The sequence below is a fragment of the Salvelinus sp. IW2-2015 genome, linkage group LG1 (genome assembly GCF_002910315.2).
Source record: "Salvelinus sp. IW2-2015 linkage group LG1, ASM291031v2, whole genome shotgun sequence".
NCBI classification, from domain to species: domain Eukaryota; kingdom Metazoa; phylum Chordata; class Actinopteri; order Salmoniformes; family Salmonidae; genus Salvelinus; species Salvelinus sp. IW2-2015.
The window spans coordinates 8154812-8226900 of record NC_036838.1 but is presented as its reverse complement, the minus strand read 5'-3'; the positions used below and the strand labels follow the sequence as shown (position 1 = coordinate 8226900).

Genomic DNA, 72089 nt, shown 5'->3' with positions numbered 1-72089 from the left:
TGTATCTCTCTCTCTCACACAGTATCCAGATAACTGATTACTGGAATGCGTGATAGAATAATACTACTGCAGCCATGTCTGGTATATATTTGAAACATATTCCCTGAAGAAGACTCTGATGCTATCTATATGGATGGATGTATGATCTATGTGGTAACTTGTCTGAATTTATCAACCGACAGCCTGTAAGGTTGTAAGATTTATCCATATTTTGTTTTGTTATGTTATCTCCTTTTGTCTAGTGTTCAGCACAACTAATAAGCTTTGTTTGATGGAGAACACTGAATCCAGCAAATATCTATTTGAGGATCAACCATCCATCAGTTCTTGAGTAAGAAGTATCTTCACTGTACAATGCTGAATAGTCTTGTTGATACATTTCAATGTTAAACAAATTACTTTAAACACTACAATTAAAATGGCAGAGAGTAGCAGCAGCATAGAGGGGGGAATGCAAATAGTCTGGGTAGCCATTTGATTAGCTGTTCAGGAGTCTTATGGCGTGGGGGTAGAAGCTGTTTAGAAGCCTCTTGGACCTAGACTTGGCGCTCCGGTACCGATGGCCGTGCAGTAGCAAAGAGAACAGTCTATGACAAGGGTGGCTGGAGTCTTTGACAATTTTTAGGGCCTTCCTCTGACACTGCTTGGTATAGAAGTCCTGGATGGCAGGAAGCTTGGCCCCGGTGATGTACTGGGCCATACGCACTACTCTGTATAGTGCCTTGCGGTCGGAGGCTGAGCAGTTGCCATACCAGGCAGTGATGCAACCCGTCAGGATGCTCTCGATGAGGATCTGAGGACCCATGCCAAATCTTTTCAGTCTCCTGAGGGGGAATAGGTTTCGTCGTGCCCTCTTCACAACTGTCTTGGTGTGCTTGGACCATGTTAGTTTGTTGATGATGTGGACGCCAAGGGACTTGAAGCTCTCAACCTGCTCCACCACAGCCCCGTCGATGAGAATGTTGGCGTGCTCTCTGACCTCCTCCCTATAGGCTGTCTCATCGTTGTCAGTGATCAGGCCTACCACTGTTGTGTCATCAGCAAACTTAATGATGGTGTTGGAGTCATGCCTGGCCGTGCAGTCATGAGTGAACAGGGAGTACAGGAAGGGTCTGAGCACGCACCGCTGAGGGGCCTCCGTGTTGAGGATCAGCATGGCGGATGTGTTGTTACCTACCCTTACCACCCGGGGGTGGCCCGTCAGGAAGTCCAGGATCCATTTGAAGAGGGAAGTGTTTAGTCCCAGGTTCCTTAGCTTAGTGATGAGCTTTGAGGGCACTATGGTGTTGAACGCTGAGCTGTAGTCAATGAATAGCATTCTCACATAGGTGTTCCTTTTTTCCAGGTGTGAAAGGGCAGTGTGGAGTGCAATAGAGATTGCATCATCTGTGGATCTGTTGGTGTGGTATGCAAATTGGAGTGGGTCTAGGGTTTCTGGGATAATGGTATTGATGTGAGCCATGACGAGCCTTTCAAAACAGTTCTTGGCTACAGATGTGAGTGCTACGGGTCGGTAGTCATTTAGGCAGGTTACCTTAGTGTTCTTGGCACAGGGACTATGGTGGTCTGCTTGAAACATGTTGGTATTACAGACTCAGACAGGGAGAGGTTGAAAATGTCAGTGAAGACACTTGCCAGTTGGTCAGCGCATGCTCTGAGTACACATCCTGGTAATCCATCTGGCCCTGTGGCCTTGTGAATGTTGACCTGTTTAAAGGTCTTTCTCACATCGGCTGCGGATAGAGTGATCACACAGTTGTCCAGAACAGCTGATGCTCTTATGCATGTTTCAGTGTTACTTGCCTCGAAGCGAGCATAGAAGTTATTTAGCTCGTCTGGTAGGCTCGTATCACTGGGCAGCTCTCGGCTGTGCTTCGCTTTGTAGTCTGTAATAGTTTGCCAGCCCTACCACAACCGACGAGCGTCAGAGCCGGTGTAGTACGATTTGATCTTAGTCCTGTATTGAGGCGTTGCCTGTTTGATGGTTTGTCGGAGCAGGGGCGAAAATCTGATATCAACTTTAGAGGGGACAAGTACATTACATTTTCTCAAGAGCAATTCCTGAGGGGGACACCAAAAGTAGGGCTGTAACACATAGCCTACATTGTAATATGTTAAATGTATATTGAGGAACCATAATTACTACGACTGGATAATTGATAGGTAGTTAACTGAAGGGTTGTCCCAACTTGTTCAAATGTTTAAATCGTTATAATACTACTAATAATAATTTTATAGCAGTGTTCCTTATCAGTCCAGTATGTATTTACAACCAGCAATACCAAGAAAGGCCAGTAGGTGGCAATGGTACTGTACACTGTGTATCGGTGCAGTTTTCGTAAATATTATGAACATGGTGCGATCTCATCTAAAAGAATCTCCATTGAGAACCCTCACAAAGTTGGCCTCAGTATTGAATTGACCTTTTTTTTTCTTTTTCTGATACATTTATATAGTCATTAAATATGTGCCACTGGCCTGGGTCTACTACAATAGATTTACAAGAACAAAAAACTCAAAATAAGTACAGTTCTAAAAGTGAAATAACTACTTCAATGAATAACCCAAATAAATCAACCAAAATATCTTTCTAAAATACTTATTTATTGTTCAGTCAGTGTCTCAACTCTTCAAACAACAGCTATGGACAAGTATGTCACACAAAGTATGCAATTTTAAATAAAATAAAATGAAATAAATAATTAGTAAATGTACTGTCATGTACTAAAAACTGAAAACTACTAAACAAAAGAACAAATATCATACTATACACCAGGGGTTCTCAAACAGGGTTCCATGGACCTGGTGTAATTGCAAAGTGTGAAATAAAAAAGTGTAATGAACGTATTCAGTATCACAAGGATTCCAGTAACTTTACATATAATATAGAGGGGGTGGAGGTCCCTGAGGACCGCACAAAACCTTGCCCGCCTTGCCTCAAAATATGCAGGGGTTCCAGTACCCGAAAAAGGTTGAAAACCACTGCTATACACACTACTGAACAAAAGAACCGAACATGTTTGCGGGTTTCAATGGATCCAACAAATTGCTGGCAGATATTTTCCCTCTTGAGACTGTCCAGCCTGTCTTTATGTACATTACAGACAACTACGCCGTTCAGTCTCTCTTGGCCCATGCTAGCCCGTAGCCAAGTCTCTAACCTGCGGAGTGCACTGAAACTCCTCTCAGCCTCACATGAAGACACTGGCACCACAAACACAATTCTGATCAGCATCTCAACTTGGTCAACCCCCGCACCTCCACTGGAAGCTTCCTGAGGACCTCTGCTGCCTCTCCAATGCCACTACAGGGGTATTTGTTGCGAAAGAGAGGCAACTGCACTGAAAGAGAATCTATGTTCAGCTCAGGGTACTGATTTAGAGACTAATCCAACTTCCCCGTGAGAAGCGCTTTTTCCAACTTTTGCAGGACGTTTAGACTGTCCTGGTCAAAACGGTCGCCAAACTGAACCTCCACACCATCCAACACTTTGCCCTATAGTGATCCACTGCTTTGCCAACAAATTGTCTTGAGTGTGTCTCAATGGAGTCAATCAATGTTGTTGCTTTCTCATACAGTGCAAGGTAGCTTTCGTCATTTCTCTTGCCCCTAAGAGATGATCAAACACACTCGACTGCAGCCTGCATACCAGAGACAGTCTGAGTTGTCTTCTGCAGTGAAATGTTTAGACATTCAAGCTCTCCAAGAACAGCAGAGGCAAGTGTGAGGCCCAACACTATCTTGCCTTTGATGAAGTGCTCAAATAAGCCACTGGCAGTTGAAGCTGTCTTGGATGAGTTTTTTGCCATCTCCTCTAGGCTGCTTAGTACCCGCTCATACTGCCCTAGCACAGCTCTTCCGCACAGTCCACCTTGTTGGACATAGGGGTTTCAGGGTGGTCAGATGTGTATCTTTGGATGTGGCAATTGATTCAAACATGCTCTTAAACTTTCCTGACTGGCCATAGAGGACACCTAACTGATGGACCCAAGAAAGGGAAACCCGGATCAGTGGGGAGGCTGAGCAGCCAGCCTGTGTAATCAGATTTACACAATGCACATAGAAGGCTAATGGCTGCTGCCTCCTCACAATTGCCTGTGCACCTGTGTACTTTCCTGCCATGTTCGAGACACCATCGTAACTCTGCCTACGTAAGCCAGACATGGGCAAATCAACAACACATCAGTTGCCACTTTCGCAATGCCTTTGCCTGTTGTCTCCGACACACTGTATAGCCCAATAAACTCCCCGTGAGGGACGCAGTCATGGTCAACATAACGCAGGCAGACACTCTCCTGTTCAGCACCAGAGACATCTTGAGTACCATCAACAATTACTGAAAATTGTACAATCGGAAGAGACYTAATCTCAGCTGCAATGCCTCGAATGACTGTATTGGCCATGATGTTCAGAATTTCTTTCTKTGCTTTGRGGCCTGTGTACATTGTGGTAYGCTCTGTTAACCACTTCAGTAAAATGGGATCATCCTCTTTTGCCCTAAGTTTCAAAAGCTGGTATAAATTCCCACTGTCATCCATGTGGCCTCTAAAGGCTTGTCCCTGTCTTACTACATGCCTCACTGAACTAACAATTTTAATCAAGAAATGCCTTGCGTCCTCCTGCTGTTGACCTTACGCGCTGGATAACTGGGCACTGATTGGATTTAGTTGGTGTGCTATTACAGTTACAAAGTGGCGGTGGGTTTGGCAGTTTTGATGTGCTGTGAATTTTTCAATGGCTTTTCTCCAGTTCCTWAATCCTGCACTAATGAAGGCAGCATCCGCTCTTTAGCCAAAAGATGGCTGGCTTGAAAACCATTGGCTACAGTGAAAACACAACACTCCTTTTATTGATGGATTATAATGTAGCCAGGGGAAATCGCGAAACCATTTCTCTTGAAATGTCAACACTCTGTTGGCAAGAGTTTGCGGTTCTATAAATTGTGGGTGTGGCTGATATGGTTTTGTGCCATCACTGCGCTAACTGGACAATGCTGTGCCACTGTCCCCTATACTGGTGCTGCTGGCAACAAGGTTGACACCTGGTCCTGCCGTGGCTGTGACACTGTCCTCTGAAGTCTCTCTCCGCGGCTCTTTCCCTTTCACCACCCTCACTGACTCACAGTCTGTCTCCTAGAAAATAAATAAGGTGTTTGCCATACTCCTAACTACCGGTACCAAAAACTACACAATTAATCACAACAGCAATACCATTGCCTTAAAAAATCTTAGTTCAGTCACCAGTTTAAGTTGAGAGTGGGGGTATCCATGGCATTGTCTAATTATGTCCCTATTTTACAAGTCCAAAAAAGAGAGAACCTTTCATAATGTTGCCAAACAAAGACTCAACAAACTTACCTGAGACTCCCTGTCTCTGCCAGTTTGTCCCTGCCTATCTGTCCCCAGCTCTGCTGTCTGTGTGCCATCTGTTGCCTGCTCTGCCTAATGACATCATTATGAAACATTCCCATTAGCATTTCACTTCTTTCTTATGAACATTTTTATCAATTAGTATTTGAGATATTAGGCTACTAGGGTTCTTACTTAGTGTTTTGGTGGGTTGAAAAATGCTCTGATGTCCATCTTTTAATTTTTTTCTGCCATTTTTCTACCTGGCTGGCTACACACACACAGTGAGGCAGGTTATTTACAGTAGGAGATGGGCTTCTATCATCTATTATCATTCTATAATGGGCTTCGATCGACGAGGTAGCTAGCTAGTCAGCTAGCAAATGTGAAACGGATTGCAGTGACAAGGGTTGACAGCTGTATGAGTTCACCATTTACACAACGTATGCTGCAACCTTTTGTAATTTGAATATAGTTTATGTTTTCGTTTTATATTGGCTGGCTTTCCACAATAGCTGAATTTGCTGAGCTAGCAAGCACCAGTTCCGTTTCTGTGGTGTTTGCTATAATCTTTGCTATCGTCAGTTTACTCCAAGATCGGCACACAGGTGCTTCAAAGTCCCGTAGCGACAATTTAGCTTTTGCAACGAGACCATTAAAGATATTTAAGACAATGGTAGAAGAGTGTAGTTCTGTTCAGTTTGGAGTTCAGTTTATCGCTAACCTAATCACAGGGACTTCGAAGCACTACAGCTGCATGCTGATCTTGGAATAAACTGTCGATAGCAAAGGGGGGGGCAGTGGATCAAACCATTGTGAGGAAAAGGGCGGGAGGTCTTATTGGGGGGGACAAATCATATTTTTCCCAGGATGGTGGGGGGGGGCAATGGATCAAACCATTGTGAGGAAAAGGGCGGGAGGTCTTATTGGGGGGGACAAATCATATTTTTCGTGTGTCCCCCCCGTCCCCCCTGGGATTTCCGCCTATGCTCGGAGGACATAGCGGGATTTCTTATAAGCTTCCGGGTTAGAGTCCCGCTCCTTGAAAGCGGCAGCTCTACCCTTTAACTCAGTGCGAATGTTGCCTGTAATCCAAGGCTTCTGGTTGGGGTATGTACATACAGTCACTGTGGGGACGACGTCCTTGATGCACTTATTGATAAAGCCAGTGACTGATGTGGTGTACTCCTCAATGCCATCGGAAGAATCCTGGAACATATTCCAGTCTGTGCTAGCAAAACAGTCCTGTAGTTTAGCATCTGCTTCATCTGACCACTTTTTTATAGGCCGACTCACTGGTGCTTCCTGCTTTAATTTTTACTTGTAAGCAGGAATCAGGAGGATAGAATTATGGTCAGGTTTGCTAAATGGAGGGCGAGGGAGAGTTTTGTACGCATATCTGTGTGTGGAGTAAAGGTGGTCTAGATTTTTTTCCCCTCTGGTTGCACGTTTAACATGCTGATAGAAATTAGGTAAAACTGATGTAAGCTTCCCTGCATTAAAGTCCCCGGCCACTAGGAGCACCGTCTCTGGATGAGCATTTTCCTGTTTGCTTACGGCGGTATACAGCTTATTGAGTGCGGTTTTAGTGCCAGCTTTGGTCTGTGGTAGTATGTAGACAGCTACGAAAAATACAGATGAACACTCTCTTGGCAGATACTGTGGTCTACAGCTTATCATGAGATACTCTACCTCAGGTGAGCAAAGCTTCGAGACTTCCTTAGATATCGTGCACCAGCTGTTGTTTACATATATGCATAGGCCCCTGCCCCGTGTCTTACCAGAGGCTGCTGTTCTATCCTGCTGATAGAGTGTATAACCCGCCAGCTGTATGTTCTTAATGTCGTCATTCAGCCACGACTGTGAAACATAAGATATTACAGTTTTTAATGTCCCGTTGGTAGGATCTGGAATCAACAAGCACCCAAGCGGCCCAGGGTACCAAGCTCCCCATCAGACTGGAGTTAGGACACATGCAGAAAAGAAGGCTGATATGGAGGATGTAATTCTGGGAGAAGTGGAGAAAAGTCCCCCAAATTAGCCATCTAGACCAAAACCATTGCTGAATGGTGAAACATGAATGATCTTCCCTATGTCTGTGCCTCAACACAATCCTGTCTCGGGGCTCTATGGACAATTCCTTCAACCTCATGGATTTTTTCCGGTTTTTCTGGGACATGGCTGAAGAAATCTTCCATTTCTGCCTTTAATGTCCCTGGATATTCTATATTCAGGAAGKACAGGGTAGAGTATAAGTATTCAGACCCTTTGCTATGAGACTCGAAATTGAGCTCAGGTGCATCCTGTTTCCATTGATCATCCTTGAGATGTTTCTACAACTTGGAGTCCACCTGTGGTAAATTCAATTGATTGGATGTGATTTGGAAAGGCACACACCTGTCAATATAAAATCCCACAGTTGACAGTGCATGTCAAAGCAAAAACCAAGCCTTGAGGTTGAAGGAATTGTCTGTAGAGCTTGGAGACAGGATTGTGTCGAGGCAAAGATCTGAATGCAAAGTGCCACGTCTGGAGGAAACCTAGCACCATCCCTACGGTGAAGCATGGTGGTGGCAGCATCATATTGTGGGGGTATTTTTCAGTGGCAGGGACTGGGAGACTAGTCAGGATCGAGGCAAAGATGAACGGAGCAAAGTACAGAGAGATCCTTGAAAACCTGCTCCAGAGCACTGCGGACCTCAGACTGGGGCGAAGGTTCACCTTCCAACAGGACATCAACCCTAAGCACACAGTCAAGACAACGCATGAGTGGCTTCGGGACAAGTCTCTGAATGTCCATTAGTGGCCCGGCCAGAGTCCAGACTTGAACCCGATCGAACATCTGTGGAGAGACCTGAAAATAGCTGTGCAGCAACGCTCCCCATCCTACTTGACAGATCTTGATAGGATCTGCACTGAAGAATGGGAGAAAGTCCCCAAATACAGCTGTGCCAAGCTTGTAGGATCATACACAAGAAGACTCAAGGCTGTAATAGCTGCCAAAGGTGCTTCAATAAAGTACTGAGTAAAGGGTCTGAATATTTATGTAAATATGATAGTTCTTTTTAATATTTTTTTTTATAAATTAGCAAACATTTCTAAGAACCTATTTTCAATCTAATACATTTTAGAATAAGGCTGTAACCTAACAAAATGTGGAAAAAGTCAAGGGGTCTGAATACCTTCCGAAGGCACTATATACTGAACAAAAATATAAATGCAACATGTAAAGTCTTGGTCCCATGTTTCATGAGCTCAAATAAAAAATCCTGTTGTGCACAAATTTGTTTACACCCCTGTTAGTGAGCATTTCTCCTTTGCCAAGATAATCCATCCACCTGACAGGTGTGGCATATCAAGAACCTGATTAAACAGCATAATCATTACACAGGTGCACCTTGTGCAGAGGACAATAAAAGGCCACTTTAAGATGTTCAGTTTTGTCACACAACATGATGCCACAGATGTCTCAAGTTTTGAGGGAGCGTGCAATTGGCATGCTGACTGCAGGCATGTCCACCAGAGCTGTTGCCAGAGAATTGAATGTAAATTTCTCTACCATATGCTGCCTCCAATGTCATTTTAAAGAATTTGGCAGTATGTTCAACCGGCTTCACAACAGCAGACCATGTGTAACCACACCACCCCAGGACCTCCACATCCGGCTTCTTCACTTGCGGGATCGTCCGAAGAGAGGGATGGGGGGATAATTAAGCCCTTTTGTGGGGAAAAACTAATTCTGATTGTCTGGGCCTGGCTCCCCGGTGAGTGGGCCTGGCTGCCAAGTGTGTGGGACTATGCCCACCCCTGACCAGTCATGTGAAAATCCATAGATTAGAGCCTAGTGTGTTTGTTTCAATTGACTGATTACCTTATATGAACTGTTACTGAGTAAAATATTTGAAATTGTTGCATGCTGCGTTTATATTTTTGTTCAGTATAAATAAGGGAAGTTTGTATGGGCAACAATAAACTTGTGTGAGAAACAATACTTGTGCATTTATCTAGCATATAGCCATAATTATTGGACTTTTGGAATGGTTTTAGAGTGATTTACTAAACTGTTCTCTCTTCCTGAATATTTATGATCTTGACGGTTTACACTTCAAATCAGCAAACCTACAGGTGGGTAGATATCCAGAAAGACGGATGGACTACCCTAGTGTAAATACAGTACAAAACAAGTCGGTCCGATTTCACAGATCAGGTTAAATAGCTTTATTATGGAGATAATCAAGAATAATTTAGTCTCTGTAATTGTGACGACCCTCCCACTCTGTCTGCCGAATTCGTTCTCTTTGTTTTTGTTTTCCTTATTAGGATGTCGGTGGGCGGAACCGGGAGGTTCGTCAGAGAAATGGGACACACCTCGGCCCGGGTGTGTCCCGGGATAAATACACCCCTTCCCCGTTCATTGAGGGGACTCTCTCCATGCAGACACTGCTTGATTTTGGTTGTGGCATTTTTTGTGGCCAGTTTGTTTGTTTGCTTGCTTTGGCATCTTTCAACACTCCTCATTATCACATCTATGCACGCAACCGCTCACTTACACTATTGATTACACACACCATTGTTAAGTGTATATAGGTTACCTCAGTTAATAGTTATATTTTTGTTAATCCTTATCTCCACGTTGTCTCCTTTTGTTGTTACGGGCTTTGAGCCGGTTCGTGACAGTAATCTTCCTCAAAATTACCAAAGCACAGTGTAAGGGAAACATTCTGATAAAGTACTGAACTGATATCACCCAGAAAAAGAAAAAAAACGACTTACAAAGATATGACCAAATGGAGTATTTTTCCTAATTGGGGTCCAAATGAAGAATAAAGTACATTGTAGTCATGCAAAGTGTTAACCTGTTATGTAAACATACTTGGTAATAAATAAATGGAATATTACAGTGGTGAAATGGCAGCAGTTGTGTGTTGTAAGGAGCAGGAGTCTCCCTGCAATTCACGCAGCTGCACCCGCGAGTTTGTCCAGTCAATCGGGCAGCCCTTTCAAGGTCTTCCTGTCCCATTCTTTCCGCAGCCCTGCCTGTGCCGCTGGGCGGTTTGCGGCTCTTCAAAACTGGACTCCTACAGAAAAAACATGTACACAACACTGTTATTAGGACTGTATTGTAATGTTCACTACATGGTACTTTGTGTATAATAAATAAGGATTTTCATGCAGAAGTCGGGTATAACACTTCTACAATCCATACACAACATCTTCATAGCCATACCTCACGAGAATCAGGGGGCCATCCCAGTAATGTTATTAGCTTATATAGGAATCTTAGAATGGCAAATGTATTGCCAAAGCCAAGGTTATTTTCCATGAATGCAGAGCTACGTTAGTCAAAATTCAATATTTGACACTGCTTTTTTTTAACGTAAGTGTGATAACTAATGTATGGAAGAGTACCACCAGGTGGTGTACTTGGGTAGTACTTTAAAAAGTGAAAATATGTCGAGAATAAACTCGAAATGTAATTTGGAGAAGAAAGTCGCACTTATATTTCAAGATTAAAGTAGGGGGTGCAACAACAACAACAGCATATCGGTCCGCTAATACAGGACTAGTAAAGGCCTAGTGCACTACTTTTGGGATTTTTTGCGTGCTAACTGTATTTGGATGTTTACCAGCATTTGCAACTTGAGTCTGATAATTCTGGTGGAATATAAAATAAATGCTTGATATTTGTTTTTCAGTTTCTTGAAATACTTTGCAAATGCAACTTATATGTGAAAACTGAAATGGTCTATTAATTCCCTTTCCATTTTAGTAGACGCTAAGCCAGAGCAATTTACAGTAGTGAGTGCATACATGTTCACACTTTTTCCCTGTAGGAATCAAACCCAAGCGCCATGCTCTGCCAACTGAGCCACCATCATCACATCACACCATCACAAACGACTTGATGTCTCAATGTGCACAATTAGGGGAGAGCGAGGTATGTTGTCACACTTTTCACGTTGTCTAACATTTACTGAGCACAATACGTCACAATGGTATAAATGTCATACTTAATGAAAGAAGGAAGTCTTGGGCACATATTTTGTATCATTACATCTTCATATATTATTTCAGTACGGAGTTGCAAATCATGCCTTTCAATCAAAACAATAATGCTGGCAGAGCACACATTAAGTAAGTGGCACGACCACTTTACTTTGAACTTTGAACTCGAACGTTCTCTGGCGTGCACATAGATCCACGGTAATTGTTGGAATCGGAATGGAATGCAATGCTGCAGATAACTTGCTTAAGTGTTTAGTCTTAACAAAACAGACGTGGTGCTTAAACGCACTAATGCACAGTTTTGTAACAGCCTATGCGACGTACATTCGTATCTGACTAATCAGACTCATCTTCAGAGTCACAGTTCTGGCACACATAAATTGTCTGGCCTGAGGTGCAAGCATCATGGGCCCATTTGTTGCATCTCACACACTTCATCCAAGTCTCCTTTGGAAGGCTGTTTGAAAATGGCTCCACACAGACGAGGCAGAAGCACTCCTCTTCATCTGATGATGACTCTTCTACAATTTTTCTTTTTTCAGCTGCCTTCTTGTTCTGTGCAGATCCAGATTTTGCCTCCCCCCTTSCTTCTCTTTCTTCGGAAACAGCTTTTTGCTAGATTGTGCCTTATTCTTTTCCATTTCTAGTGCCTGCTTCACTGGTGTGTGTCCGTTAGTTTTGTGACGTTTTCTTCCTTTGCAAGCTGGTTTTCGGGGTCCAGCTTTTGGATATGGCCGGATGTCCTCTGGAGTTGGTAGTCCGCTGTCAGCAATGGCATTGCTGGGCAAGGGTGAGCTGGTGCTAGCATAAGAACTGGGCAGGTCTGTGTCTGAGCTCGTGCTAGGCAGGGCTGGAATGGTGCTGGGGCCTGGTAGGTTGATGCTGGGTCTGGCAGGGCTGGAAAAGTGCTGGAGCCTGGCAGGTTGGTGCTGGGTCTGGCAGGGCTGGAATAGTGCTGGAGCCTGGCAGGTTGGTGCTGGGTCTGGCAGGGCTGGAATAGTGCTGGAGCCTGGCAGGTTGGTGCTGGGGCCTGGCAGGGCTGGAATAGTGCTGGGGCCTGGCAGGTTGGTGCTGGGGCCTGGCAGGGCTGGAAGGTTGCTGGGGCCTGGCAGGGCAGGGTTGGTCCTGGGGCCTGGTAGTGTTGGGATCTGAATGGGGCGATCTGTAACGTAGGATGGCGCATTCTCGGTTTCCAGAAATACATCCCTGTTGTAAGGTTGTACCCCAGGCACCCTAAAGCCAACCTGAATGTTCAAGGGGGTTGCAGCCAGAGGATAGGCGACTGCCACAATCCCAGGAATGTCATAAATTGACATTGTCTTCCCGGAATTGTTCCTCATCCAGGCATCACACGCGGTGTTGATGTGCCTCTTTAGCGGCCCGTAGAAAGACCTGTCTAAGAGTTGAAGCCGATGAGAGCAATTGGGTGGGAATGACAGCATAATTATGCCATTTTCTTTGGCATAATTGAGTCCATCAATGCACAGATGAGACTCGTGGTTTTGTCCAAAAGGAGTAAACGGGGCTTCTCCTTTGAGCACTTCGTATGCTCAACGAAATGTTTCAGGAAGTCAACAAAGTGCACATCTTTCATCCACCCAGAGGGATTTGCCTCTCCTTTGCTTACGAGGTGGCCCGTTGATCAGGAAATGATCGCGGAAGTTGACACGGGGGAATATAAAATATGGAGGTATACTATTCCCTGTGGCTGAGACAGCACAGGCTAGTGTGACGAGGGTTCCCCTTTCAGCGGAGGGCAGTGACTCTTGACTACATGTGAACAGGAAGTTGACCATAGAACATGTAGTCACACAAAGTAGCTATTTGATTTTTGAGATAGCACCTCTAGTGTTGGAGGTATGAACAGTTCGACAACTTACCCGTGTGACAACTTACCTCGCTCTCCCTTACTGTTTTGTGCATCGTTTTTCTTCATGGGGATGGAAAGTCAACAGGTACAAACCTAGATGGCCARCCTATGTACAATACAGTAATGTACATTTACATTAAGTGGTTTGTAAGGATGGTAAATTAATATTGCACAAAAAGTTGTTGTTTTCCATGTCATGTGATCAAGATTTCCAATGAAGTAGCCAACATAGGCTTATTATCTTGTGAATGTAGGTCACAGATTGCATGGAGGATTGCGCGTTCCTATCCGGCTCAAGGGCTGCCCCCAAACCCCTGTCATGGACCTTGCATAGCCACGGGGCAGGGGTTTGGGTAAAGCCCCATCTAAGACAGTCATTTGACGTTCCATTATTATAACCTAACAGCCAACAGGTCTAGCCACAAGCCTCTATAAAATGAACAGGTGGTAGCCTAAGTTAGTGGTAAAGCTGAAACAAATAGTCTATAATGGAGACGATATCCCTGTTTTAGGATAACCTATATGCATCCTTCATTCCTCCCATCCTTGAAGACCGATAGATGGATAGTGAAAGGAGATATTACACTAGGCCACCAACCAAGTTATGTCATATCAGTGATTACTTATTTATAGCCTATATAGCCAATCATGATTTATCTAATAGTCCTATATTTAGACCAATGAATATTTAAAGAAAGGAGAATCCATCCATCAATATATTCAAACAGCGGCTCAGATTAGCTGGTTTGCGTATGCAGGAGTGGTCCTTGAGTTGCCTCTCCTCCTACAGGCACTTGCATAAAACCCCTGCTTCATTGTTCATTCCTCCCGCAGCCGTTGGATAGGCCTATAATTTCATTTCACTTGCCCATCGTAACGTATGATTAGCCTACATGTTTTAGGTTTCATTTATTCGCACCAAGGAAAAGAAGTGAAAGACAAAACAGTACAGATTTTTTTTAAACTAGTAAAAACTGTGCAGGTGAGGTTGGAAGCCCAAGAGGGCTTATATAAAAACCACAGTGGGGAGGGTGGTTATCGCAGTGTCTTGTGTTATATGGGTGGATTTCAGAATTAACCTGGAAGAATCCATTGAAAGGTTTATGTAAACTGTGTGGGAGGTAGGAGTATTTGTAGATGAAAGTGCATAATTGGTGTACATTAATGTCGTAAATAGACAAGATATTGAGTTTCTTAAACAAAGTTGCAGATGGAGCCAGTTATTTGGAGGAGGTGACTAGTCTTGCAAATGTATTTTGTATGGTGAGCAATTTGTAGGTAGGAGGCATATGTACTGGCCCAGACAATATCACAGTAAATGAGATATGGGTAAATTAAGATATAGTATAAAGTTAGGAAGCAAGCCTGATGAACCAAACCACTAATCTTGTCACACCCTGATCTGTTTCACCTGTCCTTGTGCTTGTGTCCACCCCCCTCCAGGTGTCGCCCATCTGCCCCATTATCCCCTGACCATTTATACCTGTGTTCTCTATTTGTCTGTTGCCAGTTTGTCTTGTAATGGTAGGTCTTACCAGCGCGCTTTCCGGTCTTCCTGTTGCTCAAGTTCTGTTTTCTAGTTTTTCCCGATTCTGACCATTCTGCCTGCCCTGACCCTGAGCCTGCCTGCTGTCCGGTACCTGCCTGACTCTGACCCGATCACGAACCGCTGCCTGTCCTCGGCCTGCCTGGTGTTTATAATAAATGATCTGAGAACTGTACTATCCGCTTCCTGTGTCTGCATCTGGGTTATATCCTGAGTCGTGATAAATCTTTCTGATGATACCAACAGATTTCATCACTTTGCTACAGACAAATTGAATATGATCTTTCCAGGATAACTTTTCATCAATTAGAACTCAGAGGAATCTAGTGGATGTGAATTGTTCCATTTCATTCCCACCAATTGAGATTCTGGCTCTTTCTTTTTAAACAATATTTCTTATTCTTACTAATATTCTTACTAATATTTTGTTTTACATTTAAAGATAATTTGTTTATCTGGAACTATTCAGAAAAGTTGGCCCTACCTGAGTTTGCTTCATTAATTTGTGAATCAAAATGATTGTGTGATAAAAATCAAATTGGTATCATCAGCAAAAAGAAGGGGAAGTACGGTAGAAGAAACAGCAGCAAGGTCATTGATGTAGATTAGGAATAACAAAGGTCCAATCATCGAACCCTGTGGGACGCCACAGGATATCTTGGCCCTGGTAGATGCACAGCCGTATGCATAAACAAATTGTTCTCTATCATAAACAGAACTATATAACCAATTATATGTATAATCATGAAAATCGTAATAATGCAATTTGGAAAGTAATATTTCTTGACCGTATCAAGCGCTTTGGATAACTCTAAAAAGATACCAAGTGTGTATTCATTGTTAAGGCCTGTAAAGATGCAAAAGAGACATATCTGTGGAGTAGTTTCCCGAAAACCATATTGGTGCTCATATAGAATACATTGTCGATTTAAATGTTTCAACATTCTCTGATACACCAATTTTTCTAGGATTTTAGAAAAACATGGTAGTACAGATATTGGGCGATAATTCGTAACTTTGGCAATTTTCTAATCTTTAGGAAGAATAACAGATTGCATAGATTTAGCGAAGATATACAGTACATTAGAGGCTCAGTAATCAAGGAAGACACTGATTTCACCAAAGAGGCATCAGTCTCATCATGACCTTCTGCTGATATATTTAAGTTACCAATTRCCTCCATCACCTCCATAACATCAGGTGAATCAAACTGAAGCAGAGAAGGGAAATGTCCTTTAATGTAATCCAAGGGATTTCCATCAGTTTTCTCAATTTTCATTGACAGAGAGGAACATACATTCACAAAAAAGTTATTCAATTCACATGAAATAACATCAGGATCACTATAGGTCTTATTTCCAACAATACATTGAGATGGAATAGTTGTAAATGCATTTTTCTTATTCAACAATTGATTGATGATTTTCCAAGTTTACTTTATATTATTTAAGGATTCTTGGAATTTGTTAGTAAAATAACTTATTTTGGATATCCGAAGTAGGTGAGTAAATTTGTTCTTATACTTTTTGTAATTTTCAGAATTCAGGGGAACCTTTATGCTGCTCTCTTATGTGGTTTACCTAAGGTAAAGCAGTGGTGGAAATACAGAATTGAAAGATGTGAGAAAAGTATTGTAAGCAGACCACATCGACTATAAAAATGTTCCCATAAAATGTCATCAATCAACCTCTTAAAACACACACACAATTACTTTTGTTAAATATTCCACATTAAATGCTACTAATCATTCCCATCTGTTCATTTCCAGCTGACAAAGAGAAGTGGAGAAATTGGAAAGTGGTCAGACATGTCAGTATAAAGTATACCTGTATTAGCCACATTATTCAAAGAATTTGTAAGAATATTATCTATACGGGTGGCAGATGAAATGGTCTCTCTTGTGCGCTTATAGATGAGTGGATACAGACAGCTGGAGTATAAAGTATTCAAAAAATCTTCCTTATTAATCAAATCCGAGGCTGATGCAAGGATATGAATTAAACTACCAATGTCAGAATCGGGTGGCCGATAGATGCATCCAATTACCACGTTTTACCACCAAAAAAATGAACAGGAGGGTATTTCTATGAAAGGAGATTCAACATCAGTGTTATCAGATGTAAGTGCGAGGTCCTCTCTTACAAATAATTGAAAACGTTTATGAACAAAGATGGACACTCCTCCCACTCTTGATGTTCTACGGTGGTGAACAGTATTATAAGGAGACATGTCATGAAGCACGGTTGTCTCTTCAGTCAACCATGTTTCTGAAAGGGCAACAACGGAAAATTCATGACTGAGAGAAGACAGATAATGAACAAGGTGGTCAAGATTTGTAGGAAGACTGCGAACGTTCAAATGAAAGGTAGAAAATGAACTTGTCTTGGAATTAGATCAACTGCTATACAGGTTGTTAAATTAACATTATATTAATCAGAAGTGATGGACTTATTTCAGGTAAATTTCAGTAAATTTTAATCTGAATCAACACAATTATTATATTTAGCATTCGCTTCATTGATATCTAATGGGTTAAAAAAACATGTTATCAGGATTGATATCTTGCCCAACTAAGAGAGATACACAGTCGGAATCATCCAGTGAGTGGAATGGAAATATAGAAGTGCATGCATCACATGTCCAAAACAACTATATGTGTGTTAGTGTTATCAATAGGGCTGCACTTCCTGCACTTCCATTGACACAGTCCACATAACACCACCGAAGGCTTCCGAGGGTTATGACATTTAGAGCAATGTTTATTTTATTTTATTTATTTCACCTTTATTTAACCAGGTAGGCAAGTTGAGAACAAGTTCTCATTTACAACTGCGACCTGGCCAAGATAAAGCCAAAGCAGTTCGACACATACAACAACACAGAGTTACACATGGAGTAAAACAAACATACAGTCAATAATACAGTAGAAAAATAAGTCTATATACAATGTGAGCAAGTGAGGTGAGATAAGGGAGGTAAAGGCAACAACAACAAAAAAAGGCCATGGTGGCGAAAATAACAACAAGCAAGTAAAACACTGGAATGGTTGATTTGCAGTGGAAGAATGTGCAAATAGAAAATAAAGCAAAATAAATAAATACAGTAGGGGAAGGGGTAGTTGTTTGGGCTAATTATAGATGGGCTATGTACAGGTGCAGTAATCTGTGAGCTGCTCTGACAGCTGGTGCTTAAAGCTAGTGAGGGAGATAAGTGTTTCCAGATTCAGAGATTTTTGTAGTTCGTTCCAGTCATTGGCAGCAGAGAACTGGAAGGAGATGCGGCCAAAGAGGAATTGGCTTTGGGGGTGACCAGAGAGAATACCTGCTGGAGGCGTGCTACAGGTGGTTGCTGCTATGGTGACCAGCGAGCTGAGATAAGGGGGACTTTACCTAGCAGGGTCTTGTAGATGACCTGGAACCAGTGGGTTTGGCGACGAGTATGAAGCGAGGGCCAGCCAACGAGAGCGTACAGTGTCGCAGTGGTGGGTAGTATATGGGGCTTTGGTGACAAAACAGATGGCACTGTGATAGACTGCATCCAATTTATTGAGTAGGGTATTGGAGGCTATTTTGTAAATGACATCGCCGAAGTCGAGGATCGGTAGGATGGTCAGTTTTACGAGGGTATTTTGGGCAGCATGAGTGAAGGATGCTTTGTTTGCGAAATAGGAAGCCAATTCTAGATTTAACTTTGGATTGGAGATGTTTGATGTGAGTCTGGAAGGAGAGTTTACAGTCTAACCAGACACCTAGGTATTGTAGTTTTCACATATTCGAAGTCAGAACCGTCCAGAGTAGTGATGCTGGACGGGCAGGCAGGTGCAGGCAGCGATCGGTTGAAGAGCATGCATTTAGTTTTACTTGTATTTAAGAGCAGTTGGAGGCCACGGAAGGAGAGTTGTATGGCATTGAAGCTCGTCTGGAGGGTTGTTAACACAGTGTCCAAAGAAGGGCCAGAAGTATACAGAATGGTGTCGTCTGCGTAGAGGTGGATCAGAGACTCACCAGCAGCAAGAGCGACATCATTGATGTATACAGAGAAGAGAGTCGGCCCAATAATTGAACCCTGTGGCACCCCAATAGAGACTGCCAGAGGCCCGGACAACAGGCCCTCCAGTTTTGACACACTGAACTCTATCAGAGAAGTAGTTGGTGAACCAGGCGAGGCAATCATTTGAGAAACCAAGGCTATTGAGTCTGCCGATGAGGATGTGGTGATTGACAGAGTTGAAAGCCTTGGCCAGGTCAATGAATATTGCTGCACAGTATTGTTTCTTATTGATGGCGGTTAAGATATCGTTTAGGACCTTGAGTGTGGCTGAGGTGCACCCATGACCAGCTCTGAAACCAGATTGCATAGCAGAGAAGGTGCGGTGGGATTCGAAATGGTCGGTAATCTGTTTGTTGACTTGGCTTTCGAAGACCTTAGAAAGGCAGGGTAGGATAGATATAGGTCTGTAGCAGTTTGGGTCAAGAGTGTCACCCCCTTTGAAGAGGGGGATGACCGCAGCTGCTTTCCAATCTTTGGGAATCTCAGATGACCCGAAAGAGAGGTTGAACAGGCTAGTAATAGGAGTTGCAACAATTTCGGCAGATAATTTTAGAAAGAAAGGGTCCAGATTGTCTAGCCCGGCTGATTTGTAGGGATCCAGATTTTGCAGCTCTTTCAGAACATCAGCTGACTGGATTTGGGAGAAGGAGAAATGGGGAAGGATTGGGCGAGTTGCTGTGGGGGGTGCAGTGCTGTTGACCGGGTTAGGGGTAGCCAGGTGGAAAGCATGGCCAGCCGTAGAAAAATGCTTATTGAAATTCTCAACTATAGTGGTTTATCGGTGGTGACAGAGTTTCCTATCCTCAGTGCAGTGGGCAGCTGGGAGGAGGTGCCCTTATTCTCCATGGACTTTACAGTGTCCCAGAACTTTTTTGAGTTTGTATTGCAGGAAGCAAATTTCTGCTTGAAAAAGATAGCCTTGGCTTTTCTAACTGCCTGTGTATATTGGTTTCTAACTTCCCTGAAAAGTTGCATATCACGGGGGCTGTTCGATGCTAATGCAGAACGCCACATGATGTTTTTGTGTTGGTTAAGGGCAGTCAGGTCTGGAGAGAACCAAGGGCTATATCTGTTCCTGGTTCTAAATTTCTTGAATGGGGCATGCTTATTTTAGATGGTGAGGAAGGCATTTAAAAAAAATAACCAGGCATCCTCTACTGACGGGAGGTCAATATCCTTCCAGGATACCCGGGCCAGGTCGATTAGAAAGGCCTGCTCGCTAAAGTGTTTCCAGGGAGCGTTTGACAGTGATGAGTGGAGGTCGTTTGACCACTGACCCATTACGGATGCAGGCAATGAGGCAGTGTGTTTTTGGTCATGAGTTTAGGTAAAACGTATGAACAAAGTAGCGTAAATATTTGTGTGTATGTCGTAGGGTTGCCAACTGTCACGTATTAGCCCGGATGTCCCTTATATTGGGCTAAATTGGTTTGTCCCATACGGGACCTCCCTTGTCCCGTATATTCATCCAATCACAGTATAGCGTAAACGCGCCAATTCCTGCAAAGTAATTTCTGTTGTTCGGTCGGTTTGGCAGATCAAGGAAATATGGATAAACCTGCCAAAAAAGAAAATACTGTGCAGCTACAACAAACACTTGGAAGCAACAAAGACGTGGGTTAAGCCTGTCAGTGGTGACTCGACGAAAGCGTTCTGTACTTTATGCCGTCGGGAATTCTCATTCACATCACAGCCTATGCAGCAGATAATGCCAATGTCAACTTTGGAAAACACCACTTCGTTTACCAGTTATTGAGCAGTGCCAACAATCGCATTCTGAAAGCTCACGTAGCTCATAATGCTGTCAGTGGATATTGAGACAATTGTTTTAAAGCTCTACAGGCCCTTCTCAGTATCTGCTTCCCGAAGAGAGGAATTGCGTGCATTTTTTGCCTTTGTTGACATTGAGTGGCGTGAAATTCTGCGACATGTTTGCACACGATGGCGCTCTCTTCATCCAGCTGTAGATTGTCTCCTGCAAAGCTGGCCAGCTCTTACTTCATACTTCAGGTCACTTGGGGAGACCTGCCCTGTGGCACTGTGGCACTAAAGAGTATCATTACATACATTGACAAGTGGTTTGATTTGTCACCAGAAAATGTAATGGTGAAACTGAAACCGATCGGCCTCTATGAGCTCTCCTTCACTGACCTGGAGCAGGTGGTGGTTGCCTTCAAAATGACAGAGACAGTCAGTATGGACCAACTCTATGAATAGTTTTGTGCTAGCCGGGAGGAAGTACAGAAAGCCAGACAGGATACCACAAAATCCACCAGTGAAAAGTGGGTGGCAGTTTTCCAAAATCTAGGGAAAGCCAACTTGATCAACATGTTTGGTCTCATGATTGGTCTCATTTGTCCTCAGTGTGCCAAGCTCAAATGCCTTTTGTAGAGAGGATGTTTTCTCTGATGACCATTAAATGGTCAGACTCAAGAAACAGATGCAGCATAGAGCTGATCAAAAATGAACTTCAAATATCTTGTGAACTGTGACTTGTCATGTAAGGACTTCCCTCTGGCTATGCAAAAGGACAAATGACTGCTTGAATCAGTCAAGAGCAGCAAAAAATATCCATGGAAAAAGTAGACTTGGTGAGTGACTCCTGCCCCTCTTTTCCTCTTTTGCATTTGAAGTGTTTTATTTTTTTTTGCTGTGAAGGTCCAAATTGTTATTTATTTTTAGGTTTATTCACATAAGTTTACATAACAATACAGTTTTAGTAAAGTTATAGACAAAATGGAATATAAAAATGTTTGCCTTTCCAATTGAATATGAATATACATTGTATATTCATTCACACAACACCATACCCAYACCGCCGTGGCACCGTGCACTCGCCATGCACACGCCACCTTTTGTCCCTTATTTGGTAGTGAGAAAGTTGAGAAACTCTAAGCGTTCTTAAATTAGTCGTGGCAGCAGTTCGGAGAAGTCTTCATTGTTTAAGATTTTGGTTCCCTTCAGGCACTTGGCTCTTCTGAGAATCTCCTTGTCTTTGAACCTGAGCAGTTTCACCACTATACTGTAGATCTGGGCTGTCCAACTGGGAAGGAATTGCCATTCATATGTGCGCTCTCGATGAGTTTAAAGTACAGTTTGAGTTCATCTGCCAGGTGTTTCTTGGCCTTGACTTCTGTTTCATGTCAAGTTTCAGTCTTTACGTCCTCAATTCCATCGATTTAAGGTGTTATTGTACTCGATTTGTTTTCCAGGTAGTCTTCTTTGGAAGAGTGCTTGTCAAGTGTTGTTTGACAAGTTAATTAAGATTAAGCAAATTAAGCAGCAGCAGCTGAAAAGATGAGCTCCTACAAATATTGAAATTTAAATGTTTTTTTAGAGTAAAGTACATCGAAAAAAAATCAAAAGAAAACTGCAAACTGAATAGGAGACCAAACAAGCAGCAAACAAAGAAGAAAGGCTTTTGAAAAAGTAACAATTTTTCATAAAATTATACCGTTTTCTTAGCTAGCTAAGTTGTTTACCTGTTGCTAGGCAGTTGCTAGGGACATTCCTGAAAGAAGCTAGCTAGCTAACAAGGAGTGTCTAGTGTCAGAAGAGAAGAAGGGACAAAGAAGGGACAAAGTGGGACAAAAATAAGGACAGAAGAAAAGGGAAAGGGGACATTAAGGTGAAGCAGTCCTCTAAAGACACAAAAAGACAATAATACAAGAAACAACACTTCTATTGCCTCTCCCTCTACGATACGCACTCCCGGTTTGGTTTGGAGCGAGTAGTTGCATTCCGCTTTGCTCCACAGGTAGTATTACAGGTAGTATTACATTTCATTTCATTACAGTACAACAGTTTGATTTGTTTGATCTTAGCTGGCTACATAGCCGTCTTTGTACCAAGATAATTGTGTAGTCTAGAGTAATTGTCGAGGTTACCTAGCCAGTTAGAGGTTACCTAGCAGCTACACTTTCAAACAAAGTCAACAACGCAGCCACTGCTAGCTAGCCTATTTCACCCAGCCAGCAGTACTATATCATTTTAGTCAATAAGATTTTTTGCAACGTAAGCTTAACTTTCTGAACATTCGAACGTGTAGTCCACTTGTCATTCCAATCTCCTTTGCATTAGCGTAGCCTCTTCTGTAGCCTGTCAACTATGTGTCTGTCTATCCCTGTTCTCTCCTCTCTGCACAGACCATACAAACGCTTCACACCGCGTGGCCGCTGCTACTCTAACCTGGTGGTCCCAGCGCGCACGACCCACGTGGAGTTCCAGGTCTCAGGCAGCCTCTAACTGCCGATCTGCGGCCAACAAGGCAGAGTTCATCTCAGCCTATGCTTCCCTCCAGTCCTCGACTTCTTGGCACTGACGGAAACATGGATTACCACTGATAACACTGCTACTCCTACTGCCTCTCTCCTCGTCTGCCCACGTGTTCTCGCACACCCCGAGAGCTTCTGGTCAGCGGGTGGTGGCACTGGGATCCTCATCTCTCCCAAGTGGACATTCTCTCTTTCTCCCCTGACCCATCTGTCTATCGCCTCCTTGAATTCCATGCTGTCACAGTTACCAGCCCTTTCAAGCTTAACATCCTTATCATTTATCCCCTCCAGGTTCCCTTGGAGAGTTCATCAATGAGCTTGACGCCCTGATAAGTTCCTTTCCTGAGGATGGCTCACCTCTCACAGTTCTGGGTGACTTTAACCTCCCCACGTCTACCTTTGACTCATTCCTCTCTGCCTCCTTCTTTCCACTCCTCTCCTCTTTTGACCTCACCCTCTCACCTTCCCCCCACTCACAAGGCAGGCAATACGCTTGACCTCATCTTTACTAGATGCTGTTCTTCCACTAATCTCATTGCAACTCCCTCCAAGTCTCCGACCACTACTTGTATCCTTTTCCCTCTCGCTCTCATCCAACACTTCCCACACTGCCCTACTCGGATGGTATCGCGCCGTCCCAACCTTCGCTCTCTCTCCCCCGCTACTCTCTCCTCTTCCATCCTATCATCTCTTCCCTCTGCTCAAACCTTCTCCAACCTATCTCCTGATTCTGCCTCCTCAACCCTCCTCTCCTCCCTTTCTGCATCCTTTGACTCTCTATGTCCCCTATCCTCCAGGCCGGCTCGGTCCTCCCCTCCTGCTCCGTGGCTCGACGACTCATTGCGAGCTCACAGAACAGGGCTCCGGGCAGCCGAGCGGAAATGGAGGAAAACTCGCCTCCCTGCGGACCTGGCATCCTTTCACTCCCTCCTCTCTACATTCTCCTCTTCTGTCTCTGCTGCTAAAGCCAATTTCTACCACTCTAAATTCCAAGCATCTGCCTCTAACCCTAGGAAGCTCTTTGCCACCTTCTCCTCCCTCCTGAATCCTCCTCCCCCTCCTCCCCCCTCCTCCCTCTCTGCTGATGACTTCGTCAACCATTTTGAAAAGAAGGTCGACGACATCCGATCCTCGTTTGCTAAGTCAAACGACACGCTGGTTCTGCTCACACTGCCCTACCCTGTGCTTTGACCTCTTTCTCCCCTCTCTCTCCAGATGAAATCTCGCGTCTTGTGACGGCCGGCCGCCAACAACCTGCCCGCTTGACCCTCCCCTCCTCTCTTCTCCAGACCATTTCCGGAGACCTTCTCCCTTACCTCACCTCGCTCATCAACTCATCCTTGACCGCTGGCTACGTCCCTTCTCCTTCAAGAGAGCGAGAGTTGCACCCCTTCTGAAAAACCTACACTCGACCCTCCGATGTCAACAACTACAGACCAGTATCCCTTCTTTCTTTTCTCTCCAAAACTCTTGAACGTGCCGTCCTTGGCCAGCTCTCCTGCTATCTCTCTCAGAATGACCTTCTTGATCCAAATCAGTCAGGTTTCAAGACTAGTCATTCAACTGAGACTGCTTGTCACGGAGGCGCTCCGCACTGCTAAAGCTAACTCTCTCCCTCTGCTCTCATCTTCTAGACCTATCGGCTGCCTTTGATACTGTGAACCATCAGATCCTCCTCTCCACCCTCTCCGAGCTGGGCATCTCCGGCGCGGCCCACGCTTGGATTGCGTCCTACCTGACAGGTCGCTCCTACCAGGTGGCGTGGCGAGAATCTGTCTCCGCACACGTGCTCTCACCACTGGTGTCCCCCAGGGCTCTGTTCTAGCCCTCTCCTATTCTCACTATACACCAAGTCACTTGGCTCTGTCATATCCTCACATGGTCTCTCCTATCATTGCTATGCAGACGACACACAATTAATCTTCTCCTTTCCCCCTCTGATAACCAGGTGGTGAATCGCATCTCTGCATGTCTGGCAGACATATCAGTGTGGATGACGGATCACCACCTCAAGCTGAACCTCGGCAAGACGGAGCTGCTCTTCCTCCCGGGAAGGACTGCCCGTTCCATGATCTCGCCATCACGGTTGACAACTCCATTGTGTCCTCCTCCCAGAGTGCTAAGAACCTTGGCGTGATCCTGGACAACACCCTGTCGTTCTCAACTAACATCAAGGCGGTGACCCGTTCCTGTAGGTTCATGCTCTACAACATTCGCAGAGTACGACCCTGCCTCACGCAGGAAGCGGCGCAGTCCTAACCAGGCACTTTGTCATCTCCCGTCTGGATTACTGCAACTCGCTGTTGGCTGGGCTCCCTGCCTGTGCCATTAAACCCCTACAACTCATCCAGAACGCCGCAGCCTGTCTGGTGTTCAACTTTCCCAAGTTCTCTCACGTCACCCCGCTCCTCCGCTCTCTCCACTGGCTTCCAGTTGAAGCTCGCATCCGTTACAAGACCATGGTGCTTGCCTACGGAGCTGTGAGGGGAACGGCACCTCCGTACCTTCAGGCTCTGATCAGGCCCTACACCCAAACAAGGCACTGCGTTCATCCACCTCTGGCCTGCTCGCCTCCCTACCTCTGAGGAAGTACAGTTCCCGCTCAGCCCAGTCAAAACTGTTCGCTGCTCTGGCACCCCAATGGTGGAACAAACTCCCTCACGACGCCAGGTCAGCGGAGTCAATCACCACCTCCGGAGACACCTGAAACCCCACCTCTTTAAGGAATACCTAGGATAGGATAAAGTAATCCTTCTAACCCCCCCCCCCTTAAAAGAGTTAGATGCACTATTGTAAAGTGGTTGTTCCACTGGATATCATAAGGTGAATGCACCAATTTGTAAGTCGCTCTGGATAAGAGCGTCTGCTAAATGACTTAAATGTAAAATGTAAATGTTTGGAAAATTGCGAAATCCCCAACATGGTTTTGAATGCGGTCTGGCTGGTGACATTCTCCTCCTTTTTCTCCTCCACCTCTGACTGCGTAAACTTCAAACTGTGTTTAAATTCCATTACATCCTTAAACAGATCATCAACCCTTTTGTTGGTACAATCCATAAATATTTTTATAAAACTGTTTTTGTTGATCGAGTAGTTCATGGAGTGTAGTGCTTGATACGTATACCTCTTCTGAATTGAGTTTTGAAAGTATTTGTTTTTAAATATACTTAGGTATCAAAAGTAAATGTAATGGCAAAAATGTACTTAATAAGTATCAAAAGTAAAAGCATAAATCATTTCACATTCCTTATATTAAGCAAACCAGAAGGCATGATTTTCTTGTGATTTTAATTTAAACTCCAACGCTCAGACATCATTTACAAACAAAGCATTTGTGTTTAGAGTGTCTGCCAGATCACAGGCAGTAGGGATGACCAGGGATGTTCTCTTGATAAGTGTGTGAATTGGACAATTTTCCTGCCCTGCTAAGCATTCAAAATGTAACAAGTACTTTTGGGTGTCAGGTAAAATGTATGGAGTAAAAAGTACATTATTTTCCTTGGTTATGCAGTGGATTAAAAGTAGAAGTTGTCAAAAATATAAATAGTAAAATAAAGTACGGTACAGATACCCCCAAAAAACTGCTTAAGTAGTACTTTAAAGTTTGTTTACTTAAGTACTATTTGCACTGATTCTCTACATTTCCTCGCACGCACACACACCACACACATTTAGTAACACACACACACACACACCACTGCTGCCTTTATTTATTTACCAGTCTACCTTGTTCCTAACTAGTCACTATTCACTTTACTATTTGTACACTGACATAGTATATTCACAATATATTCTGTACATTTTACAATATAGTTATTGTTTTTTTTGTTTTTTTAAATATTACTTTATTCTCTACTTTTTGTAATACTTTTTTTATTACTGACATAGTATTTATATTTGTGACTGCTATAGTTTTACTGCTCATTTTATTATTTATTGCAATGTTGAGGAAGATCGCAAGTAAGCATTTCATTGCACTGTTTACACTGTATCCTGTGCATATGACAAATAAACTTTGATTTGATTTGAAATGTGTTTTGAATTGGTTCTAGCATGTGTAATGTAGTTGAAGAGGCTTTGATGGCAAAGCAGTTTGTTAGTGCCCTCCAGACCTGGGTTCAAATACAGTGTATTTGAGAATTTGTTATTTAAATTACTTTTTTCTGTGTATTTTCAAATACACAGCCCAAAACAAGTAGTTTTATTTTAGTATTTTAATGGTTATTTGTAAAAACCAAATAGTGTTCCAAATTGTATTTGAAAGTATTTTCAAATACTTTATTTTAAATACTATTTTCAAATACCTGGGTTAAATGTATGGGAATTTTTTTGAGTCAGTGTATTTGTGTATTTCCAAATACATTCCAATATTCAACTAGTTCTATGTGAAAGTAATTGAGATATTTTAAATCATATTTGAACCCAGGTCTGGTGCCCTCCATTAAAAAGTTGTTTTGCCACTGTTTTTGGTTTATGTGAAAGCACTGTAGCACTGAAGTGAATTATGCAGTTAAAGTAGTAAGAGCATCTTGTGCGCTACTTATTGTTAATGTTTTGTATTGTTGTTACCCAGCCCTTACAAGTAAAAGGCCTAAACATGTATCCTTTAATACATTTCCTTGGGACCTTTGTTTTGATTAGCCTTGATGTTACACAAATGTTATATTCATCTCAAAGATATTCTATTTTATATCGTTTTGCATGGTCCTGTGCCCCAGTTGAGAGAAGTTTGCACATTTGAATTTAGACCATTCCATTGGCCCTAAAGTGAAGTCTCCACTAATCCGCGGAACCGGGGGATGCAAATCGAACTAACCCTAGCTCTCGCTGCTCCTGTTGAGCATGTACGCATGCGCCGGCCTATAAACTTTGACTACGTCATCGTCGTAGGTAAACAAGATTTAACGGAAGGGAGTGATATTTAAACCGTGAGCTGTCAATGAGGTGTACACATTTGTTGGGGAAGGTAAATGTTTGGTTCTTTCATACTCTTTTATCTGAACAGATAATACAAACCGAAATGCACGATTGTTTCCCCATTATTACGCGAGGCTTTGATCAACACAGTGTAACGTTACACTAGTCAATGAGAGAACAATTATTCGTACATTTTCTCGAACTGTAACGGAAAGGCACTACCTAGATTTGAGCCAATGTTTTATGTAGTTGAACATGTTAGTATTCTAACCTCGTGAAAGCGACAAACACGTTTTAATTTACGTCAATGACATCTGAAAACCCGTCCACAAGGACTGAGGAGTTACCACATTTATTCAATAAACCGTTTACCATAACGTTATCGAGCGAATTTTTTAAGGAATGTCGACGTAATATTTTACAACATAGGCTAAGATGCAAAATTCGGGTTTCCATCAAAATAAGAATTATTGCGAGTTTAATAATATGTCGCAAGAGAAAATATAAATTAAACTCCAGATCATTTTCCATCAATGGGTTTCGATTTAACTTGTTTTGACTGCTATGATTAAGCAATAAGGGCAGATCTAAGAGCTGTTCTTTGTGGTATATGCCCAATATACCACGGCTGGGGGCAAATGTCCTATGAACAGCCCTTAGCCGTGGTATATTGGCCATATAACACAAAGAAAAGCCCTTAACTGTGGTATATTGGCCATATACCACAACCCCCTAAGGTACCTTATTGCTATTATAAACTGGTTATCAACGTAATTAGAACATTTAAAACCATGGCTAGTAAGCCCCAGAGCTAGTCCATTGCACTGACCCAGACCCATATGGCCCTGTACAGTGACAACCCCGAGCACTAGGCACTTAGACCTGAATTAATTGAACAGGTAGCTAGGTATAGGTATTAAGCCTTTATAATCATTGTTTTTGTTGCACCTTGCCCTTGCTCATTATCAACATTTTTCACAGGGCCACTGTTAAATCAAAGTGTGGGACACTGAACTATGCAGCATGTATGTCTCCAAAAGGATCTCCAATGCCTATTTTGTCTGTGAAAGAAGGCCCACTTTGACCTCTGCCACAGAGACATGCCCACACAACTTTGCCGAAATACTGCCCACGGAAATGAGCTTGAAGATTTTTAGCGAACTGGACATTGACAGCTTATGTAGTGCATTGTTGACCTGCAAACAGTGGCACCACATCATTGAAGACAGCGACCACCTCTGGAGGAATCATTGCCTGACTGTGCGAGCTTTCTGTCAACAGGAGATTGATGGGGACAGACAGTATGGACTGTCATGGAAGGTGGGTCTGTTGGTTTTTAAACAGCTTCACCTCAATTATGCTAGACTACTGGAATGCCTGCCTATAACATCATTGCCAGATCGCAAATATCATAGACGTATCATAGACATCACCCCCCCCCCCCNCCCCTTACAAAACGTTAATACAATAAATGGCACTCATCCAAAGAGCATTATCTCAATAACAAATGCCTTTGTCTTTAATTATTTCTTATTAGGTCACCCTGGTGCGGAACTACAGGAGAGGTTTTCTGAAGAGCGAATGGTTAAGGGGACGATACAGCAACATTCATTCTGCTGATGAACTACTGGACAGGAACATGTGCTCATTGGATGTCGAGACTTGGGGCGAGATTCTGGAAGCAGAGCTGGWGAGATAGATGCAAATCCTATAAAGAGCTATGAATGAACCCTTTAGATTTTCTTTTATAATTATGTCTTAAACACTTATTGATTAGTTTTATACCTTTTATACAGTTTTTATATGTGATTATTGTTAATAATCACAAACATGTATATCTTTTTTTGTTATACATTAATATATGGTAGGCTATATTCCAGGAAAATAACGATACCCTTTAATGAATTCCTAAATCAGTAATACAATTGGGCCTTCACTACACTGAATAAAGTGGGGTATTAAGATGTTAATTTGCGTTTACAGTATAGCACAAAAGTGTAGCACTTTTGCTACTTGGCAGTATTTATGAGCTATTTAAACTCCTTTGGTTGACAGTGTGTATATATATGAGTTATACTGTATACAATAATACTCATAATGCACTGTATCAGATATATGGGTCTGGAGCTCTATATTTGCTATTTGAATTAATTTTGACACGACTGTTCATGTGTTCACTTTATGTACAACCATGCATATTCATGTTTTACTCACTGTAGGCTATAATCACCATGGATCACCATACATTCATTAAAAGACATCATGATTTTGATGCATAAACACATCTGGTGTGGTGCATAATATATTCAATAGTCTAATTCAATTATTGCAGATAGTACCATAATTATAAAGACAAAGTCAATTGCCATATTTAAACTATCTGCCGCTGTATCAAAAGCCACACCCACAAATTAAACAGCAATGAAACTTTGGGTTCTTTAACAAAGGTCCACTCTTTCAGCAGCCAGGACAGGGTCAATTCAAATCAATTGACAGACTTCCTAACGTTTCTAACAAGATCCAATGTCAGCACTTCGGACAGGGATAGCTAACAATATTAAAATGAATGGATTCAGATATTGCACATTAGGATAGTTCACCTTAGAGTGTTAATTGTTGTTATATAGTTTAATACAGTGTGTGGGCCTACATCCTGCCGGTATGTCCGTGCAAGCATATAGCAACCTAAAAACTAAATATACTGAGTGTACAAAGCTCTTTCCATGACATAGACTGACCAGGTGAATCCAGGTGAAGGCTATGATCTTTTATTGATGTCACCTGTTAAAAACACTTCAGTCAGTGTGGATGAATAATTATTTTTAAGCCTTGAGACAATTGAGACATGGATTGTGTATGTGTGCCATTTAGAGGGTGCATGGGCAAGACAAAGATTTACAGTGCTGTCAGAAAGTATTCATACCCCTTGACTTGTTCCAGCCTGAATTAAAAATTGATGATTTTTTTTTTTACCCATCTACACACAATACCTCATAATGACAAAGTGAAAACATGTTTTTAGAAAGGTATTAGTAGTTATTTTTAATTTTTTTTTACATACAGAAATATCTCATTTACGTAAGTATTCACACCCCAATAAATATTATAATCACCTTTGGCAGTGATTACAGCTGTGAGTTTTACTGGGTAAGTCATAAGAGCTTTGCACACATGGATTGTACAATATTTGCATCTAATATTTTTTTATTTATTCTTCAAGCTCTGTCAAGTTGGGGGTTGATCATTTCTAGATAGCCAATTTCAAGCCTTGCCATAGATTTTCAAGGAGATTTAAGTCAAGACTGTAACTAGGCCACTCAGGAACATTCAATGTCATCTTTGTAACTCCAGGGTATATTTGTCTCCGAGTGTCTGTTGGAAAGCAGACTAAACCAGGTTTTCCTTTATGATTTTGCCTGTGTTCGCTCTATTCAGTTTATTTTCATCCTAAAAAACTCCTTACTCCTTGCCGATGACAAGCATACCCATAACATGATGCAGCCACCACCATGCTTGGAAATATGAAGAGTGGTACTCAGTGATGTGTTGTATTGGATTTGCCCCAAACATAACTCTTTGCATTCAGGACATAAAATGAATTTCTTTGCCACATGTTTTGCAGTTTTACTTCAGTGCCTTATTGCAAACACAATGCATGTTTTGGAATATGTTTATTGTGTACAGGCTTCCTTTTCACTCTTTAATTTACAGTGCATTTGAAAAGTATTCAGACCCCTTGGCTTTTTCCATATTTTGTTACATTACAGCCTTATTCTAAAATTGATTAAATTAATTGTTTTCCTCATCAATCTACACACAATACCCCATAATGACAAAGCGAAAACTGTTTTTTTGAAATGTTTGTAAATTTTTCAAAAATAAAAAGCAGATACCTTATTTAGATTAATATTCAGACCCTTTGCTCTGAAACTCGAAATTGAGCTCAAGTGCATCCTGTTTCCATTGGTCATCCTTGAGATGTTTCTACAACTTGATTGGAGTCTACCTAGGGTAAATTGGACATGATTTGGAAAAGCACACAACTGTCTATAAAAGGTATTGTGTGTCGAATGAAGAAACAATTTTAGAATAAGGCTGTAATGTAACAAAATGTAGACAAAGTCAAGGGGTCTGAATAGTTTCCAAATGCGCTGTAGGTTAATGGAATATTTGTTTCTGTTATTCTGTTCCTTTTTTTCACTCTGTCATTTAAGTTAATATTGAGGAGTAACTACAATGTTGTTGATCCATCCTCAGTTTTCTCCTATCACAGCCATTAAACTCTGTAACTGTTTTAAAGTCACCATTGGCCTCATGGTGAAATCCCTGAGCGGTTTCCTTCGTCTCCGGCAACTGAGTTAGGAAGGACGCCTGTATCATTGTAGTGACTGGGTGTATTGATACACYGTCAAAAGCTAATTAAAACTTCACCATGCTCAAAGGGATATTTAATGTCTAATTTAAAATAAATAGATCTACCAATAGGTGCCCTTCTTTGTAGGCATTGCAAAACCCCCCTGGTCTTTGTGGTTGAATCTGTGTTTGAAATTCACTGCTCGACTGATGGACCTTACAGATAATAGAATGTGTGGGTTAACTGACTTGCCTGGTAAAATAAAGGTAAAATAAAAATTAAGGCTGAAACACAACACTTTAATTCAAGGGGTGTGAATACTTTTTGAAGGCATGGTAAGTGCCTTTGAGCGGGGTATGAACGTAGGCGCCATGCGCACGGGTTTGAGTGTGTCAATAACGCTCAAAATGTTTCCGTGTGTATCAAGAATGGTCCACCACCCAAATGACATCCAGCAAATTTGACACAACTGTGGAACGCATTTGAGTCACAATGGGCCAGCATCGCTGTAGAACGCTTTCGACGCCCTGTAGTCCATGCCCAGACGAATTGAGGCTGTTCTGAGGGCAAAAGAGGGTGCAACTCAATATTAGGAAGGTGTTCCTAATGGTTTGTACACTCAGTGTATAATTACGTGCATTCAGATTCAGATTTATTTGTAGGACTATATATGGCAGAAGGCTATGGATAATTGTAATCCGTATGGTGATTATCCTTAGTGKGGAACTGTGTCGGGGGGATGCAGCCATCATTGTTAGTGATTTTACCCTTTTCGCCAGCTGTACACGTCACAGCATCCTCTCTCTGGTGCGTTTAGAAACGCACCATCGCTGCATCATTCCGCTTTCTCTTTAATAATTATAGGGGGCCCCGAGACCATAATAGGCTACGTTTCAATCATGGTCGACGATGTTCCACCGATTATAAATATTGCCATCGCTCTAAAAATTCAACCGAATGATGGACCGGTGTTTTTCAAGGTGGATGGGACCAGATTCGGCCAGAGCAGGACAATAAAATTGCTTACAGGATCGAAGTATAAGGTTGAGGTGGTTATGAAGCCGGGAAATACTGATGCCACGTAAGTACAAAACACTCTATATCAAGAAAACCACTGGAAATGTGCATTAGTAATATTGAATTCGTTTACAATACACTCACATTAAATTCACCAGTCAGTCTTATTATAGCCTATTACAGTGCGTCTGTGGATGCAGCCTTGTGCATGCGCTATATCCTTCCCTGAGTGTTGGATCAAATGTTGTTTTTCTAACATTCAGGCCAATGTATCTGCATGGTACTGTATCACTAAATGGGTTAATTGCAAAAGCATGTCTGCATGCCCTCTATTTTACAGGCTATTTTACAATGCATAGGCTACAGCCTGGATGCAATAGCATAGGCTACAGTAGCCTTCTGGGGGCCTACGGATATTCTGCGTTAATAAATAATGTGTTGTCACGGTGTGTGAATGCATTTGTAATCAAACCAAGGAGGGTGATGACAGAAAGTGTCCTTTGCGTGTTGATTCACATCTCAAAAATTCACTGCCATAGGAAATCAAACAAACAAGCYAGAATAAAGTTAAAATGGGTCTACCATTAGCCTATAATCAGGTAGACTACAGGCCCATTGGGTGGGGTTGGGAATGATGCCCACTAACTAAAGGGTCTGTTTCATATATTCCCAGCACCATGAACATCGGAGGTATCACCATCCCTCTAGAGCAGCAGTCCAAAGATGAGGAGTCAGTGGTGTACCATGGACAGTACGACACAGAGGGAGTGCCTCACACCAAGAGTGGGGACAGGCAACCTGTCCAAGTCAGCATAGAGGTAATCCAGTATAATACTTCATCCTAATTGTTTAACTAAGCGGTAACTAACTGAGTTATTGATAATTAAGTGGTGTCTTCTGGCAATATAAATGTAATAAATGTAACTCAAAATAGTGATATTATCAGCACTAATAACTCATCAATTCTCTTATCAAAACTCCTTTCAGACATTTCAAAATGCATTTGTTGTAAGCAATGTGCTATAGACAGTAAATACAGTTTGATTGATTTAAAGTAATCTACAACATCATCTGATTGAGGCCCCTTCCATTAATGTCTTTCTTTTCTCTGTGTATTTTTGTGTCAGTTTGGAAAGGCGGGCCAATTCGAGACAATATGGCAGGTAAAGTACTATAACTACTACAAGCGAGACCAATGCCAGTTTGGGAACAAATTCACCAATATCGAGTATGAATGCAAGCCCAATGAGACGCGCAGCCTGATGTGGATTAACAAAGAGGTGTTCAATTGAGGAGCACCAATCAACTCCTCCTTCCAATGCCCCAGTAACGGAAGAAAAACAAGCAGAGGAGATGAGTTGCACACGATAACTATTTTACCATCAACTTAAGAGGAAAAAGACTTACCGTAGGCATGCGTTTCAAGTCACTGAGCACCATAATTGTCTGTTTTAGAGAGAGGGGGGCAGTTATCTACCAGGCTGATCTCGGGGGTTGTTCTTAATTGGTTTTAATCAAGAAACATAGTCAGGTTATTATCAGCAATATCATTGGGAATCACAGCTATACAACATCCGCTGTGTTGACTCTCAGCTCTGGCCACACGAGTAGAAGCTGTGGCCCTCCTGGACCAGGATTGAAGACAGCTGCGGGTGGAAATGTATCTAACCTGACTTATTACCTGTGAAGTGTGTGTGATGTGAGTTGTATGAATAAATTGACATTATATTTGTGTTATCCTATGTGTTAGTTCTAGTGTTGTTTAAGCCTTTGAACATCTGTTTACTTCTGTAAATGCATGGCTGAATAATCCTATGCCTAAAGGTTTTGTTGTTCAGATGCAAAATGATATCAGATTGCCTAAACTGTTCAGTTCTGTTATAAATGTAATTGAAAAGTGTGGAAGTAAATAAACCCATACCAGTTACTAGCGTACTTGATTAACATAATTGTGCAATATTTGGAATAAGTAGTTTGTTGTTGCTGTTGTTTAAATTGATCCAAGTGTTTACGATCCATTTCTCATTTCAGAAGCCTGCTTATAGACTACAGTTGTGCCATTGCTTCCTTGTCCTCATTAGCAGTGTAAGCTTCCTTATTCACATGCCCACTTGCACATCCTATTCCAATCAGTTAGAAAAATGAGGCCTCATCTTTTAAATCTAGCACAGTATGGCTATTCATGCCTGTGAAAGAGAGAGCTGCAATAGTCAATATTACAACCAAACATCTTTATGGGCAAGTCCGTAGGTGTGGCATTCATATTCATTGGTCGATTTTTCCACATATTTAAACATTACTGCATAGGTCTGCGTTTAGAAACTGGATGAGGACATAGGCCTACGTCGAAAAGCATTAAACTCATCGCTTAAAAAATGTATTGATGGATAGGCTACAATTTTATATAAATGTCACAATACATGGTTGGCATACATACRTTAAAAGAAATAGACAGAGTACCCGGATGTACTGTATAGTCGCACCTCCCCCTATTCGCCTTTCAACCTCGCTCGCTCTCTACACCAACACAACCTCCTCTGCGGTTCCACCGTAGCTACTGCAGCGAATCCGTCATCCGTAAAGAGAAAAGGCGAGAGCAAGTCAAGCTGGTCTATATTTATTACAACTAGAAATATTTCCCTGAAACAGTCTTAATTGATTGTGCAACGTCGTCCTTTCAAATTGTTTCCCTTGCTCACCAGGTGAAGACACCCAACCGACAGAATGGTAAGGAAAACTATAGCTTGCTATTCTAGTGTTGAACCAAATGTGAACAAAATCTTACACTATACGCATGCATAGCTCTCAAGCCTTTCCTACATCTTGCTTACACTACGTACTATTCTTCCGACCAAATGAGCTTGAAAGCGTTTGTTGCGTTACATTTTTGCACGCACAATTTCATGTTTACATATATGACAATTTGGCCAACGTTGTGTTTTGGTTATTTATCGCATTCTGGTGAGTTCTGAAAAGCTATATTGAGACTTCTCAAATGTGTGACAAGTAGCTAAATCAACCACCTAGCTAGTTAGCTAAGCTATAGGCACATGAATAATGGCGCGAGCTCGTGGGGGAAACGTGAAACATCGTCTCGTTTCCGAACCAGCGAGCAGGCAACACTAACAATATCGATAGGCTGTCACGCCTTCCATTTGCGCATACATTAGATGCGCTTTTCACTTTGTATCGGCAATATTCCGCTTTATAACGCAAGTCCAACTAGGCTGGACGAGCACTAGTTACAACATAGCCACAGCAAATGGGCACTTTTCCTGGTTGTCACTTAAGAGAGCTGCACCGTATGTTAAGGTGGTCCCCAATCAATACAGCTAGCTAACTCCTCATGGAAATGTGTTAAAGAACAGGACCGTTATAGTTAGTAAGTCACATTATAAATGTTAAACTACATTTCCAGGAAGAAGCAATTGCTTCCCAAAGATCCACCTTATCTTACATTTTCTATATATTACCTCTCGTTGCATTATTTAAATTTAATTTTTACCAGTCCTGGTACAGGGATCTGAAGAAATGGCTTTAAAATGACATGCATTGCAGAAGACCAGATACAGTTTCAGTGCTACCTCAAGTCATATCAATTTGCATCAGTTCCAATAAAAAATATTGACATATTACCATTTCCTGTTCCTCCCAATTTCCAACAGTCATAGGCCTACATTAATTTGCACTTGCATAGCCCATGTATGGGGGGTTTGTAGGCCACTTGATTATTAAGCATGCATACCGGCCTTTCTGAAGCACCCGCGTTTAGCTCAGACCAAGTGTGCATAGTGGTTTCAGTAAAAACACATGCATCAACCACAAATACCCTATAGGATCTGAACAATTGCTTCTAACAAATATAAACGCAACATGTAAAGTGTTGGTCCCGTGTTTCATGAGCTGAAATAAAATAACCCCCAAATTTACCAAAAAGCTTATTTCTCTCAAATGTTGTGCGCAAATGTGTTTACATCCCTGTTAGTGAGCATTTCTTCTTTGCGAAGATAATCCATCCACCTGACAGGTGTGGCATATCATGAAGCTGATTAAACAGCACAATCTTTACACAGGTATACCTTGTGCTGGGGACAATAAAAGGCCACTCTAAAATGTTCCGTTTTGTCACACAGCACGATGCGGCAGATGTCTTAAGTTTTGAGGGAACGTGCAATTGGCATGCTGACTGCGGGAATGGCCACCAGAGCTGTTGCCAGATAATTTAATGTTAATTTCTCTACTATAAGCCACCTCCAACGTCGTTTTAGAGAAATTGACAGTACGTCCAACCGACCATCTGTAACCTCGCCAGCCTAGGACCTCCACGTCCGGATTCTTCACCTGCGGGATCGTCCGGACAGTTGATGAAACTGTGGGTTTGCCCAACCGAAGAATCTCTGCACAAACTGTCAGAAACGTCTCAGGGAAACTCATCTGCGTGCTCGTTGTCCTCACCAGGGTCTTGACCTGACTGCAGTTCAGCGTCGTAACCGACTTGAGTGGGCAAATGCTCAACTTCAAATGGCACTGGCACGCTGGATAAGTGTACTCTTCACGGATTAATCCTGGTTTCAACTGTACCGGGCAAATGGCAGACAGCGTGTATAGTGTTGTGTGGGTGAGCGGTTTGCTGATGTCAATGTTGTGAACAGAGTGCCCTATGTCGGCGGTAGGGTTATGGTATGGGCAGGCATAAGCTACGGACTACAAACACAATTGCATTTTAGCGATTGCAATTTGAATGCACAGAGATAACGTGACGAGATCCTGAGGCCCATTGTCGTGCCATTCATCCGCCGCCATCACCTCATGTTTCATCATGATAATGCACGGCCCCATGTCGCAAGGATTTGTACACAATTCCTGGAAGCTGAAAAATGTCAGTTTTTCCATGGCCTGCATACTCACCAGATATGTCACCCATTCAGCATGTTTGGAATGCTCTGGATTGACATGTACGACAGTGTTCTAGTTCTTGCCAATATCCAGCAACTTGGCACAGCCATTGAAGAGGAGTGGGACAACATTCCACTGGCCACAATCAACAGCCTGATAAACTCTATGCGAAGTAGATGTGTCACGTACCATGAGGCAAATGACGGTCAAACCAGATACTGACTGGTTTTCAGTATCTGGAAACCACACCCTTTTATTTTTTAGGGTATCTGACCAGATGCATATCTGTATTCCCAGTTATGTGAAATCCATAGATTAGTAACTCATGCATTTATTTCAATTGACTGATTTCGTTATTATGAACTGTCACTCAGTAAAATCTTTGAAATTGTTGCATGTTGCGTTTTATATTTTTGTTCAGTGTACTGTATACTCCTATAGGCTGTCGCTGTAGGCAGCCAGGACTCGGGATGACGCTGATTTGGTTTAAATGGATTCTATTGGTAGATGGATTGTACACTCAAGCTGTCTCTTTGAAACCACATTCTTATTGTAAGCCGGATCTCAGTGAAAAGTGCTGAAGTCAAGTGTATTAGGCTATCGCTGCAATATATCACATTTTCATAAAATGTTTGAAGTTCTTAGCACTTGACAGATAATGCTGTCATGTTGCTCACAAGCAAAATGTGTAGCCTACTACCAGCCTTGGCATATACTGTAACAGTTTTTCAATACAATGCGTATCAGGAGACTGGCTTGCCTTTTCTTAACCCTTAATACAGATGTTTTAGATAAAACAAAGGGGATGGTTTTGGAAGAAAATACTCCTCACTTTCCAAACCCAGTTGTAGTAATGTGAGTTCTAACTGGTAACAATGTTGAATAGGCCTAGACAAAAAAAAAAAAAAATGATTCTTGACATATGAGTTGCCTGAAGGGAAGGATGTTGAAAATAAAGTAACAAGATCATTGTTCTTTTTATGTTTGTGGTACAAATTACACAGTTGAGTTAGGCCTAAATCCCACCCATCTGCCCTCCCACCATTTTGCAATGTTATAACTACAAAACTAGCTTTACTTCTACAACTCTACAACTCTCACCACACAGACATGACCTTACACCAAGTAAATGGTGTAATCCTAAACCCCTCGATCCACTTTAATTTAATGCTCTGTGTGACCTGAAAGTCAGAGGCACAGTACTATTGCAGCATCAACACTACTGTGTCAGTGATTTGAAAACACTGAGTATGGGCTTCTTGGAGTTGAGGTTAGACGATTATAAAATTAAGAAAATGTGAAATTACATTTTGCTATTCGCCAAACCAAAAGTAACGTACACCAGTCGTAGTGACTAGTCACATGCACTGCACGTTTGAGCCTAATTCTAAAATCCTGGTCTTGAAACAAATTGAATGATGCTTTTCTTGACATTTCCTTTTATGACTTCAAATGATGGGATATGGAGCCTATATGCATGCCATGTTTTTGTTGGTATTGCATCCCAAGCTTAGCTAGATGGAAAGACTCATGGCCATGTCTTTCTGGCTGTCAATGATCAGTCTTGGGTTATGACGGGCTTTGTGGTCGGCAGCAAGTCGAAACAGGTATCCTACTTTTGGCTGTTTTTTATTCATCACAGAGAAAATTAATTTCGGCTTGAAATCCTGATTCAGATCTGCCAAAGAGTCCTCATCAGCACATTCTGGTTGATGTGTGGATTTACACAATGTAGCCTCGCTAGCCAGTATAACATTTGGCAGACACTTCTATCCAAAGCAACTTACTGTACATAGATTTTTAGTATATAGTGCATTCGGAAAGTATTCAGACTCCTTGGCTTTTTTCACATTTTTGTTACATTAGAGCCTTATTCTAAAATGTATTAAATTGTTTGTTTTTTCCTCATCAATCTACACACAATACACCATAATGACAAAGCAAAAACAGGTTTGTAGAAATGTTTGCAAATGTGTTAAAAATAAACTGATATCACAGTTACATAAGTATTCACACCCTTTACTCAGTACTTTGTTGAAGCACCTTTAGCACYGATTACAGCCTCGTCTTCTTAGGTATGATGCTACAAGCTTGGTACACCTGTATTTGGAGTTTCTCCCATTCTTCTCTGCACATCCTCTCAAGCTCTGTCAGGTTCGATGGGAAGCGTCGCTGCACAGCTATTTTCAGGTCTTTCCAGAGATGTTCGATCGGGTTCAAGTCTGGGATCTAGCCGGGCCACTCATGGACATTCAGAGACTTGTCCTGAAGCCACTTCTGCATTTTCTTGGCTGTGTGCTTAGGGTTGTTGTCCTGTTGGAAGGTGAACCTTCGCCCAAGTCTGAGAACCTGCTTCAGAGCGCTCAGGACTTCATCAAGGATCTCTCTGTACATTACACCATTTATCTTTCCCTTGGTCCTGACTAGTCTCCCAGGCCCTGCTGCTGATAAACATCCCTATAGCATGATGCTGCCATCACCACGCTTCACCGTAGGGATCGTGGCAGGTTTCCTCCAGACGTGACGCTTGGTATTCAGGCCAAATAGTTCAATCATCAGACCAGAGAATCATGTTTCTCATGGTCCGCGAGTCCTTTAGGTGCTTTTGGCAAACTCCAAGCGGGCTGTCATGTGCCTTTTACTGAGGTGTCTGGCCACTCTACCATAAAGGCCTGATTGGTGGAGTGCTGCAGAGATGGTTGTCCTTCTGGAAGGTTCTCCAATCTCCACAGAGGAACTCTGGAGCTCTGTCAGATTGACCATCAGTTTCTTGGTCACCTCCCTGACCAAGTCCCTTCTCTCCCGATTGCTCAGTTTGGCCGAGCGCCCAGCTCTGGGAAGAGTCTTGGTTGTTCCAAACTTCTTCCATTTAAGAATGATGGACGTCAGAGTGTTTTTTTGGACCTTCAATGCTGCCGACATGTTTTGGTACCCTTCCCCAGATCAGTGCCTCGACACAATCCTGTCTCTGAGCTCTACGGACAATTCCTTCAACCTCATGGCTTGGTTTTCGCTCTGACATGCACTGTCAATTGTGGGACCTTATATACGTAGATAGGTGTGTGTGGACATGATTTGGATAGAAACAATCAATTGAATTTACCATAAGTGGACTCCAAGTTGTAGAAACAGCTAAAGGATGATCAATGGAAAGGATGCACCTGAGCTCAATTTCGAGTCTCATAGCAAAGGGTCTGAATACTTATGTAAATAAGGTACATTTGCAAATATGTCTAAACCTGTTTTTGCTTTGTCATTATGGGGTATTGCGTGTAGATTGAATTTTAGAATAAAGCTGTAACGTAACAAAATGTGGAAAAGGTCAAGGGGTCTGAATACTTCCCCAATGCACTGTATATGTGACCCGAGCAGGAACTGAACCCATGACCCTTGCGTTGCTAATGCTTCTTACCAACTGAGCCACAGAAGTGCTCTAAGATATTCAGGAGATGATGCGCTAAAATGTTTTAACTTTGATTTAAATGGATAGTTATTTTGAGGCATTTAGGATAGTCCATGCCCCCTTTTGGCTAGATGTTCAGTCAAGGCCCAAGTCTTTATCTAATGAGGAAGTCAAAGCCTTCCTCTCAGCCTTTTTCAATTTGTTTATGACCCACAGAGATGCGGTAAGGCAAAGGCAATAGATTGCCCTAATTTCCAGCTCTGGCGGAATCCAGTTCATTCTGTTGTTCTCATGCATAATGGAGAATGCCACTTCTTAGGGATAAACAGAATGCCTAGAGTGGGATGGACCGAGAACGAGTTTCAAATCTACCTGCCGTTTTAGGGGCAGGTGGCAGGATATTGTACCAGTCTGTTCATTTTGTTTCCCTATTAACGTACAAAGCTCACATCAACATATTAGCATTTCATCACTTTCATGTGTCAATGTTGATATAGTAGTATACAATCGGGTCTTTACATGAGATTGTCACCACTCAACAACCAGTGCCCCCCCTTCCCCACAACTACCTAGATAGTCACTAAGACAGACAATGGGGAACGCTAAGTTGGTCTGTCCAGGGAGACTTGTTGCAATGGTAAATGGCAGTATTTCAGACCCTTGGTGCAAATGCCATCTTATTATAGCAACATAATTCCTATATTTGAAGAAAATACAGATTTTAATGGTAAATGTTATGTTATGGTTTCCTGTCATTAAATTGGAACGTCATTCTCACAATTTTTCCTCTTCCTTTCTAGGGAAACGAAGCAAGTTATCCCTTGGAGATGTGTACACACTGTAAGTATTTGAGATTATCGCTGGCAACAATATCAGCTGTGGGCTGCCCTATATGTAATATTCAGAAATGACTGGAGATTCATCTTAAKTTCTGCATGTAAATACATAAAAATGAATGCATGTAAATACATTGACTGAGAACAATTTTGACGTCAAAAAGTTTAGGCTATGGGATTGCATTGTCTCTGGTTTTAAAGAGTGACCGCMCAGTCAACTCAAAGGCCAGAATCTACCATAGACGTTGCAGTTCACATAAGTCTGKGACACTGGTCCGGCCGGAGGAATCAATATGACAGCCAACGTTGAGCAGACCAATATATACATCACCACACGCTATACTGCATTCTTCAGGCCTCAGCCCTTCACAGTGTGACCCAGTCTCAGACGCTGCTGGGAGGCGTGAGCACTTTGCTGCCACATCTAAAAATGCCTCCCCCCTCATAAAGGTCAGTTTCAGGGCTGGTGGGAGAGCCTTATTTATTTTTAGTCTGAGTTATATTCMATTTTTAATTGGTTTGTCGCTCTGCTGCACCATCCCTCCACCCTCATCAATCCCCCCCACCCCTCAAGAGAAAAGGGGGCTAATTAGAGTTTCAGGACTGAACTTTCAGGGTCTTTTTCAGGAACTCCCTCCTGTGGAGGATTGTGGCGTGCAGAGCCGGAGCTCGGACGTCAATGTTGGCCGGTGTCGAGTGTGTTCTGGGGGGGTGGGAAAACGGCGCAGGGGGCCCACCTCTGCACCTCCCTAACGAGCTGTTATGCTAGGTGTCACAGGGGTGGCCGTCGGACCGTGATTTACGACGGCACTTTTTACTTTACTTGCCTTGAAACCCAGAACAATCTCCCTCTCTCTGTTTCTCCCTGCCCAGTCTTTTACAGAATGTGTTTGACTGGAAAAGCAAATGCCAAATGCTCGGTTTTCAGTCATTTTGAGAGAGACCTGACTATAACGTAGAGTGCAAGTAGACAGTTAAACTTTCTGGAGTTGATTTAGGGGTCCCATGGACCAGCTGACACAACCTCCATCATTAAAACACACCTGTGTTTACAGAGTCACGTCTGGGTTGCGCACCTGCAGGACAATCAAAAACAAGAGACTTCGACAGGTGTCTCAAACCTCAGCCAGCCGATGGACTTCCCCACAGTGGGGTATTTTGGGGAGTCTCTTCCCCCCTCCCTCCTGGGAGCAGGGCGTGGGGCAGCTGTTCAMCGTGTCAAGAAGGCGCACAGCCTTAAATCAGCTGTGTGCTCTGAACTGGCAGGGTCTGAACACTGGTAGGTCACCCAGATCCCTAGTCAGGGCGTTCGTTAGTGGACCCTTAGAATGCTGGTCAGTTCAGTCTTTTATCCCGAATGGTGAAGGTTGGATATGGGGAAGCTGATTCTATCAGAGGGGCAACTTCTACTCGGAGGGTTAAGGCTGAAGCTGTGGCTTAGCAGACAAAACTCTACTGGCCCTGCATAGACTGTTTTTTGCATCAAGAAAACAACATGGTGACTCCCTGCTTAACACCTTCAATTGAGTTGCAGACTTCTGTTTTTCTGTAGTAGTACCCACTGTTCAACAACGGACCTGCTCAGGTCATTCAGCACCTCAATTAGCCCTTTGAAGTAAATTGTATTGTATCAAAACGATTTGAGGTGCATCGAGAGTAAAAAGACTTGTCAGTGTTTATTCACCTCCCCTCCCTGAGAGCTATGGTGGTGCAGCATGGGTACACACACACACACACAAATATGCATGTATATACACAGACGGCCACCGTGTTCTTTTGAGAAATTCATGATCTGTTCTTCATCAAACTATAAGTGTCTGCATCTGTATAGTAGACAGGTTGTATTTACTTGTTTTTTGTAAACATATTCACACAGGCACATTCCAATCACAAAAACATTATGTATATAAAACGAGATAATAAACATCTAAATTGAGCTACAAACCGGCACATCAAGACAAACTAACTTCCCATATATTGTAGAGCAGTGGTTCTCAAACTTTTTATTGTGCCGTACCTCTTCAAACATTCAACCTCCAGCAGCTAGCACCAGGGTCAGCACACTCTCAAATGTTTTTTTTTTGCCATCATTGTAAGCCTGCCACACACACTATACAATACATTTATTAAACATAAGAATGAGTGTGAGTTTGTCACTTCCCACGAGCCTGGTTGTGACAAAGAGCTCTTATAGGACCAGGGCACAAATAATAATCAATTTGGCTCTTTATTTAGCCATCTTACATATAAAACCTTATTCACAATTTTTGATTAACAAATACCTCACCACAGGTTAATGAGAAGGGTGTGCTTGAAAGGATGCACATAACTCTGCAATGTTGGGTTGTATTGGAGAGTCTGTCTTAAATCATTTTCCACACACAATCTGTGCCTGTATTTAGTGTTTGCTAGTGAGGGCCGAGAATCCACTCTCACATAGGTACATGGTTGCAAATGGCATCAGTGTCTTAACAGCGTGATTTGCCAATGCAGGATACTCTGTGCGCAACCCTATCCAGAAATCTGGCAGTGGCTTCTAATTTAAATTACATTTTCACAGAACCGCTTGTTGCAATTTCGATTAGGCTCTCTTGTTCAGATAGGCAGGGCATAAAAGGGATAATGAATCCAGTTGTTTGTGTCGTCCGTTTCGGGAAAGTACCTGCGTAATTGCGCACCCAGCTCACTCATGTGCTTCGCTATATCACATTTGACATTGTCCATAAGCTTGTTCATTTGCACACACAAAAATCATACAATGATGGAAAGACCTGTGTGTTGTCCTTGTTAATGCAGACAGAGAAGAGCTCCAACTTCTTAATCATAGCCTCAATTTTGTCCCGCCCATTGAATATAGTTGCGGAGAGTCCCTGTAATCCTAGATTCAGATCTTTCAGGTGAGAAAAAACTGAGATAGGCCAGTCATCATGCAAGCGGTCAGACAAGTGAAAATGATGGTCAGTAAAAACTTTAAGCTCGTCTCTCAATTTAAAAAAGTGTCAATATTTTGCACCTTGATAACCAGTGCACTTCTGTATGCTGTATAAGCGTTACTTAGTCTCTGCCCATATTATTGCATAGTGCAGAGAATACGAGAGTTCAGGGGCCTTGCTTTAACAAAGTTAACCATTTTCACTGTAGTGTACAAAACGTCTTTCAAGCTGTCAGGCATTCCCTTGGAAGCAAGAGCCTCTCGGTGGATGCTGCAATGTACCCATGTGGCGTCGGGAGCGACTGCTTGCACGCGCATTACCACTTCACTATGTCTCCCTGTCATGGCTTTTGCGCCATCAGTACAGATACCAACACATCTTGGCCACAAAAGTCCATTTGATGTCACAAAGCTGTCCAGTACTTTAAAAATATTGTGTCATGTTGCCCTGGTTTCCAATGGTTTGCAGAAGAGGATGTCTTCCTTAATTGACCCCCCCATAAACGTAACGGACATATACCAGGAGCTGTGCCAGGACCGCCACGTCTGTTGACTCATCCAGCAGTAACGCATAGAATTCACTGGCTTGTATTCGAAGCAGTAATTGTTTCAAAACATCTCCTGCCATGTCACTGATGCGTCGTGAAACAGTGTTGTTTGATGAAGGCATTGTCTATTGTTTTTTTGGCCTTTTCCCCCAACATTGTCCCAGCCATATCTGCGGTAGCAGGAAGAATTAAGTCCTCCACAATAATATGGGGCTTGCTTGTCCTAGCCACTCAGTAGCTCACCATATAAGCGCTTTTAGCCCCTTCTTATTAATGGTATCTTTTATACATGTCTTACTACTCGAAAGTCGTCTTAATTCTCGCTCCAAAAAACTCCTGTGGCTTATTTTTCAAACTGGCRTGTTTAGTTTCTAAATATCTACGCAAGAGTGAAGGTTTCATCGAGTTGAGAGTACTTTTGGACATATCACAAACCGTGGCTGAGGAAAGGCACTACTTCCAATATAAGTGAACCCCAAATCAATGTAGTTCTCATTATATTTGCGCCTCTTTGATGGTCCAACGTCCCTGTCTGTTGTTGGGTGCTTTCCCGGGTAAGGGGGCAGTAGCTCTTCGGCTGCATCAGATTCACAACTGTCAGTGTCCATGCTAGCTGGGCTAGCAATGTAGGATTACTGATGCTAACATTGGATGTGCTCATGGAAGCAGAACAACTTGTGTCGTCGACAGGTGCAGGTGTAGTATTGCTGGTAGTAGCAGTACTACCAGTAGAGCTGGTATGTGTCTCTATGGACGCGGGCCTTATTTAACCATCAATAACCATCAATTTTCGAGCAAATGGAATGAGCAGCAGCTATGTTTGGCTACATACTGACCGTTAGTGGAATTCCCGCGAGAGAGTAACGGTTAATGTGATTGGATGTTAATTATTTTACTAGGCTACCTGTATTTGACACTGTGTTGTTATTTCGGTGAACACTAGGTGGTTTACATTTTTGGCAGTGAAACAAGGCGACTCTGGCGAGAGAGAAAATTTGCACCCAAATGTTTAGCCCCGTTGGAAAATCTAAATGGACTGTTTGAAAATGTGAATCACATTTTTATTTGGCGTACCCCYGACGGCATTGCACGTACCTCAGTTTGGGAATAGCCGTTGTAGAGAGAGAGAGCTGAGAGTATTTATTCGGCTGTTTGGGAGAGCTGCAGTGCTTTGATGCGCCCCAGTGGGTGCTGCTTTTTCAGTAAGATCAGCGGCGTGACTTGCCCACATATAGGAGGGGTTGTGTTTCTGCGGCAGTGAATTTAAGAGAGATGGCAGCCCATTGAGATGGCACTCATCGTAGGCCCTTCACGTAAATGGCAATGTAGTCACCGCTACTGGCTCATTATCTGCCTCTTTTCAGATGCGTGTTTGGTTCATAGGTGTGATGTTGACTAGCTCGTTGGCTAGCTTGCGTAGCCGTTAGAGAGATATAAGGGGGGACATTATTTGTTTACAGGTCTCTAGAGCAAGCCAGTGTCTAGAATTACTATGAAAGTACTATTTAGACTCTTATGGGGCCAAATATTGACACCTGCCTGAATGCTAGTAACACTAACATAACAAATTATTGATAAACCCATTTGTGGAGGTAACCCTGTTCCTAAAATATCATAACCGGGGCTTGATTCATGAGGACTCGAAGACAGTCTCCGAACTCTCAAGCGCACACTTGACTGCACTGGCTTCCGCATTAGCTTACTTGCTGTTGTGTATGTGTGGTCATTGGTTGTGAGGGAAATGAGGCCCAGTGAGCCGAATGATGACACCTTTGTGAATGCAGCACACCGTCTCCTTCTGCAGCTCAGTTTGTGTTGAAAGCCTCTCCAGCTGGCTGTCTGACTGCAGCCCTCAAAATACCCTCCCCCCTTCTGTATGTTAGCTAGCTGGGTTTCCTTGTTGCTAGGGGTTTCCCGAGGGGAGGGCAGCACCAGCCGTTTAGCTGTGTGTGTGGAGTGAGGGGTGTTTCTCTCTCTCTGCTATAAATACTTTTTTCCCTCTATCTATTTGAGCTACACTCGTGGATTGTATACACGGACAGAATGGTACCCAGCGCTGTCTGGTATATGCTGTTGTGCCTGTGTAATTGAATTAATGCAGTGCTGTTGGGGCCTGTACCTCTGCAGCTGCATTTTTGTGTACCCACTAAAGAGGTTGTGTCAGGGGAGGAGCTATTGAGGTATTTTGAATCTTTTCTCAGTTCGTCTAGCAACTTGTATACAAGAGTTAGTCCATCATTAACGCTGAAATGTATTAAGTTGTACGTTAAATCAGTTTAACTAAAATGGGCTGGCTATATCCAAATGATTTTCAATGGCATCCTTCTTTGTCTCCATGTTGGACTACTACAGAAGGGATTTTGGGGGCTGGAAAAGAGTGCATAAGGATCACTTTCTGGCTTATATTGATTTGTCTTCAATTACTTTTCCATATAGTGAATAAGGTTCTTGGTGTAGATATATGATATTACCAATGCTTAAGCACCTGTTGCCTGGTAGTCTCACGTAGCCATCCAAAATGTTCTATTAGCCAAAACGCCTAGAATGGGCCGCTTAATTAAGCGGCTACATTTTGATTGGATGTTAGATTTCAAGAACCCTGCCCCCGTATGCCTGTAGAAAGGCGGTGCTTGTTTGTTTTCCAATTTGGTAGGACACATTTTGCAGAGAGTTGTTCCGTATGCTAGTTTGCAACATTGCATAAAATTGAAGAAACCCTAGAGTAAAAACGGAACGATGTTTTGCCAGAAGTGTGCTCTATACACACAATCGAGTCGATGAAGGCATTACTACTTCTCTGCTTGAACGCTGTACAAAAAAAAGGAGAATTTATAAGTGGGCACCTTTTTTGGAGCTCCGCCCAAGCAAGGCATTTGATTGGTTTGACACGTGAGACGTCACCGTGTTCCAACAATTCTTTAGCTACTTTCTACCATTTGACTTCACCAGGCTTTCCGTCTAGGGAAGCCTAGTTCTCCACGAGGCTATTTGCCCGAAAACAAGTGTGGTATAAATTGGACAGGTTCTAGCGTTTTGTAAAAGAAAAATGCTTTTGTATCCATCTAGCTGGAAGCAAGCATGAATATTAACCAAGCAAAATTGACAATACTTTTAAAATAGATGTTCTACTTCTCTTTAGCCGGAGTTGAATTGAAGCATTTTGTTTGATTTAGTTTCTATATGTATCATTTTAGAAATAATGCTGACCTTGTAATCAACTGAAGGACCCCCTGGCACTGAGGAATCTGGGGGATTTCCTGTCTTTATTGAGCAATGCCCTGCCCACATTGTAAGGTGCTGCTAACAGTGTTGTCTACACCCTACAACAGGAATTCGGGGTGACTGGGAAATATCTAATGGCCGCAAACTAAGCTGTCCATGTCATAAAAGCCAGTTCATTCATATAGGCCAGCCACTTAGCCATGCTTAGACCAAGAGAATGCTCACATATAGATGTAAAATGGCATCAGTTTTCAGTGTAGTGCTGTATTGGCAGCGCACACACAGCCACCATAGTATTATTGGAGTTCTTGTGACACGCCACTCACTTGTTGTGGTACATCTAGTGGTGGGTCTCGATTATGGCAGCAGTTGGTTCCTACTTGTTAAGCCTGTCATCGTGGTACAACGCTGCTGACTAAGACACAACTGGCATGTTGAGGTGCCCAGAGGAGCGGCTCAGCAAACCCAACCCATATCGGGTCAGAGAGAAACTTGGGATTGTCTGTAACTGTCAAATAAAGCTGACGCAAAAGACTGAGTCTGTAGATATGAATTGTGCCACTAGGACTGATAGAAATAGCTTGTTATTTACAATGAGACTCAGCAGGTRATTTAATACTAGTGCGAGGTTGATCATGTTAACAAACTACTGGAATATTTATCATATACACTACCGTTCAAAAGTTTGGGGTCACTTAGAAATGTCCTTGTTTTCCATGAAAACATACATGAAATGAGTTGCAAAATGTCAAGATGTTGACAAGGTTATAAATAATCATTTTTAATTGAAATAATAAATGTGTCCTTCAAACTTTGCTTTCATCAAAGAATCCTCCATTTGCAGCAATTACAGCCTTGCAGACCTTTGGCATTCTAGTTGTCAATTTGTTGAGGTAATATGAAGAGGTTTCACCCCATGCTTCCTGAAGAACCTCCCACAAGTTGGATTGGCTTGATAGGCACTTCTTACGTACCATACGGTCAAGCTGCTCCCACAACAGCTCAATAGGGTTGAGATCCAGTGACTGGCCACTCCATTATAGACACAATACCAGCTGACTGCTTCTTCCCTAAATAGTTTGTGCATAGTTTGGAGCTGTGCTTTTGGTCATTGTCCTGTTGTAGGAGGAAATTGGCTCCAATTAAGCGCTGTCCAGAGTGTATGGCATAGCGTTGCAAAATGGAGTGATAGTTTTCCTACTTCAAGATCCCTTTTACCCTGTGCAAATCTCCCACTTTACCACCATCAAAGCACCCCCAGACCATCACATTGCCTCCACCATGCTTGACAGATGGCGTCAAGCACTCCTCCAGCATTTTTTCATTTCTTTCTGCGTCTTACAAAGGTTCTTTGTGATCAGAACTCCTCAAATTTAGATTAGTCTGTCCATAACACTTTTTTCCAATCTTCCTCTGTCCAATGTCTGTGTTCTTTTGCCCATCTTAATCTTTTCTTTTTATTGGCCAGTCTGAGATATGGCTCTTTCTTTGCAACTCTGCCTAGAAGGCCAACATCCCGGAGTCGCCTCTTCACTGTTGACRTTGAGACTGGTGTTTTGCGGGTAATATTTAATGAAGCTGCCAGTTGAGGACTTGTGAGGCGTCTGTTTCTCAAACTAGACACTCTAATGTACTTGTCCTCTTGCTCAGTTGTGCACCGGGGCTTCCCACTCCTCTTTCTATTCTGGTTAGAGCCCGTTTGCGCTGTTCTGTGAAGGGAGTAGTACACAGCGTTGTACCAGATCTTCAGTTTCTTGGCAATTTTTCGCATGGACTAGCCTTCATTTCTCAGAACAAGAATAGACCTGATGAGTTTCAGAAGAAAGTTCTTTGTTTCTGGCCATTTTGAGCCTGTAATCGAACCCACAAATGCTGACGCTCCAGATACTCAACTAGTCTAAAGAAGGCCAGTTTTATTGCTTCTTTAATTAGCACACAGTTTTCAGCTGTGCTAACATAATTGCAAAAGGGTTTTCTAATGATCAATTAGCCTTTTTAAAATGATAAACTTGGATTAGCTAACACAGCGTGCCATTGGAACATAGGAGTGATGGCTGCTGATAATGGGCCTCTGTACACCTATGTAGATATTCCATTAAAAATCATCTGTTTCCAGCTACAATAGTGATTTACAACATTAACAATGTCTACACTGTATTTCTGATAAATTTTATGTTATTTTCATGGACAAAAAATGTGCTTTTCTTTCAAAAACAAGGACATTTCTAAGTGACCCCGAACTTTTGATCGGTAGTGTATGTCGAATTAAACGCTTAAAAAAAAAATGATATGGTGTTTAAACGCTAAACGGAGAACTGGATCAAGCATTGTACACAGAGCAGCACCGGGGGAAAGGTTAATTCTGTGAAGTCCCGCCCTCATTACAGCTCACACTTAAGTCCACCTCATGCTGTTGTGTCCACGTTACGATTAATGGATATCAGTCCAGTGATTAGTGTGTAAAGGAGGCGTCACATGACACAGTGAAAGAGCTTAGAGTGGGGAACCGAGAGGTATGCTGCTACTGTAGCTCAAGGTTGGCCACCAGTATCAAACTACACTAGGTGGGCAGTAGCTTGAGACGGCTATGCTATGGCCAGCGCTCGCAAGAAGTCGGGGAAGAATCAATCGGGGATGGGTGAACCGATTCTAAAGGCAGCAAAGGACCATAACACCAGATGTAAGTGACCAGGTCGGCCCGTTTTCTTTTCCCCAAGTGCTGAAAGTGTGCTTCCGAAACCCGGTGGTGGTGGTAGCTACCCTAGAAAATGGAGTGTGCTGTGGAAGTTTTGTTCCCCCTATATGTGAATAGGACAGTTTTTTTTTAAATTCTGCCCTTCTTGCTCTCTCCTTTTCTATTTCAGTTGATGCTGATGAGATTAAGAGGCTAGGAAAGAGATTTAAGAAGCTCGACCTAGATAACTCTGGCTCCTTGAGCGTGGAAGAGTTTATGTCCTTACCGGAACTCCAACAGAATCCCCTTGTACAGCGAGTTATCGATATATTTGACACAGATGGCAATGGGGAAGTCGACTTCAAAGGTAAGACTGATATATGGGGTTATTCACCTTTTTCAAATGATAACTTCAAAAGAGCCTTTGTTGTCTGTTTAGTCTGGTGTCTTTGTGTAGGCTATCCTTGTGGATAATGACCAGTGCTGTTTCACCTTGAAATTAAATCATCAACCACAAATGCTTAAATGTATAATGTTTTTTTCTACGAAGTGTTAGCCTGCAATATGATGTTATGCTGAGCAACTTAAATCAGGAAATGCCTTAACAGTTTTGGGCCGTTGGGCATTTTCCTCGAAAGCACCCTCTAGCTCTTATACAACTGAGGGAATGGAATAACGATCCGATGTGTATTCATGTCCTTGTTACGGTTCTTTTAATTGTTGGTTGACTCAAAATGGCTTCACATTGTTTTGACAGAATTCATTGAGGGTGTCTCCCAGTTCAGTGTCAAAGGTGATAAAGAGATGAAATTGCGCTGTAAGTATCGTGCCGACTAATCTCAACTGCTTTCACTGTGAAGTTCCCCCCATTTTTAAAAACGATGACCCACCTTTGTTGATACACCGATGCTGAGCTCATAAAGCAAATGTTTGTGATTTTAGATTATCTGTATGAAAAATGATCCACCTTCTTGGATGTTCAGACGTTCTTCCGTTAAAATCGCTCGAAATATGCATATTGGCAGATCATTCCAATGACGCTGCATTGAAAACCTCATCAAATAAGAGGTCTGACACAATCTTCCCCTTGTCCTATAGTTGCCTTCAGGATCTATGACATGGACAAGGATGGCTACATATCCAATGGAGAACTCTTCCAGGTCCTCAAGATGATGGTGGGAAACAACTTAAAGGACACCCAGCTTCAGCAGATTGTTGACAAAACCATCATCAACGCAGACAAAGACGGCGATGGGAGAATATCCTTYGAGGAGTTTTGTGCGGTGAGTCGAAGAAACAACGTTTTACTCTGTGGTAGGGTTGCAAATTTCCTGAAACTTTCCATAAAATGTTCACAAGTTTTTGAGAAATCTCATTTGGAGGATTTCTGGAACCAGTAGGGAAGGAATCCTCCCAACAAGGATTTCTGCAACAACAAAAAAACTCCAGAACTTTCTGAAATGTTGCAATCATATTGCCATGATCACAGTACATCACTTCTGTTCAAATTCAAAGGTGTCTGTTGCGTCTGACAGTTTCTTGCCCCTCTGTCTTCCATTAGGTCGTGGGAGGATTAGACATACACAAAAAGATGGTTGTGGACGTGTGACTGACCTCACGGGCCCCCTCAAAACACCTTTTCGCTTTCTTCTCCATTTCTGAGGATCTGCTCAAGGCGTCATCCCAGCAACGCTCTCTGTGTATTTTTCAATGGAAGTATTTTTCTCTGTGAAGCCACCTTTTTTTCCAACCCGAGCCTTCTGAAGCCAACCATTTGTAAGTGTTATTGAACATGAATTCTCTCAATAACCCGGTGTAGYACTTTAAGAGCCTGAAGGACAGCTTTTTATCTTTGAGTGAGTATTTCAGTTTGGTGGAGGAAGGTTAGTGTGTTTCTCTTTCATTTTGAGGCAGTTGGGATTTTTTTCATATTTATTTTTGGTCTTGGATTTTGGGGGGGGGGGTGTAGTTAACTGTGATGTACTTGATTTAAACACAACACAAAAATAGAGCATGAAGTGCCAATCAGAACATATWATAAACCGGTTGAATATAATGGTATATATCGTCTATCAAAATTCGGTAGAATTGCTTATTTCAACGTGCACACTGCACGATTCAAACAATCCGATTGACATTTAAGGCTAATGCTTTTCCTTCTACTTTCACTCAATATTTTCAACAGCTAAGTTTAAGATCATGTAAGACAGCTTTTTTAATAAGGGGGATTGTGCACTATACATGTTTATATTGTCAGGGACATCTATCATCTTGCTTTTGAAGATGCAGTGGAGTAGAGAAAATAATATTTACATTTATGCACATACAAGCTTACGGTTTACTTCAAGGACAAGTCTTTTTTGAGTCACTGGTTGGTTATGTGAATCATTTTCACCTTAGTCTCTTATTCCAACAAAAAGCAAGTCTTCATTCTGGATGGTATGACATCACAGGCCGTTAGAATATTATGTGTTTTGTATTTATTGCTTCAACGTCAGCCATGTTAAGTTAGATATGGATTGGTTACAGACTATCATATAGAAGTAGAGATGCGTGCTTTTGGTTTAAATGTTTGTGAACTTTAACTACAGGCAGAGCTGAGGTAACTTACAGTAAATAGGCTATAGTTGGGACATTGAGGGATGTTAAGTTGGTTAGGCTTATGAGAGGCGTTGATTTCAACGTACACATTTTGCCTTCTCGACAATGTAATTTGCTTATTTCATGAACGTCTTTAATTCGGTTTCTCAAACATTGTATGGACTCTTGCCGGGAGTTGACGTAATAGTGCAAGGTCACAGGTGTGCTGTCCCTCTTCCTCCCTACCTCTGACCATTCTTTTTTTTCTTGAGAAGATGCAACCAACAAGGGCATTTTATTACAAAGCTACCAATGTTTGTTTTTTTACACAGAGATAAGGGACAAGACAGAACAGGTTTTATTTGTATCTATACATTTTATGTAATTAAACGTGTTTCAGTTTGAGGCTCTTCTTTTTTTTTGCTCAACTGAATGCACCAACGGGCGGGTGATCAAGTGCGTGATCCTGTGCCGCACGCGCCCGCCAACCACGAGCCGCTGTTTTCTTCGACGGCGTCCCGCACGACGATGGTTCTTATCAGATCCTAAAAGGCCCCAAAGTCTTGTGATGTGCTTGCATGACACGGAGGGCTCTCTCTCTTCCCACCCCCTTTTTTTCCCCCTTTGTGCATGTAGATCCATTTTTTGAAAAGCTCTGTTTACATATGAATCTTGATGTTAATATATTATAACATGAATGAAAATAACATATATATGGATGTTGCCAAAAAAAAATATTGGTAAATGTTGAATTAATATGGAAATGACTAAAAGTAACTCCACTACATGTAACTGTTATTCTAAACAACTATAATCTTTTGGATATCTCTGTCACTTCTATTCTAGCAAATCTTCACTTATGCCCCAGAGTAGACTACCAACTCTGTTTCAGGTGGAAACCATTCAAGATGTTTTTTCCCTGTCATTTTTTTTTATTTTATTTTTTACATATATTTGTTATATTAGTACTCCCTCCTTAGTTATTTTTTTTTAGGTTTGTGCTAAATATGTCCACTATTGGATGAAAGGGATCTCTGTGTGTGTGTGTTTTATTATGGGGTGGTATAGGCTGGAGGCAAAAAACGGTTTCAGTCTTAGGTTTGACTTTTCTTCTTATCCATCTCTGCATGCTGCATCTGCTGTGGGAACCATTGAAACTTCATCTATGAAAATAAAAGATTTGAAAGTTGTTACAGAGGCTGTGAATTGTGTGACAATACATGTACTGTGTGCATTATGGCCGTTGCAAGATGAGGCTTCAGTTAGAATGTATGCAGTTTGAGATAGCACGCTGCAGAATAAGTGTGAATGCGCTTTAATAGAATGCCAGCCGGTTTGTTAAAAGACCAGCAGCAAAGGGATATTTGTCCTATGAAAGTAGGAGGGGAAATGTGTTTATTGATGATTAGTATCCCCACATGAACAGCACTGTTTTCATAATAGGACAACCTAATTCTATTGTACTGAAAAATGCACAGATGGTCATGGGTGTGTTATTGTTATACTCTAAACTGACCACTAGATGGCAGCATAAGAACTAAAAAGTTGCTATTGAGTGTGGGTGAATCTCAAAAATAGTTTCCTTGTCTCCTCACAATGGTTCCTTCTCTCGGGCCTTGATTTTAGGTGGCGAAAAGACGTGTCTTCAGAGTAGTGTTTATTATTAGTTACCGAACGGCTATCACGAGCTTGCCCCACACTTAATATCTTGACACGAGCCAAATTCCTTAATTATACTTACTAATGAAAGACTAAAGCAGCGTCATCTTGAGTGCTGCATCTTCCATTCACATTGCCTTATGTTGCATGCAAGTACTGCACCCTACTGTTTGGTATAAAAAATAAACTGGGAAAAGAGGCAGAAAATGTCTCGGGAGCTGGGTTTGATTTCAAGCTAAAGGCCACTGGAAAACCATCGACGTAATAAGATACCCTTTATTTTACACAACAAAAAATACCCATGGATGCGTGCATTCACACACACATATTTCACCAGTGAACTAGATTCCCCTTCCCTCATAACATGTCACTGTTTCCTGGACAGTCCAAATTGAGCTCATGCAGAATGTGGCCAGTTGTGCCCGTCACTGCCAATTAAAAGTCCCATTTGTATTCCTCAGCCGAGCCACACATGGACCTCCGAAAGACTGCCATTCTCATGGAACCTGCTCATCTGTTTGTGATTTGAACTTTCAGCAAGTCCAGATTTATTTTTAAACAGCCCAACATGAAAGACCCAACTTCAAAAATGTATTTTTGGCCCCTCCAAATAATCTTGCCAAATGGCTGAACCCTACACAAATACAATTACGACCAATGTGTCGGGGGCAAATTTCCCTTGATTTCAACAGGTCTTGAGTTTTTTTGGGGGACAAGTGTGAAGTCGATTCCATTGCATGGTTCTTTTAGATGACGGATACAAGGAAAATGTACCTGAGACTATAAAGGTAAAGGTACCATAAATGCAGTTAACAGTTTGTTGGAACGTTTAAACATTTTGCATCTAAAAGCTTTCATTGAACATTTGACAAAGACCGTAGTTGTTAGTAAATCCCAGCAGTACTGACGGCCATGGATAGATAACCTGTGGAAGAAGCGCCAACTGTTGCACCTTTATTCTCATGAACGGAACCCGTACTCGATTTGAACCTCTGGTCGATCTTGAGGACCTTTTATACTGTAAGGAAAACCTCTGGGAGGCTTAGTAGCTCAGGTTACTGAAAATGCCCCCGTGTGAAAAGGGACAGCACAAGTTGGAATGAACTCCAGACATCCTACAGTTCCACTAACATAGGGGGAAAATCTGCCTCATTTGTACAGATGTCATAATCAATTTCTCTGAGGTGTGAACGACTAAACCAGAACTTCTAGACCAGAACCTATAGCTCAACCTGAAGCAAACTGTCGAGCAATAGAGAAAGTTAGTGTAGGTTGGCTTTGGAGAATATAGAAAGAGTTGTGAGAGTTGCTTGACAGGGTTGGGGTGGTCAATTATCATTTAAATGTGAAGTACAAATTGTTGATTGTAATGGAACTATACATCTTAGCCTTTGAGAAAAGTAGCTTGTCATTCTTGAATCGTGTGATGGAATTCCCTCCCAAAAGAGAATGTATAGCTTTCCAAAAACCCAACTCCCTTGGTGATAGATTCCCTGTTAATGAAAACCACTCTGACCGATCTCCCAGCGGAGCTTCATGTGGTTCTGATTACTCTGGGCTACTTAGTTCCACAAAATTTCATGCAGCCCACTAGTGTTTTCATGATTGTCGGTTTTCCAGCTCTTTTAATGAGGTTCGCTCGTAAGTAGCCTGTGCCCTATGGGTGTTCAAAAGCCATTTTCATCAAATTACCTGTATATTTGTTTGCTGTACAATAAAATAAGTTGGGTAATAAGAATTACTGATTGAGCCTTCAAGATTATTCACCTCGCATGGGAACCACGGTCGTTAATATCCAACATGCTCATTTTGGATTAGCTGACTAAATTCAACTCCAAGGTGAAGAAAGTTTCTGATGAACTCCAGCACCGTTGTTGAGCAGAGACCAGGTTTTGTGGAATTCAGCTCAGACTATATCGATTTGCCCAAGATCAATTATTTAACGCTTCCCTTGTACCTATGTTTGTCCTTTGTAGTTGCGTGCCTTTTTGTTTGCTTAAATCCATACTTTTTAAATGAACGTTAATCAAATACAACCACCGACTGTTTGCTAGTTTCTATTTCTCGAAGATGGCATCAGTGCGAATGTGCATGTGCCAGTTGAATCTCCGATTACGCAGGTCTGTCTCCAAATACCCATAAAATCACAATCTACAGATGGTGTAAAATTGCCATCTTCGAGAAACAGCAACGAGCAAAGTCTGTGCTGATTACCTTTTAATAAAAAAGTATGGATTTCAAAACATAGGTAGAAGGGAAGAGTTTCATATTATTATTATTTTTTTTTAAGTATTGACCTTGGGCGAATCAATATATTCTGCTCTGAATTCCACAAAGTCTGGTCTCTGCTCAACTCCGGTGGTGGAGTTGAGCTTAGTCAGCAAATGTTGTACCAAAAGTCTGTAGTTCCTTAACTATGCAGCGTTAAAGAAACCAAATACATTAATTACCATCTATCAAGAAAAAACTTGGTCTCGGCATCCATCCTAATATTAATCCAGTGATAATAACGCCGTGTATCAACATCCCATGTCAATAAGATTCGATTTTGCTCAAATGACTTGCAAGCTTTCAGGTTTCCCTGAGATGGGTGAACTGACTGATCAGTTGTTTCAGGCAAAGCAACAAAGAGTTATGTTACGAGGATGTGACTTGACAGAGATTACAGGATATCAAGACAGAGGACCCTAAAGTGAATATTCCCTCTCCTTCCTCGTGCCCGACCGTTGTCTGAGAGGGATATGGCCTCTGGCGGGATGCCCGGTACAATGTGTGTAGGTCTGTCCCAAATGGTAGCCTACTCCCTATATACTGCACTACTTTTGACCAGAGCCCTCTGGGCCTTGGTCAAAAGCAGTGCACTATATAGGGTGCCATTTGGGATGAAGGAAGCCTAGAAGTCTCAGTGTCCTGACTGATTGGGATGAGACTAATTAATGGAACACCGTGAGTTGGGGCAAAGAAGGGGTCATTGGGAGTTCAATGCAATTCTCAGCTAACGTCATTTCACCTGAAGCGAGTGTCAGGTGGCTGCAACAGGGAAACATTATCGGCAGTAAACACTTTCGGTCATCTTGTTCTAAGTGTCAGGTGGGCCATAAAACCACAAACTGTTCCCCTTTGGTGTGTCGTATAGGTGATATTACAAAACATTTGCAATAGTGAACTGTGAAATATTGTTATTTACATTTGGCAAGAGGGTCTAGTCAAATCCCTTTACAAACAGATACTTTAAAAAAATAGCATTGTGAGTAAGTCCAGTAGGTAGGAGATTGGCGCCACTGATTCGCAGCAACAATGCTGTGCACCCAGACTACCGGTACAGTTACACACCGGTCTGATGATAATGCGACTCTCCTTACATGTGCCCCAGCCAGGGTGGGTAGCAAGCCTCTCTATCAGACAGCTGCCAGCCTACTAATGAAGGGACCTGACGAGTCCGTCCGGATGGGTTGACTGCATAGGCTGGGCTGCTGAGCAAGGTGCCTCGAATGAAACTGAAATGCACTGAGTGGTGTGTGTGCTGGGTTGAATGGTTTGCCAATCTTCATAGACTTAAAGATGCAGTCCCGGATCTTAAGCACTTACAAATTCATAAAATATCATACGAATTGCAAAACAATTAAAATGTTTAGCTCGTGAGCGAGCACTACCTTCTATGTGGAATTATACAAAAGCCCTGGAGCATCACTTTAACAGTAAGATTCCCTCAAGGTTTTGAGTGGTGTGTGTGTCTGCGCTGGATTGAAGGGTTTACCATAGACATTACATGAATATTCCTTTGTCTCTAATGTCTATGGTTTGTCCCATCAACATGGTGAGCAGAGCTTGCAGGCAGACCAATACAGCTCCTCGAATAACCGAGTGTAAAGGATCTATGTAATAAAGTGATACATGGTGTGGATGTGATTGAAGTGGGGCCAAATCCAAACGAGCGGACTGTTCAGTCAGGGCCAGATCCCGAGGCTCCCACGGTGCAAACTGATATTCGACTATGGCTGAAGGATTCATAAGATCCCAAGTTACAGGACGCTGAAAGGGTTCAGGTCTCTACTCACACGCTCTATCAGACTGCATGGTGTAGTCGAAGGCTAACCGCTTTCAAACCTTCCTAAAGCCCTGTTTATACCTGGTTCTAACAGGCATAATTAGTTATTTTCTTGTCCACATTCTGATTGTGCCCACATTTGTAGACAGGTGTAGACAATTAAGACACATTGTTATCAGATCATCCTGACCAACTCCGGAGGTAGTCGGGGACCCATTGTAGCTGGACATCAATCAAGTGTAAACAGATCTGAATGATGAATCCATTGAAATCATCATTATATAGGTCTATAAATGAATTGTCTTAAAATTAATAGATTAACATTATTTTGAAAGAATACCTGTCAAAAAAATGTACATACAGGGTACATGTACATACCAGGATATCTGGTCACCGTGTGGACAGACAAGAGACATTTTACTTGCATGTGTAGATCCAACAGCTATGTGGGCACAATCAAAATGTGGATAAGATCAAGAAAGGATAGATGTTAGCACAAGGTATAAACGAGGCTTAAACCATGTGTGCATCTTAAACGGCACACCACTCACTATTTAGTTCCCTATGGGCCCTGGTCAAAAGTAGTGCACTATACAGGGAATAGGGTGCCATTTGGAACACAGCCCCATCTCTGTTGAAAGCACTACTCATTACTATGTGTGCCGGTCCTAAAGGAACTCATTGTACTGTGTTGACTGTTGCATCATACTGGTTATTTTGTGCGTAGTGACAGTAGTTCTCTTACACTCAATTGTTGTATTCCACAAGAAGAAATTATGGTATGCTAAAGGAAGCAGGACCTTCCATGACACAGAAACAAAAAGGACACTAGATGTCACTGCTGTACACAACATAGTATTGTCTGGAAAAGGGGGGGAATCCTTTTGCAACTTTAATATCTGTGTGCCATCTTTTGAGGCAGTTTCATTATTGTGCAAATGCAAACATATAAACAGTGTAAAAACACACAAAAAAACGATAAAATATATAAAACATGTGCTCAGTCAGAAAAACTATCATAAGGCGACTCGTGTTTTATGTCAGAAAACTGCTCATGTCGTAATGCTATGTAATTTACACAACTGATATACAATATAATGAAAAGGCTTATTAGCCTATTCTGCAAACACAACTGATAACATACTCCCTGAAAAGAGGTTAGTTTATTTAAAATAAAGTTGATTTATTAACAGTTGTGTTAATACATTAATGTAAATAACATTTATATTACTCCTATTAAAATCTTATTCAGGAATGGATTGAGTGATGTAAATTGTGAGACAAAGGCACAGCAGCTCTAGCCTCGTACAACCATCCTGGACTAGCGAGCGTACATTCTGTTTTGCTAAGAGATCATGATGGTAGTACGAGGCTACAACAACTCTATAGTAGGTTTACTTTCAAGAGCTCTGTATGGTCAGTCTAGCACAAGTCAGCGTTTAGAGTAAGCCAACACTGTCCAACTATAACTCGGAATCTTCTTGTATATGTGCACTGTACCAGAAATCAGGTTGGAGCCCTTAGGTTGTGGGCCGTCTGCATCCGTTGCCGTCTCTTCTCCATGGCCTGCTGTTTCTTCAGTTCAATCTCCACCGCAGAACATTTCCCAGCTGCTTGGGTTGAAGCGAAAGCTGAAAAAAAAGTGATAAGCAGATGAGTCAGAGGAGGGTTACACCATCATTGACTCTCAGTGAAGTACAAGTCTCATGAATATTACTATTTTATCACAGCAATAGAAGGGTTCAGTATTCTGGGGCCAAATGAAAGTGAGTAAATGCTTTAATCCAACGTCCACAATTTTTTAAAAACATTTTAACCTTTATTTAACTAGGCAAGTCAGTTAAGAACAAATTCTTACTTATAATGACGGCCTAGGAACAGTGAGTTACCTGCCTTGTTCAGGGGCAGAACGACAGATCTTACCTTGTCAGCTCTGGGATTCGATCTAGCAACCTTTCGGTTACTGGCCCAATGCTCTAACCACTTGCTGCCCCAAATATCAAATAGTCCCAAATAGCATTAACCTCATAAAATATGCATTGCCGTCAATACGCTTACACGTTTCAAGTTGAGATTCGTGCCTTTTTCACAGCTGCATAACACATTTCTTTGCCGTCTCAGACAACTCAAGGTAGCTTACCTTTGTGGGTCACAGGGATGACAGGGTTGGACGTGCAGCCAGACGGTCTCTTAAAGGTGAACCGAGTGGGGGTTTCAGTCACATTGACAGGTGACGGGAATGACGACAGCCGCGCTCCACTCCCAGTGCCTTGTTGATTAGATGTGCTCCCAGCTACACAAGTGCTTTTGACCCGAGTACTTTTGTATGGCCCTTCTCCTGCTGCAGGGTTCTGTGGCCTATACGTGGAGTTAGCGCTAGCATTTCCAGCTGAGGCATTGTAACTCGGTCTTTTACAACCAGAGACCACAGTAACAGGTACTTTGTTGTTATTGAGAGAGTGGGTGAAAGTGCTACCATTCCCGGGGGCCGATTGTGAATAAACTGAAATGTTTGGATATTTGGATTGTGTGGTCTCGGTCGTTTGATTTACATTGTACCTGCTGCTATTCAAAGGTGCAGAGACAGGGACAAACGTCTGTCTTTCTGTCTGATTATTGGGCCGGGATTGGGTGCGTGTGATAACAGGGTCCTCCATGCTCTGTACCTGGCTTTCCAGGTTATCACATGCTTGGCACAATAGGTCATCGTCTTTGTCATCCCAGATGGAGTCAGAAGCAAAGAGAGAGTCCAAGTCGTCCTCTGGGATGACGCTGTGGCTAGCTGGGGCCTTGATGATACCTGTTCCCTTCATATTGTTGTTCTCTGTGGGCTTGTGGTAAGAGCTATTATCAACCTGAAGGGGCCACGTTGAATAAGAGTTGGAGGTTTTTGTGCTTGAGCTGGTTGAGATTGATGTACTTTGAAARAGAGGCACCTGCGGCCAAGCCTTTATTCCATTAGACTGGTGCTGCGTTTGCTGGCTAAGTTGGTAACTGGACTCCATAGACGGAGCTTTGTTGATTGGAAAGAGACTTGGTTGGTTTTGCTGTACGTTCCTATGTGGTGCTGGTTTGACAGTGTCGYGGACATTCCCTGCTTTTGGTAATGCCTCTGAGAGGATACTTTTCGCTTGTACATTAGGATTTGCTTCAAGCGTGAAGKTTTTTCTGTTTTTCACAGTTTCATTCTGTCCTTTAGACACAGCTGGTTTTATGTCTCTACTTCCTTGAAGAGCATTTTTGGAAATGGCTGAGGGGTTGATGTTTTCATGTTTTGTTTCATTCGGCCCTCTTTGGGTCGAACAATGATTAGGAGCGGCAAAGAGGTCTGGGTTTTGGGTCATCTCAAAAACCAGCGAGTCATCCAGCAGATCGTCATTTTCCCAGTCATCGTCAAAGTTATTATTTGCTGAGCTTCTTTTGACAGGATGCAATGAGGAGACGGTCGAAGTGTGGCCATGTATGGAATCTGGATATTTTCCAGGAATKACTTTGGAGGACACAGTGGGAGCAGTCTTCACCTCCAAGGACCGAGGCAATGAATTCTGACTTAAGTTACCACTTATGTGTTGAGTTGGTCCATCAAATAAAAAATCCATATCATCTTCCATCTCATGGTCAGGAGGTATCTGGTCTTTGGAGTTTCTCGTGCTGTTTGTTTTAAGGGCGGACGGTGTGCTTTCAGGTGTGACATTACTCAGTAAGGGCGGAGGCTGGTTCTCGTTGCCATCTAAATCCAATATGTCCTCCGAGTCTGACAGAAGCTCCAAACTCTGCTCGTGTATATCATTGACTCGTTCTTCGTCTTGCCTTAACAAGTTGAAATCAAACCGTTTCGCCAACTTTAAAAGGTCGTCCACTCCATTTGGCCTGTAGGGGGGAAAAAAGGTGGAAAAATGTAGATATTTGCAAGTGACAAGCTCTGTTCTAATAACTGTACAATGTAGGAGAGTATGTTATGTTGTCCTGGGGATTACCTTAGGGATTTCTTCTTGGCCCTGGGCTGCTGCATCTCTGGGGTGCAGGGAATAGCACTGTCTCCAATCCACTGGAGCAAGGATGACTCTGGAACTACAGGTCTCCCATGCTTAAATAAGATCAATTATACAAAATATTACTACAGAAAATATTTCAGAGCAACATAACATAGTATATGTGAGTATTGAACAGCACTATACTAAGAAAGGGCCCAAAGAAGAAGATTGGCTATATGATGAAGTATGAGGAAAAACCACATCACTGGATCTAGTAATGAACATTGTTCTAGTTCGAACATTTTAAAACATTTATTTGATGGCACACTTGTGGCTAGCTAGCCAGAGTGTTACCAACCTTGGGAGCTATCCTGTTGACGATTTCGGAAATGTCCACAATTCCAACATTTGCAGAGTACTTCTTGCCTCTTTCGTGAACTAAGAAGGAACATGAAAAAAGTTAAGACAGATAAGCTGAGGTAAACTTTTAAAATGTAACACTGTTTAGCCCGGCTACATGTATAGTTATATTGACATGAAMATATAATTACCTGTCCTAAGGGGTGAAGGGGAAGTGGCATCCCAAATGATATCCTGTTGAAGTTCTGATTCATTCATTGGTGACTCTCCTTTGTTGAATACATTGTTGTATCTTGATCTTGTCACACGAGTTGGCGTCTTRAAATCTGATGTTAGATATGTGAATGATTATGTAATTGTAATTGGCACACGTGGTAACAGTTAGCTAACTAACTAGCTAAACAAAATAGTAGCTAGCTACATGCCATTAACTCCTAGCTAGTTAGCAAACTAAACTTCCTTCAACATGGAGTGGAGTTTACTCAGCTACTAGCTAGCTAACTTTGGGCACCATCTAGCTAGAACATAGCTAATGTTATATACGTTAACTAGCTAGCTAGCACAAGTAACGTTAGATCAACACTGTACATTAGCTAGGTACGGTACATTGCTAATACGCTGTTTTCATAGCTTACGGGCTATATGAATAGCTATTTAGATAGCTACTTAGCTGAATCAGTGGCTGATCTTTTCAACACATCATTCGTYACTTGCAAGCTACTGACCTTGACAGGTTTTTGGAGAATCAATGAGAGATGGAGTTGCTTGCGTTTGTTTGGGGCTTCTTCTCAGTCTGTTTGTTTTCAGTTTCCCTCCACCTTGCTTGCTCTCGTCTGTCATATTGTTCGCAGGGATAGTAACTGGCATTTATAGTGAATCTTTATATAAAGATATGWAGGTACCAGAATGTATTTAAATACATCGTGTAATAGCGAAATGTAGACAAGTTGTTTTGGAACGTCATAGATTCAAACATTCCGCCATGTTGTTCCCATGATTCAGTTCGACTTCAGTTTCAGAACGTTTTTTTTTTCCGAGGGCATCCAATTTGCGTTGTTGCTGCGCATCACATACAAGTATGCATAGAGATACAACGATAACATACAACTAAAATAGCTACTGTTCCGAATTGGAAATGTTAGCTTTGTTATGAATTATTTTGTTACATTTGGTTAAATAAAGGATACATTAAATTAGTATTATTATTATTTATCTATATATTCAATAGCATAGTCCATGTGTATTATGTGGTCTAGATCTTTATATGGCACAGCTTTCTCTGAAGCCATGGTGTCCGTTTATCATCAAGCCCATCTTCCCACCCGCCCCCTTTACTTACTACAGTTGGCCTACTGTTAWTATGATATGTTTTTTTTATATAACTTGAATGTAATGTAAATGGATAACGCATATTTTTTTACATTTCACCCAAGCAATGAATATCAGAATGGACATTTAACTTTTTTCCCTTTTTGTTCTTGAAAACAAAATCGCTTATGAGAAATTGTATGAATTGTATTTCCATTTTTGTCGGTGGCTCCTATAATATATTTCATATGGGCCTCATCAGGCTCTTTCTCAGAAAAGACTGGAGGCAATGTCTGCTGCTGCTGCTGCTACAGCATGGTGAAAAGTCACAGTAACACCCTCTGTCACACCAAATGTGAACACTCCGCCCAAATGATAGTGAGATGAAASAGCAGGGGCCATAGGCCCGTCACTTCCAATTTAGGTATGAARCGTCAAACACACAGCCAGGAGATGCCTTGGTGGCCTCTTTTGTTGGAAAATTCAAAACCAAAATGTCATTTGCCTTGGAGGGAATACCATAACGGTACRGAGCCCCACACCTCAACACATTGGCCGTACTTCATTTGTTTATCTAGCCATAGGCACCTAATGGCGAAGCACTAATTGGTGACTTCATTAGGGGAATGTCATTGGTGTGAATGGAGCATATTGCAGATCACAGTAACAGCTGTGGTAGTTTGGTGGAATTTCTGAGCGAACTCCAGCACTGTCTGCTCCTCTTGTGCCTGAGTGCTTTCCACTGGCAGTGTGGGGGTTCATCAGAAACCAGTGGGGATAAATTTGAACGGCAAGATATAAGCATACAGATAAATGTAATTCCTTGCAGGCTACAATGGGTGATAATCTGGACATATAGAATATGCCAAATATTTGCTGGCTCCTCTAGGCTACYTTTGTGTGCTTACACACTGTTGAACTTCCAATGAGGGTGGAGTTAGTTATGTATCCCTTGGTGATACCGGACTGTGACGAAACCCCTAGCATTCATCAACATCCCTTCACTTTGAAATGCCATACCACTGCAACTGGCTCCTGTCCAAGGACAGATATGCACGATATTTCATGGAGGGTGCCTCGGAATAGAATACCCTGCTGTGCTAAAGAAAACTTTGTGTTTCTATGCACTGAAAAATAATCCATCGCCGTGCTGTCAGAGGGAAAAAGGTACCTACCTGTTTTTTGCATTAGAGTGGGGTAGGCTTCTATGAGGCTAAATTACTTTTTCCCCAAAATATTTTAAATGTGAGCCGTGACAATGGCCCAGGCTCTAATAAAAGAGCAGAGAGTATTCAGGTTAGTAGATCTCTTTAGAGCCGTCTCAGATGATGTTTTGTAATCTCTACTCAATCATTGTCTACTTAGGCCTACACTCTTAGGAAAAATGGGTTCCAAAAGGGTTCTTTGCAGAGGGATAGGGTTCTACCAAGAACAGTTTTGATCAGAATAACCTTTTTTTGGAAGACAATGGTTCTTTGTAAGGCAAAGGGTTCTACCAAGAACCTTTATCATGCTAAGAACTGTTTTTGCAAGGAAGGGTTCTTTGGTGATTCTTTGGAAGGCAAGAATGGTTCTAGATAGAACCATATATAATATTTCCCAGCATGCTCTATTGCAGGGAGATTTTCCTAATTGTTTGTTTTACTGTAGTATCTGTGTTTTTGCATGTACATTGATTGGTTGATACATTTTATGCTACACAAAGATAAATAACATAGTTTTCTAAACAAATCCAATCAGTTGGATTTATTGCACATGTTACTGACATGGTTTTTCCAGTTTAGATGATTGAAGTAGTCTGTATTTAATCTTCCCTAACCTGGCAGTCATTCTGAATGCAGGTTGCGGGTGATTAACAATTCCACTTGTTGGATATCCTAACTCTGGCTGGATTCCAATAGGAATTAAACATCACTTTGCAAGCCAGCATAATGTGACTTGCAGGCCTAGTGTGGCCTGTAAACCAGGAGATTCCTAACACCACTGTGTTAGGGTTTAACTAGGCCCCTCAAAGAAAGTCCTTATGATATATGTAATGTATTGTCATAAATAATCACATTTTAAAGGATAATAAAGCTTGTGGGAAACCGTTCATAGAGGGTTCTAGGAAGAACCCTCCAAAGATTAAAGGGTTCTTGGTAGAACCCTTCATAGACGGTTCTAGGAATAACCTTTAGATGATAAAATGGTTCTTTGTAGAACCCTTCATAGAGGGTTCTAGGTAGTACCATATGAATTCTTCGATGAACCCTGCATAGAGGGAAAAGCCCCCCTTTGAGCAAGGCCCCAACCACCCTATTGTTTAAAAATTTTAAAAAAAAATACAGACCATGAATGGTCTTGTTGCACTACATGTAATGAGGACATGAATAAGGGGTCCTTGTGGTATAGCTGACCCTGCTCATTCCTTATTATATACTGAAGAAAAATATAAATGCAACATGCAACCATTTCAATGATTTTACTGAGTTACAGTTTATAAAGGAAATCAGTCAATTGAAATAAATTCATTAGGCCCTAATCTATGGATTTCACATGACTGGGCAGGGGAGTGGACATGGGTGGGCCTTGGAGGTCATAGGCCCACCCACTTGGGAGCCAGGCCCAGTCAATTAGAATGAGTTTTTCCCTACAAAAGGGCTTTATTACAGACAGAAATATTCCTCAGTTTCATCAGCTGTCCAGGGGCTGGTCTCGGACGATCCCGCAGGTGAAGAAGCCGGATGTGGAGGTCCTGGGCTGGCGTGGTTACACATGGACTGCAGTTGTGAGGCTGGTTGAACGTTCTGCCAAATTCTCTAAAACCGCGTTGGAGGAGGCTTATGGTAGAGAAATTAATATTACGTTCTCTGGCAACAGCTCAGGTGAACATTCCTGCAGTCAGCATACCAATTGCACGCTCCATAAAMACTCCAGTCATCTGTTTTGTGTTGCATTGTGTTGTATGACAAACCTGTACATTTTAGAGTGGTATTTTATTGTCCCCAGCACAAGGTGCTGTGGTGCTGTGTAAGGTGCTGTGTAATGATCATGCTGTTTAATCAACTTCTTGATATGCCACACCTGTCAGGTGTCAGGTGGATGGATTAATCTTGGCAAAGGAGAAATGCTCATTAACAGTGATGTAAACAAATTTGTGCACAGAATTTGAGAGAAATKAGCTTTTAGTGTGAGACATTTCTGGGATATTTTATTTCAGCTCATAAAACATGGGCTGAGCTATAAGCGATAGCTGAACGGCATAGGCAAGATGCAGTAGATGGTATAGAGTACAGTATATACAGTGGGGCAAAAAAGTATTTAGTCAGCCACCAATTGTGCAAGTTCTCCCACTTAAAAAGACGAGAGAGGCCTGTAATTTTCATCATAGGTACACTTCAACTATGACAGACAAAATGAGAAAAAAAATCCAGAAAATCACATTGTAGGATTTTTTATGAATTTATTTGCAAATTATGGTGGAAAATAAGTATATTTCCTAATTCAAAACAGTGGAGTCATTGCTTTACTACTGAAAAACAAGGATATTTCTGGAAAGAATGTCACTTGAGAAAAGCATGAAGCACTTTTTAATAGAAAAACATTTAACTTAATGAAACATGGGGGTTGGCACTTGACTCAGAGAAGAAGCCAGATGAAGCTAAAAAAAAAAAACACAGAGCAGACACTATGTCACAACCGCATTGAATGTCTTCCTTTGACTCACTTTTAATCACTTTTAATAGTGGGAGATGTGCAGCTAAACCCTTGGCCACGCTTGAAACGGAACTTCATCGGTAAACACATTTGTTAAGTCTCCCCGAGCGTCGGCGTACCGTTTACCCACGCTGCACTTGAAATATAATGTTTCGAGAGCCCCCTTAGATTTCCACTTCAACACACACTTTAATGTTTGCAAATGACTCTCGACTACAGTTTCATTACCGGACCATAAATTATATAATAAGTGGTTCAGTCAGATCCAACTGAAAGCCCTCCAAAAAGTTACCCCTGAAAGTGCCCACTTATTCGCTTCATTGTCAAATATGCGTGTGTTTAGGTTGAGTTTAATACAGCATTTATTGCCACTGACTGGTCTGAGCTATTGTAATGTAATGCAATGCATGTCATATGGCTTTGAGTTCCTAGTATTGTGAGAAGTATGAATGGGAGACACAGAGCACAGCTCAATAAAGCTGTGTGTCCTGAGGGAAAAGGGCAGCATTTGTCAGCCATGTCAAGAGGTGCCAGTGAGATCTCCAGCCATCCTTAAACGATGCTTAAAGCAACGAACACTGCATGCACAGTGATTGCCTTATTGTGTTTGAGTTTGGCTAAAGCACTACTCCTCCACTGCAACCAGGAAGTGTCCAAACTTGACTCTTAACATAGCACATAGGTCCTACATGGGATGGATGATTGAGAACGTGGTTCGTTTAGGCTTTGTTTCATTTCCTAACATGGAAATCCTAGGATACGTTAAAGTACAGCAGCAGAACCCATTTCAATCAAATTAGCTTGTTAGGGCATACTTAAAAACAACACTGTAATAGCAAGGGTCTGCACTAAAGCATGTTCATGAAGCACCGTTATTATTCTACCTCCAGGCCACCTGTCGTGCGATGATCTTACACCTACCTGTATCCATAAAGCGTTTCAGAAAAGGAGTGCCTATCTAGCACCAGTTTTGCCTTTTAGATCATAATGTATGACATTATAGAGGAGACCTGAGTGTAGAACAGCACCCCTACTCTGCGTTGCTTTATTAATACAGACTCAGGTCTACTCTGAGAGGTTCCACTGAGCACTGTGTCTGTACAACAGCATAACTTGTTTCCCAGACTCATTTCATATCTGGTTCCCGGGACAGTTCCTTCGGAGGCAAAGTGAAGCCTGCTTGGCTGTTCCAGGACAAGGGCTGTTTCAATTTATGGAGAATCTTTACTGGACTATCGGGAACCGGCCTGCAATCACCGCACCGCAATGAAAAGCTGTGATGATCCCGTCTTTGGCAATAGTTCCTTTTATTTTGACTGTACAGCTTCGAGATATTACATTTCCCACAACTGTCATATTGGTCTTCATAAGACTGTTTCATCCATCTGTGCAACTTTTATGGACACTATTTCTCCACTTGCTTGCGCCCCTGAGAGATGAACGTAAAGTGCTCTACCATCAGAGAGATGTAAAAAGTTAATGGAGTTGAAGAGGACTTTTAGAACAGGGGTGTTGTCCTGCTATAGCCTACAAACATTTTGCAGCATAATGCTGTCGCAACAGGTTTAGGTTTCTAACGGTACACGTTGCGCCGACTCATCCAGCAGCCGGATCTTTATCTGGAATAGCAATTAGCTTGGGGACAAGGTTACATGTGATCCCATATCCATACATTAGTAAAAAAAAAAAACAGGCTAAAAATAAATGACAAGAAATACGATAAACTTAACAAAGATAGTGCAACAAAAGCTGATAAGATCTACCTTGAGATGCATAGAACTTTTGCTCAAACCATACATACTACATGCCTTTCCCCCGTTTGATACAGTCAAAGGCTCCACAAGCTTTCCTTCTTTCAATATCACCTCTATATCGCAATCAGAGATTGCAGAACCCACCACGGTGCTTCTATTTCCTGCAGGGGGTGCGGCGGCGGCTGGCAGTGACCAACTCCGACAGGGGTCATTATGACTGTTTATGTCTCTTCCATCCCGGGGCCGGCCCGGCTCCTGTGTCGCCATGCTTCGCCTGCGCCCACTCCCATGATGGATGACAAAGCGAGGCAGTCTTATTGGAAAAAGGCTTGATTTACAGCAAGGCTGGCTGCCACCGGGCTAATGGCTTAATTTCTCTCTCTACTCCGCTCGGCGGCACGTGATGTCATCAGCCCCAAGGTCGTTTGTTCGTTGAGCCCCGATATGACTCTTTGTTGTGGTGTCCAGAGGAGTAAGGGGGGAGGGGGTGATGTGCCTTTGATCAGTGGTACTTGCGAGACCATGTGTGTGTGTGTGTGTGCACTCTATGAGCTTTTAGCTTAATTACCTTGATTCTGGTGATTATTTATATATGCAGCGTTTTATTATATACACTCTGTATTGCACTTGTGTTACAGTCACCCCCCACCATTTCCCCCTTCTATTTGCCTCCACTCATTCACCCTTGTTGAGTGGCTATTTGAACTCACTGGCGGCATGTCGGCCTACTACTCCCAGTCCCACCTACTTTAAATTAGTACCATCAAGTGTAGTATATTCTCCGCATGTATGATAGCAAACCTCTCTTAACTCACAT

At 42.2% G+C, this 72089-nt stretch overlaps 4 protein-coding genes across 4 annotated transcripts; 3 read left to right on the top strand and 1 right to left on the bottom strand.

Annotated features, from left to right (window-relative positions):
- The first annotated feature begins 27973 nt into the window (after positions 1-27973).
- Positions 27974-30068, top strand: LOC111965022 (F-box only protein 48). Its single transcript, XM_023989001.2, has 3 exons — positions 27974-28060; positions 28993-29331; positions 29549-30068. Exons 2-3 carry the CDS (start codon positions 29035-29037, stop codon positions 29708-29710), a joined length of 459 nt encoding a protein of 152 aa, XP_023844769.1. The 5' UTR covers positions 27974-28060; positions 28993-29034; the 3' UTR covers positions 29711-30068.
- Positions 30069-33118: 3050 nt separating this feature from the next.
- LOC111960284 (CB1 cannabinoid receptor-interacting protein 1) lies at positions 33119-35309 on the top strand. The gene is made up of 3 exons (XM_023982256.2): positions 33119-33446; positions 34056-34200; positions 34510-35309. Exons 1-3 carry the CDS (start codon positions 33265-33267, stop codon positions 34672-34674), a joined length of 492 nt encoding a protein of 163 aa, XP_023838024.1. The 5' UTR covers positions 33119-33264; the 3' UTR covers positions 34675-35309.
- A 623-nt stretch (positions 35310-35932) lies between these two features.
- Positions 35933-53949, top strand: LOC111960213 (calcineurin subunit B type 1). Its single transcript, XM_023982142.2, has 6 exons — positions 35933-36109; positions 42482-42521; positions 52084-52260; positions 52651-52710; positions 52992-53176; positions 53455-53949. Exons 1-6 carry the CDS (start codon positions 36107-36109, stop codon positions 53500-53502), a joined length of 513 nt encoding a protein of 170 aa, XP_023837910.1. The 5' UTR covers positions 35933-36106; the 3' UTR covers positions 53503-53949.
- A 7647-nt stretch (positions 53950-61596) lies between these two features.
- On the bottom strand, positions 61597-65471 carry LOC111960108 (ewing's tumor-associated antigen 1 homolog). Its single transcript, XM_023982046.2, has 6 exons — positions 65240-65471; positions 64706-64840; positions 64513-64592; positions 64158-64267; positions 62321-64050; positions 61597-61811 (listed from the first exon to the last, which is right to left on the bottom strand). Exons 1-6 carry the CDS (start codon positions 65379-65381, stop codon positions 61687-61689), a joined length of 2322 nt encoding a protein of 773 aa, XP_023837814.1. The 5' UTR covers positions 65382-65471; the 3' UTR covers positions 61597-61686.
- Positions 65472-72089: the final 6618 nt, after the last annotated feature.

Bases quoted from the DNA above. Each gene is read 5' to 3' on its own strand.
- LOC111960284 (XM_023982256.2), top strand. From the start codon at position 33,265: ATGGTCGACGATGTTCCACCGATTATAAATATTGCCATCGCTCTAAAA. The intron at 33,447-34,055 runs GTAAGTACAAAA...ATATATTCCCAG, and splicing joins CCGGGAAATACTGATGCCAC to CACCATGAACATCGGAGGTA. The intron at 34,201-34,509 runs GTAATCCAGTAT...TTTTTGTGTCAG, and splicing joins CTGTCCAAGTCAGCATAGAG to TTTGGAAAGGCGGGCCAATT.